Here is a 71126-nt window from a genome sequence, read left to right as displayed (position 1 = left end):
CTTTTTTAAGCCACTGTAAATTTTTTTCCCCCTTTCAGTTTAGTTCACATATGTCTGAAAAGTCTGTTATCGTTATTTCAAGGGATCTTTGAATAAAGATCAGAGGGGTTCAATGCTGGGCTGTTCTTTCTTCCATCTTTTTGGTCAGTTTGAAGTTTTGATCATGGACTCCAAACTTATGAAACATCAGGATCGGCTGAGGATATGCCTAACTTTATTTGTCTTTTTAATTTGGGACTGACATCCTATGCTCGCAGAAAATTAATTTTTAATGTCCCTATTCAGAAACACACGACACAACGCCATGTGGCTGAAAAGCACAAGATGGATCTGACCGGGGTGAGGCGAGGTACGCCAACTGTGAGCACCCCCTCCTTCCCCAAGCACGAGGAAGGGTCAAGTTGGCAAATGAATATGGAATGAGCAACAAATGCTGCAGTGGTCACTCTAATTCCAAGCACTCTGACCCTGAAACTGCCCCACCTTTGGCCCTTGTCCTCCACACGCCCTCATTTAAAGTTCATCTACAAGTGATACAGATACTTATGTCTCAATGTGGCGCACGGCCCAAAATAAAGTGCATGCTCAAATCCCGCCCTTTTATGATCATCTCTCTGGGAGTTTCCTGTTCAGTGAGAATTGGCATTATGAACAAATTCACTGCCTGAGTAATAATGTGGCTTCTAATTTTAGCCACAAACGGTGGTCCTAGATTCTGCATTAAATAGCTTCATTGGGCTGTACCAGAACAGTTTCCACATATAGTAATGCCAGCAAGTCAAAGTTTACTCAAACATACCGCTGTAGTGCAGCCATGCTAGTGATTGGGATCTGCTGGCAACAAGACAAATAGAAATTCATTCTACTTCATTCTCGCTCCAACCATCATTCAGTCATATGCGCTTATATTCAATAAAGTAGAGTATGACTCCTAATGAGGCCCGTCTGTCAAATTGAAAGTGCCTTTTGAAAATAATGGTTAACTAAATGTCCTGTTTTCCTTAACTTGAGATGGAGAATACACGTAATTAACAGAAAGAAAGTCTTACACACACCTGTCTATAACAGGGTTTTTCAAAGTCAAATGAGTGAGGGAGGGAGGGAGGGGGGCAAAATTGTCCTCCCATTGGAGAACCACTTCAGTGTCATTTGCATGAAAAAGCACAGGTATTTCTGGTAAAAACAAAACAAAAAAACTACAATATTATTGCAATATCAAATAATACAATTCTGCACAGAACAGAGTTTCTTCCTTTCATTTTTAAACTAACAATGGAGCCCCCATAATAAAACAAAACTAAATAAATTGGTACCAGAAATGTCAGAAAAGTAATGAGGCAGCCATGTAAGCCACTGACCGCAGGGCAAACAGCTTTTCTTTGCATTAACTTTGCTTCGCTGAAGTAAAACAGACAACCCTCGACATATTTGTGCGTTCTGCTACTGTCTGAAAGCTGTAAGAAAAAAGGAAAATGCAATATTGTTCTTTTAATTATTTCATTTTATAGAAAAAGTTCAAATATCTTTTTAACTCTTTGACATTTGTTAACCTTCAATTACCAAGTAAATAGCACTGAATGGCTGTGTACTTCATATTTTGCAACATCTCTGTAACTGAAAAAAAGAGATCAAAAGTAAATAATGGTGTTGGTATGGCTGACGTGATTGTGCAATAGTAAAACAATATCTTAAAGGGCCAAATTGCATTATATTTTTGATGTTGGGTTACAGGCTGGAAACAGTGTGTGTGTGTGTGTGTGTGGGGGGGGGGGGGGGGGGGGGTTAGGGGTCGGTAGTGGTCAGGACTCTGAGACTCCTGGTCTATGTTATTACAATCTATATAATAAGTGAATGGAGTAATGGTAATAAATTAACTTTTCAATATTATTCTAATTTATTAACTTTTTTGTTATAAATGGCCGTATTCAAAGAGTGTTGTGCACTAATCTGTTCTGTTTCATCTCAGCGCTTTCATTAGTAAAAGGGCACAACAAGTAGGGTGCCAACAACTGTGATACTACCTGGCTTTTTGAGGGCAAGGCAATAGATGAACGGTAATGCAATAGATGTCAACTCGTCCATCTCAAAAGTTTTCAACAAACTGATTTCTTTTAACCGCTGCAATTTGAAATATAACAGTCACAAATGGTTTCATGACAACTTAATGAATAATTTATTAAACAATGTAAAAAAACAAGATAAAAATGTTTTTTAAATGATATGAAGAAATTATTATATCATCATATATAATATATATATTATTTGATATTATATCATCTCCTTTCGACAAGGAAGAGCAGCAGCTCTACTTCCATCTCAATCTGCACGGTGGAGCTCTTCCTCCTATTTCTGAGGCTGGGGCCGGCAACTCCACATCAACTGTTAGTCGGTGTAGCTTAACATTTGTACACGAGTCCACTAATGGTCATATCACAATTACAAATGAACCCCAACTCCTCGCTTTAGTAGAATATAAATGACATGAGACTCACTTTGAAAATATCCTTTCTATGTTATTTGTCTAGCCTACTAGTCCTCCAGCACATGGTCTTAACTTTCTGAACCTGTTCAGGCATGTTAAGTGAGCAGGGAGGGAACTTGAAATCCTTAACTCAAGTTGGGGGGGAAAAAATTAGTTATCCAGCCAATTTCACTAAGTTATTACAAATTTAATTTAATTTACACACAATATTAAGTTGGTGTAATTACCAACAGTATTATGTCAACACAACTCAGAAAAATTATGTTTGAAACTTAAAAGGTTTACCTAAACAAATATATTTACCTTGCAATCACGGATTTAATTAAGTGGTGGTAAAAGGTCCCCTTTGCAGAGGAAGCTCGTCTCAGTTCCTCATATCCAAGATCTTGTTCTTTTGGTTATGATCTAGATCTTTTGACCACAGATGACAACCATAACATTGCTCATGTGCATATTTAGATTAAACAAGGGGATGTCCAATATTTGTTAAGATAAACCAAGACGCGCATAATTAAAAACCAAAAGCATAGCAGTTACCCTATTTCATCTAGCACTAAAGTAGTCAGTGATAAAGGATGATCAGAAGAGATGAACCTGTCAAAAGAAACAAGAGAACGTGGCGACTGGTGACAAATCTGTGGTTTCGAGAAGGTTAGTCAAGCATGCCACTCTACTTGCCCATTACTCATGTTAATTTGTTATTCTCATAAATCATTCCACCGTTATGTAATGGTGCTGTGGGCACTTTTCAACATGTAAAGTCTGCAGCTTTCATTATTTATACCCTTTCAGAGCGCACATGTACTTGTTCTATACGCCTGCATTGGATTGTGTATGAAGATGGAGAAAATGTCCCGTATTCAGTGGAACAAAAATGTGCCAAACTGCCATCAAAAGTGCCACTTTCAGAGAGTTAAAACCTGCTTACCAGTCACAGCACCCATTTCACTGTAGTTCAGCACCATTAATAGCACAGCAGGCCTAGGAGTGTAGTGCTCTTCCTTTTCTACCATCCATTACATGGAAATTATGTTGACTTCAAAACATCTTTACAATTGAACTGGGTTTTATGCTTTGTTAGTTTGGTTTTATTCAGAGGAACTGTGCAGTAGTTTGTGTTGTTTTTTCCCTCCCTTTTTTCAGGTGTAGTTCCTCACTCTGTTCGTGTATTAACTACCTTAATACTAATGCTAATAAATATTTATTATTATCATCATTATTATTATTATTATTATTATTATTGTTATTGTTATTGTTATTGTTATTATTATTATTATTATTATTATTATTATTATTATTATTATTATTAATAATAATAATAATAATAATAATAATAATAATAATAATAATAATAATAATAAATACATATATACATGTATACATATGTTTGAGTCTGTATTAGGGCTGCACAATATAAACAAGTTTTGTGATGACCATATTAGTTGCAATGTGTTCTTATTTCTTTTTTCCTCTCTTTTTCATTTGTGTTTCTTACATTCTGTGACCTACAGCATTTTGCACCATATCATTCGTGTCCGGCGTGAGCATCCACTGCCATTAGACTCTGTCCAACTACCAAAATATGTATTAATTAACATTTAAAATGCAAGTTAGTTACTCACAAAATAAGTTAGCCTACCATTAATTCACTTCAAACAGCCCTTTCAAATATGAATATTGCGGCAATGAAATATCTACAAATTTTGTGCTACACCTAGCCTGTATATTGTGAATCTCAAGTGAATTAGAAAAAAACCTCAATAAATTCAAACATGTACATCGAAGTTTGTTTTTTAAACTTCCGAAAGCTGTTGTATAATCACTTCACCTCAACATGCCCATGATGACACACCATGTTCTATATTTTTAGATAGAAGTACATTCATTTTGCCGTTTGTTTGATTTTGCAAAAAGCTTTTTATTAGGTTAAATTCAAAAATAAAGTTGGTAATAATGTGATCTCTTCAATGAAAGGGCTTTTTCTTTCTCACAAAAGTAGAAAAACATCATGGTTTTTGCTAAAATGTGCAATAACAAAATAACTATGTTTGAATAACACGTCTTGGATTGCAGGTGCATAGGCTGTAATCCTAGCATGCAGGCTGGGAGCTGATGTGACGCAGCCACCTCTAAACAGACTTTTCCGCTGGGACCGGTTACCATAGTCACAACCATCACACAGATTAAAACCTGACCTTGGGGAGATGCACAGCCTCTTGTTGCTTATCTTACTGTGATTTAGTAACGGGAATTGATAGAAAATCTAAAGATTATGTGTGACAGTTAAACAGTTAGTTTTACCTCAATCAGCTGAAACAAACTAGCCACCAGAAATATCAGTCACTTTGCTGGCTTTGTGTAAAGAAATAGCAACATACTTTATACACCTACCTTATGTTTAATTCGGTGATCAAAGAGGATTGATTATAAACCAAACCTTTGCAAAATCTGTCCATATTTCACTTTAACAATGTTGTTTTTGCATGCAAATTCACACTCATTCTTTTGTATGATCTGATGTTTGTGTAAGCAGACTACTGTACTTCCAAGTCCCAAAGAGCCCAGTGTTTCTCTGCACCTGTTCCCAGAAGTGTTCAATGGAAGATCCACCACTGAGACTTCCTGGAACTGGCAGCATCCCCTGCCATTGTAAACTGGGCATGAAAACAAGCTCCATTAATGATGTGCCTACAGAGCCCACAAATGTTTTGTCAGTGGTGGAGAGTTTTTTTTTAATATTATTCATTTAAAGTTGAGGATAATAAGTTTTCTGAATGCAATTAACAACCGGAACTCCTGTCTTGATGTGGGGTTGTGGAGCAGGATCCAAGGGCAGACTGTGACGCTAGATGAACATGGAGGTATTTATTAATTAAGAAAAGATACAAACTTGCAGCAAAGCACCAAAAACACTGGACAAGCAACACGGGCAGAATCAGGACCAGAACAAAGACAGGAGAAATGGGCAGTGTTACGGCAGGATCCAGCGGAGAGCAATGGCTGTGAACTTAAAAACTGAAGGAAGTGAGGAGAGTGATATTAGAAGCTGCTGTGATAATCAGAGTGTAATGAGGAGCAGCCAGTTGAAGAAATTAAGCAGGGAGGCTGAGGGAAAGAGAGTATTTAACACAGCTGAATAAGACAAAGGAATCTCCTAACCAAGGAGAAAATATAAATAGTAACCTGATGGCAATAAACTAGAATACACAAGGAACTGAACTCATAAATAAACTAAGAAACAAAAGACAAAGACAAAAAACAATCATATGGCAACACTTTAGAGACAATGACAAATATAGAGAAGAACATGACACAGCAAGACCCTACAAAACATAACAGGGAAGCAATGAGCAAACAAACACAAGTGAAAACCAACACCTAACACCCAACGTTCAGGGAAAATTCTAGGTGATAGCTAGATTTCAACCATCAATCGAGGCTTTCTTGTAGTTCAACTCATTGGGCCACTGATATTATAAATGCCGGTCATAATGATTCATCCTCACTAAAAGATCTCTAGTGGCTCATTAAAAGATGTCTCTGTGTAGTAGTTGAGTTTAACTCAGATAATCTTGTGATGATTAAGACAGTGATGTCAAGCAAGGCAATGGGAGATCTTGTCAATTCCCTTCAAACACAACACACAGGTGTTAGTCATGTATGTCTTTGATTTGGCAGTCTAATTCTTGAGCGAGATCTAATGAGAAGATGTGCGTAAATGCAAAGTTTTGTACATTCAAGAAACCACTTGGACATTTAAGCATTTGTTAGTCTCTTTTTGTTGGGACATTCTTCAGTTTTGTCGCCTTTTCCAAACAGGCTAGAGGACTCCACTTTGGAAAAAATACTAAATGTTCAAAGCTATTTGTATTGCAATAACAGGTTTTACCGAAACTTGCCAAGATTGAAACATGCGTCGTCTCTTACCATATCACCATATAGAGGAATTCGTGTATCCATTTAAAATAATTACAATAATATCATAACCTATTAGTTTAACATTTTTCATTATTAAGTTTCAGTTTCTAAACCAGGACCAGGTTGTTGCAGCTGGTTTAAACTCCTACAGGAAGTCTCCCAAACATAACTATGTAACGCTTGCACAACCCTTTAGTTCTGGTGTCCACTTCCAGTTAAATTCAGGACTTGGTTCAAAATCCTCCAGCAGCTTCACTGTTTGTGTATCTAAACCACCAGGTTCAGGATCTTTGCTTTCATTGTTTGTTCTGACATTTGTTTTGTTTTTGTTTTTTTGTTTTGCTTCCCTTGATTAGAATCCTAAACCTCCTAATATACTGGGTTTAAAGGCGTTTTAAACAGCTGTTCAAAAGTACTTATACTACTGGAATTTCTTTTCATTTTGTGCCACTTTCCAACAAAAACCCTGAAAGTATTTGGAGGAGATTTTTAGGGATAGACGTAAACATACACATACATTGTTTCTCAAATCTATGCTGATACTAATCAGAAACATGTGTCATGACACCTTTTGAATCACTCAAGCAAAAATTACCGCAACCAGTTGCCTAATTAGTAAAAAAGACTCCACCAAGATGTAATTTTAAATCAGTATGAAGGAAGAAGATTCTTCGGAGATCAGGGTTAAATTTGTTTAACCCTGATCTCTGAAGAGATGTTTAAAGCGGGATTAGGTTATAAAAGAATATTCAAACCACTGAACATCTAGCAAAAAGCTGTACAGTTATTTATGATCATCTGAAAATGGGAAGAGTACGACACAACCTTCTACATAATCCTCAAAAGATTGGGCTATCGACCCAAACTGACAGACCAAGTAAGGTGAGCAAGAATTTTAGTGCATGGCAGCTCTACTATTAATTGGGTCATTTATAAACACGATTGGGTCATTTATAAAAGAGTCCCAGAAAGAAACCTCTAGAAAAGAGAAAGCCTCAATAAGTGTGTGGCAAAAAAAATGCATTTCTTCATCGGGGGCAGGTTAGCTAGGGAACGTTAAAGGAAGACTGGGGAAGTCCAAACGCCTAATGGCATTTGGAGCAAGGCTTAAAATATTCTATACACAGATGCTCTCCATTCAACCTAACTGAGCTTGAGCTATACTGCAAAGAATCAAATGGCAAAAAAAATGCAGCCTATGTAGATGTTTGCAAGAACATACATAAGTTGAACCACATATCCCATTGCTTCCACTTCACAATTATGTTCTACTTTGTGTTGGTGTAGCACATTTTATTCCAGTAAAATACATCAAAATTTGTGCTTGACGCAGTGTGAAAAAGTTCAAGGGGTGTGAAATCTTTAGCAAGAGATTGTAAAAGCTAAAGTTTACCTTCTTTACTCAGTTTCTGCAAATATATAGTAAAAAATCTGAACCGAGGCAGCTGAACTTTATGTTTTTTCATTTCATTTCCAGTTAACACAAAAGATTGTTTGGTGGGTTAAAAAGAAACAATAATGGAATTTTTACTAGAAAAACTTCTATTTAAACTAACGAATACCTTTTTTAAATGTTAAGTGGAAATAAAAGTAAACCGGGACAACTGACTTCACTGTTTTTGGGTGCTAGTATAGGAATCCAAAAATCATATTTGATGATTTGTTATTTTCAAATATATAACTGCGGAAAATGCAAAAACTATATAGGTTTCCAGCCACAAACTACTTACAATAAAGTTTCAAAGCACATGATTAAAAAGAGCTTTGACTAAATATTGGTTCATCAATTTACTGCTGTTCATTTGCGCCTTGTTAACCTAAAAATCTTAACTGTCTTAGGAAACAAGAAAACCTTGTATTCAAAATGATTATGTACAAGGGCCAAACTTTGAACAACCTTCAGAAATTGTAGAGTGTTTAACCTTGAAAGCAAAACTACCCTTTATGCTTTATACCTTACTATCCTGTAAAGAATTAAGATATACATTCGGTCAGGGGCTGTGAGGTTTTAGTAGGACCAAAGCAAAGACAAGACCTCAGAAGCTGTATGATGGAAGCAAGAATTTAATATGGATTCAAAAAAGGTATTAATTTACAAATGAGCTCAGGACAAGGATCATCAGAAATGGACAAAATGACCGAGCAGCAGGAAGCATAGGTCAACAGAATAAGCCAGCGAGCAACAGGGAGAATCAGGGAGAATTTACTTAGGCATAGTGGAGAAATGACAGAAGAGCCAATCAGGTGGGAATGAGGAACAGAACAGATGAAAATTAAGAAGTTGAGGTGAGGAGTGTAATGAATAGAGACAGAGGGGAAAGAATCTAAGACGAAATGTTACCAAAATGTACAAATAATGAGCTGAGAACAAAATCCATAAAAGTATAAATAATAAAGGAAAAACTAAAAAAAAAAAAACAGAGTCAGGAAAATACCCAAAAACAAAAATACCTAAGAATAATAAGCATGAGGAAATAACTAACAAAAGCATGATTCTGGGAATGTTAACAGCAAAATAATTGTCAAAATCCAAACATAAAAGAAAATCAAAATCCTACCACCTGGGGATTGTGACACATTCAGATACAACACAAAACCTAAACAAAGTAGCCAAAAAAACATATTAAAATTCACCCTTTTCACATATAAGAAACATGACTGATGTTATCTTCAATTAACTCCAGCTTTGTAGCTTTATGGAGATTTTTCATATACTATGATTTAAGAGTTTGTGTGTTCAGTCATTTCTGCCACTCAACTGTAGCTATTTTGGTCAACCCTTGGGAGTATGCTATATACACTATAACAGCCACAACATCACACTTCCTTACTGCAGATTTCTGTTTAACCCCTGGCTTCAAACCAGATATATATTGCTTCTATTTTATGGTGAAAGATGTGGAAAAAAGGGATAAAATTATCTAGAGACTTTGTTTTATCCTTCTGGCATTCTCCATCTGTCTCATCAACACATCACTCTCACACAACACAAAAACAAATGAGACAGGAAACCTTTTACTGCATATAATTCATTCATGAGCGCTCTTCCTCTGCAACGACACAGAGGCTGTGCTGGGAGGTGAGGAGCAATTAATCTGGCTTTGAAAGCTTCTGGGATGAAGAAGTAGGAAATACATTCAGGATTAGATACGGCGGCTCCACAACGAGCCCTAAAATGTAGCTTTGGTCGCACAGTTTTTATATTTGTCAGAGGGATACATTACATGTGATAGAGTTATTGTTGGGTCAGTGTACAAAGATTGGACTTTTGGTGTGGAAAGTATGGCCTGTTATTGTAAAAGGGTGTTTCAGTCGTTCATCCTATAATTTGATTCAGTATAGTCACAGGTATTGTCCTTGTTGCACCAAATGTTGTTGCTCCCTCTTGTGGCCAGCAGATGCCAGTGCTGCATGGATGCCCATTCATTAAAACTTATCATTGAATGGGATTCATTCATCTGTGTTTCCCGTACCTCTAAGTGTGCTATTGTACCAGATGTTTTAAGCATCGCTTTACATGCACAGTCATTCAAATCAATTATGCAACATAAAACAGGAGCCGTTTTATAACATTGTGGAGGAGTGATCCTTTTTTTTTTTCTTTGGTGCTTTGTCTTACCATCAGCTCTGTAGAGTCTGTTTTGGCACAGACTGAAGTACAATACTTTAAAAAGTGCCCATTCACATACAGATGGCAAGATTTGTGTGGTCTGAAAGGTAAGTGGAAAACTAATGTTTCAAAATCGTAAAAGATAACGATTTGTTTAGTATGTGTTAATCTGCTGTCACACAGCGGGTTATTTTTGCAGTCACTTGCTACAAAGATATACTGCTGCAAGTCTGATGATATGATTCCAAACTCGATCACAAATCTTTGGTACCAGGCGGCCTGGTACCAAGTTCACTTATGAATCTCCTTGAGGTCAAAAATAGAGTTTGATACTTTTAAGAGTATTTAATATAATTAGTAGAAATTGCATTCCTTTTACCTTAGTAATCCACAAAGCCCAAATGTGTTTAAATATCTATGTCAGATATTTAGCTAGAAATAAGCTATCAAGGAATCTTTCCACATTTTGTTTTATTTGAAGTTCAAAAAAAGCTTAGTAAGCAGTAAGTAATGCCATTCATGTCCAGACATTCCAAGGGCACTTGACTGTCAAACAAGAAAATTCACATATATAATTGTAAGCTTTATTTTTTTCCCATAAAAATAAACCTTTTTTTTTCCTTCTTTTTTTTCCGGCACCCCTGGGCAAAGGTGTCCCGAGACGGGTGTTGCTGCATCGACCGCAGAGCTGCAAAGCTCACCAGTCTGCGTATACCCACGGCAACACAAAGAGCAACGGTGTCAGCATCCTCCTCCATCAGCCCTGCCTCACCATCAACCACAACAGCCACTGTCAAAACCCAAGTCAGACAATCTGATTCTAAATGAAAGAGGAGACACCTCTTGGAGTCAACCTGGATGTTAAATGCAATATTTTTTTGTAGTTAAAAGTAGGTTTAAAATGACTTAATTGTAAATATATGTATATAATTCAGGATTGGGTAAAAATTGATTTAAAAATGTAGTTCTCAAAGCTTTCATACAATTTAAACATGTTTAAACTGGTATGCTTATGTGGGTAGCACAGTCGACACATTACTTGTGACAAATATATTTTTAAACAAATCAAAAATAAATTTATCAGATTATGCTTGAGCATTATTAATTTCAGTAAATTTAGAGTTCTTAAAGAGGAAATATCAAAATAAAGAAAAGAAAAATACTTTAAAAAACGATTTATGACCCTTCTATTAGAAGAACGGGGTCATTAACAAAAATATGGTGTGTTAGATTGATGGGGTGGCTTCCCGGCCCACACTCCACTCTGGTAGGTGACGGTAATGCACCTAAAAGTTGTTTGTCAGCCACCGTAAAACACTACAGAAGAAGAAGAACTATTGAGGCGGAACTATTCGTCCGGCTCGAGTTTCCTTACCGCACTCTATGGCGGAACACGCGCTGGTGCTGCAGGGAGAAGCCGCGGATTTGATTTGCCGAAGCTAAACAGTTAGCGCGTACTGTGCAGCTTAGTCCCTCCCCGGGAATGTCCCTGTTTTAAAACCCACAACGTCAACTTTAACAAAAAATACATAAAAACAAGATGAACCTCGACAGACTCAGAAAACGAGTTCGGCAGTACATTGACCAGGTGAGAGAACTAAACCTTTTTTCTTGGCTGCTGTGTGATGCTAGCTGATGCTAACTCTCAGCACAGTTGGCGAAAAAGGGGGAAAAAATCCTTTACCGTTCCCTAACGTAGCAACTTCAAAAACGACTGTCATCTAAATGAAAGCTGTGCGTTTGATTTAACCCCGTGTCTCCTTGTGTGTGTTTGTTGATAGCAACAGTACCAAAGCGCGCTGTTTTGGGCCGACAAGATTGCATCCCTTTCTCGTGGTGAGTAGCAGTCGGTAGTGTTTTTTGTTAAACTTGATTTTTTTTTTCCAGCGATCGCACCTTTATTTATTTTTTCCTCCGGAGTAGAATGGTAAATCCCGCCGCTGCCTAGCGGATTGACGTTCGGGTTTAAGGCGCAGCAGCCTGGGGACTTTTCGTAATATGTTGATCATCGTTCCTGTTGTCAGGGTTTTATAAAATTGCTCCAGCTCTGATCAAAGCAAACTGTGGATGGGATCAACTTAATGAAACTGATCAACCAGGGGGGAATCGGTTTCATCGTCCCGCCTCCTTCCCCGTCATCTCTTTAATGATCGTTTGAAAAGGGAAACTTTATTTTTGTTTATCTGAAACCCCTCGTTTTGTTCCAAAAAAAAGTAGAGCGGTCGTTAAAGCCATTAAGCCAGCAGATTGAACCGAAACTGGTCCACTCCTCTGTAACGAGTCGTTAGGGTTGTTGTTGGCCTGGCTTAAAGGAGCGATGTTTTGATCACCAATATGAGGGTGAGAGTTAAGGTGATGATTGGCCCGAATTAATCCTATTAGTTGTATTGTAACTTTTTGAGAGTTGGAACCTAAGGCCTCCTCCTCTGTTTAAGGTTGGTTTCTCTCTCCTAACATAGATGGCTTCCTTCACACCCCTTTCAAACCATCTGGGGTGTGAATTTTTTTGGAATGACCATGACCTGGATGACTGAGAATATTCACCAGCGACCCTCGTTTTGTGAAACTTAGCATCACTTTCTTGCTCACCATGAAAAGAAGCCTCTGACACATTTTTTAATTCTGGATATGGATGTAATGGGTTGTTGGGATGAAGCCAGGGTTCATCTCAAGCAAATTGTTTTAGATGAGTGGGGCTTTTAAATGTAACTTGACACGCGTGTGGTCAGAGAAATTGATAATTTCACTCCTTCAATAAGGACCACAGGCCGTTTACTGGTATCAAAGTATAACAAGTGTGTTATAAGTTGCAGTTTCAAAGCATAAACATTTTTTTCACCATATCATTCTTTCTGTTTAAAGTAAATTAAATGTACAATGCATACAATGGAAAGTAACAGAATGCTGCCCCTCCCCCATATTGCTGCTGTATCCTTTCTAGTTGAGAAAAGCTACTGCATGTTTCCCTCAACAATAAGAAAAAACAATTTGGCTGCTTGGAAATATAGCCAGTCAAAAAAAGAAAATAGTCAGACATGATGTGAAACTAAAGCTGCATCTCCCCATCACCCTTAATAAGGTAGTGTTATTATTTTATGTCAGTTTTTTTGCATTATTATTATAGGGTTGGATGATGTATATAAAAAAACATCGATAAAATAGAAATCATATTGATAAATTTCGATAACTATCAACAAATTCAAAACATATATTTTAAGTGCAGCAATATCAGCTTGTCTTTGTTGTTTGGGGTAAAATGTTGTTTCTCTTTAGATATGTTTATGATTGGTCCTCTTGAGCCACAATTGCTGCCCTTTTTTTTGGGGGGGGGGGGGGGGGGGGGGCAAAAGAGAGCATTGAAAGTTATGTAGGTTGTTTCATAAGAGTTTTGGTTTTCCTGTTCCGTTGTTGCTTCGGACCACTGCAGCCGAAATGAGAGCAGCTGTCGTAGCAGAAAACACAGGGTTCCTATGCGGTCTAGAAAAGTAAGCAAAAGCGTGCAGTACAGGGTTCTTGCCAGCGCATATCAGCCTAATGGACCGCTATGCTGAAAGTTGTCAAAGTTGTGTTGAAAGTAGACCGTTATGCTTATCGTCTTATGAGAGTAACGGGCATTACGTCGCGGATGTCTGAGAGCAACAAAAGTCGGGAAAACTTGGAAGGTGTATCAGCGCAGCTATAAATCTCCCGAACAACATCAGCTACAACTAGCTGTTATTAGCTTGATGAACAGCCCCCTTCGAGCTGCACTACGCGACGCTCCGCTGCGAGAATTAACCTAGAAGCACGATGTTTACGATAGACGTAAAGTGCAATACAAAAAATGGTCAGTAGAAGAACAGATTTCCTTCTTTTTACATTCTGGCCTATCATGTAGGTTAATAAATCATTACATCCTCCCAACCAATCACAAACACGGATCCAGGAACGCTCTGTCATCAAGCTCCGCCCCCTTCATAGAGGTCAGAAAGCCGATGTTTTCTTTTTAAAAAAAGTTGGAATTTGGTAGAAAAGTTGGCTGAATCAAGGTTTGAGATTGAATTCAGTGTTTGTGAGCTCTTTATCTAAAAATAGGTCATTAAGCGGCAGCATAAAATAGCCAGGGCTGGGCTGCACTTAAATAAATGTATTGAATTTTTTGATGATTATCGATAAATATGATTTCTATTTTATGCTTTATATGATTTTTTTTTTTTCCTCTACATCGTCCAGCCCTAGAATGGAGTTTGGTGTTTTCCTGAAAATGGCATAGAGGAAAACATTTGTATTCCCTGACTTCATGGGTGAATGACACCCCACCTGTTTTGAATTTATTTTTAAATTCTTATTTAAATAGTTGGTTTTAAAAGTTTAGAAAATTTGAGTCTGGAATGCTGTAGAACTATGATTAAAATTGTGTCGGGACCCTGAACACAGTTACTGCCCAGTGACAGCAGGATTAAACCTCTCACCAATGATGTTGCAGCATCAAAATGTAACAAGTCTGTGTCTTTGTTTGCCGTGCAGAAGATCCCCAGGATATCTACTGGCTAGCTCAGTGCCTTTACCTCACCTCCCAGTACCACAGAGCCTCACATGCCCTCCGTTCAAGAAAACTCGACAAAGTAGGCGGCATATGAAGTTTTTGGCACAGTTCTAAGTTTAAAGTAAACTTGTCTCAAACAGTTAAGCTGCATAATGACATTTATGTTTTGTCACACAGTTGTATGGAGCTTGTCAGTATCTTGCTGCAAGGTGTCACGTAAGTAAAACTTTAAAGTGGCGAACTGTTTCCTGCGTGTGTGTGTAATTGTAGGTGACCCACATAGATGCAACTCTTTCTGTTTTCTTAGTACGCTGCCAAAGAGTTCCAGCAAGCCTTAGATATCCTGGACGCAGAGGAGCCTGTTAACAAGAAATTACAAGATAGGAGTGAAAAGGACGACAGCGGGACCGAGCCTGCGAAGGAATGGGACATGTCGCCCGCTTCCGTAAGTTAAAGCTGTCTTGAAAAGTGAATTTCTCCAGTGAATTTCTCCAATGTAAGATCAATAAAGACTGTCTTATCTTAAATGTTTCTGGACAGTAAGCCTCTCTTACGCGTCAGCCTGCAGGCATAGGTGCCACTGATTCCCCAATCAAAACATGTTTAAATATGCAGAGTCAGGGTTAGAGCGAGAAGTTAGCCCTCCAAAACCGTATCTACATATTGTACCCAAGGATCAACCAGACCTTTTGAGGACCACAGTTGATTTTAATAATTTCTTCTCATTTTCCACAATGTTTTACAAAGCAGCAGCATGTCTGCAGTGTGCTTTAAAAATATTAACAAAACTAGACGTTCTGAAATTGTCCAAAGACATGTTAAAAGGTAAATCACTCATACATTTTGAAAAATGCCAACAAAGTGGGCAGTGCTAAGAGACCCTGACCCAGCACGAGGGAAAGAGACATGTTGAAACACGAAGAGGGACCACTGGTGGTTTTGTCATGGATCGGTCTTTTCATCCTTCTCGTCACCGAAGGTTGAGGGACGCTTTGTGGAGCCTAGCTAGGTTGGGGCTTATCAGTTTGAGCCACTGGTTCACGGCACTGCCGAAGCAGTGGAGGAGGGGATGGGTGGAGTTTCAGAGTGGTGAAGAAATATTTGCAGCATCATGGCTAATACGGGCTAACGTTCAAAGCAGTAACAAACGCTCTATACTATCGACCAATGCTCGCGATTCAGACTCGCTATGTGTCTGTGTCTCTGACTGCGATGATTTTATACCCGAATGCTGGCCGATGATGACCAAAGCTTGTTTGAACCAATAGGAAAATTCAACTGCAGTAGCCACTGTTCAACCCTAAGAGGGCAGCACTAAGATGGTTTTAAGACAAATGTTGCAGAACTAAATAAGTTCACATGATAAACTTGGTGAGTTACACTTTAACCTTGATGTATGTAAACTTCTGAGTTTAAAGAAAGTAATTAAAAAAATCTCTAAAATATCTCTTTTTTTCCATGTTTAGCAAATATAAATAATCTGGGTTATCTAATGACAACGGAAAAAAGGGGCTTTTTACGGATGTCTGGAGAAACCTGGTTTCAGCTATATGGAAAGCCATTTCCTAAATAATGTAATAATGAGAAATGTAGATTTACAAAACCCTATAATAACACCTCAGTGTGAAATATTCATTACTTTTATGCATGATGTTTATTGAAAGGATTGGCAAAACTACTCTTTTTAAACAATCATGACTTCTTGTTTAAAGGTTGTTTTAAACACGAAACCAATTTGCGAATAAAGTCGTATTTCTCCATGATTTCCCTCTGTTCCTCTTCCCCGTCTCTGAAAAATTTCAGATCAGTAGCTCCATTTGCCTCCTGCGGGGCAAAATCTATGATGCCATGGACAACAGACCCCTGGCCACCTTCAGCTACAAAGAGGCCTTGAAACTAGATGTCTACTGCTTTGAAGCCTTTGACCTTTTAACGTCCCACCACATGTTGACCGCACAGGAAGGTGAGGTTCATCTGTTGCAGTGACGTCATTTTGCTCATTTATTTCCAATTGAACCCGTGTGTGCCGCCTATCTTCTGTAATGACGTTCCATTCACACAAGCCATCGTTCTTCACCTCCAATAGAGAAGGACTTCCTGGACTCTCTTCCTCTGAGTCAGCAGTGCACTGAGGAAGAGGAGCAGCTGTTACACTTCCTTTTTGAGAATAAATTAAAGAAGGTAGGAGGCTCCACACTGGCTTTTCTTTGTAATGGTCTCACTTTAGCTTCTGGTTTGCATAAAAAAAACATTTTTTTTTTTTTTTTTTTTTTTTTTACTGAAGACACTAATTATAAACAATGCAATTGTAAACAGGTTGTATTATATTAAATAAAACTTTATAAGGAGTATATTATAATTTATTTACCCAGTAGATACCAAATTCCTCTATTTTTTATCAACTATAACACATAAAAGATAAAAAAAAATGTGCTGCAGGTTCCTCGATAGATGTAGCAGTTTTAAATCTGATGGCAGACGTTCCTAACCTTTACCTGACTTTTATTATACCTCATAGGTTGCATCCAAGTGCATGGTGCTGGTTGATGGGTTTAAAGACTAAAAATAATGGGACTCCTTAGCTTTGTTGCATTTAATAAAATTAGGAATACAGCTTTTTTTTTTCATTATTGACCTCTCACCACCCTATCGGTTCCAAATAGAGCAAAGTTTTCTAATTTTGATCTCTGGCTGATTCATTGGTGCATCTATTTTATTATATATAGTTTTCAATTGAGCGGGTCGAAGACGTTTAGTGGAATAATGTTTTCCCCTCCGTACACGGATGACGTAAAGCTCCCTACGCACTTTAATTCTCTGTTCCTCTGCAGTATAACAAGCCCAGCGATCTGGTGGTGCCTGAGATGGTCAACGGTCTCCAGGACAACTTGGATGTAGTCGTGTCTCTTGCAGAGAGGCATTATTATAACTGTGATTTCAAGATGTGCTACAAACTCACATCAACGTAGGTTTCCATATTTTTTTTTCTAATAATTTGGTGATTTTCTTCTGTAATAAATGTGTAGTTCCACTGAAAATGTTCATAATAAATATTTTTATTTTCTTTGTGAGGATCAGAAGTCACTGAATTCTTATTCTTATGCATTTGCATAAAATAATGAAGCAAACAGCAGGTGCAACACTTTGTAATGGTTGATGTTTTTTCTCCACTTCCTGCAAAAACAGGATGTTTAAAATATTTATAACCTCCAGCTTTGGCTTCTGGTTGGTCTGTAAAACCTTTTCCAGAGGTTTATTAAAAGTCTAATTAAGAAGTTAGGTTATTTTGTTAAGTTAGTTGTGTGTTTAACAATAATTGCATTTTGCAATATAATCGCAATTTTAAAAAAACACAAATTCCAAATGGCAGATGTCTGCAATTTTTGGCAATTAATATGTTTAAAGTGGGTTTGCCTCCACATGGAAGGGAAGAAAGTTGCAGCAGAGAGAAAATCTTTATTATTTGTTTTAGAGTTTATATAATCATACTTTTTTTTACCAGAAACTTTCAGGAATTTCACCATGGCATTAAGTGCCAGTCAAACTGTTTAATACATAGACTTGCTTGTTGGTTGAACTTTATGTTCAACAAGGTTTGATGGCCAACAGTTAAAAGCTGTTATCTTGAATAATATTCTGAGTAATAAAAGCAGATTCCTTGTTTTAAATAATCCTTGTTTACAAGCATCTTTATCTGCAGGACATTTTTGTTGTGGTTAATGCAGAGAATTACATTGCAATTATGGTTGAAATATATTGCAATTTAAGTTTTTGGCAAAACCGTACAGCCCTGGTTTTTAAACATATTATTTGCTTTTCAGGGTGATGGTGAAAGACCCTTTTCATGCCAACTGTTTACCCGTTCATATAGGAACGCTGGTAGAGCTTGGAAAATCAAATGGTAATGGAACCCGCATGGTGTGCATTCATTTAAAGCGACAGTTTTACTTTTTAAGACTAATTCAGTTTTTCTTTTTGTTTCTCTGCAGAGCTGTTTTATCTCTCACACAGACTTGTAGACTTGTACCCCAACAATCCAGTGAGGTTTTTTTCTTCTTCATTTGTATACCTAACTTTTTTTTTTTAGCATATTTCTAGCATATTTGTGTTCTAACCAAATATAACATTTTCCTAGGTATCATGGTTTGCTGTTGGCTGCTACTATCTCATGGTTGGCAGCAAAAATGAACATGCTAGGCGATACCTTAGGTAGGCATTTGCAGTTTAATAAAATGCCCTCCTGCTTAGTTAATTTTTTTAAATCAGGTTAAATTTGACTTGTGACTTTTTGCATATTTCCTGTAGCAAAGCCACCACTTTGGAGAGAACTTATGGTCCCGCGTGGATCGCCTATGGTCACTCTTTTGCTGTGGAGAGTGAGCACGACCAAGCCATGGCTGCATACTTCACTGCTGCTCAGCTGATGAAAGGGTAAGAAGTGGTTCTGTCAAATCCAGTCTTCTGTTTTGGCCCGTTCTCTAAACGTGACATGCTTTTCTGGGAACACACAAGGGCTGCAACGATTAGTCGACACAGACAATGTCGATAATGAAAAATTGTCCACGCCAAAATTCATGCGTCGGCGCGTCGTTTAAAAGTACATAAACGTTGCGGCGGTCTCAATATTTCCATTTCAGTTTAAATGACACGCAGTTCACTAAGGCTGCAGCAGAGGGCAGTATAGCGTCAGTTCCCCAGTGACCAAAGAGCAACCCCCTGTCACATGACCCTCTCATGACTACAGGTGCAGTAATAGTTGAAAGAAGAAGAAAATAAAGTTTGTAAAATGTGTAAATTACACTTTCTTTGATACAAAATTAACTTTTAGATTGATTTTAGTTTAAAATGCAGCTGTGTAAAACCAAAATATCTGCTTGGTTTATCCAGATATGACTTAGTTGTGAATGCCCATTCTGCAGTGGTGGTTCTACACCAAACTTAGCAGGGGGACCAGGGTGGGGCCAGTGTTTTTTCATGGGAGCACAGAACAAAATATTAGGTGGGAGGGGGGGGTGTGTGTTAATATTTCATCCTTTCATATATTAAGTGAGCCAATTGCTGGTTGCTGACCCCTGATCCTATCGCAATATGGTTGGAGCTAAACATGAAACAACCTAATTTTTTTAATTATTGTTAGAGTACACCTGTAAAGGTAAAAAATACAGTTGGTCCAAGTGACCAATCAGTTATGATATCTTTGTCAGCCTATATCATCATAAGAAATGTACTTAATATCATTAGTACAGGGGCCATTACATGGGTCAGGACCAGTTCTGCAGGTGCACTGGCCCCTGTCTAGAACCGCCATGTCGTTAAGTCAGTTCTCGCTGCGCTTCGCCCAGCTGTAGCTCAGTGGGTGATCAGGCTCCTCAGCACTGGAATAGGAAGCCTCCATGCCCAGACTGTTCTGAATCTACCGCAGCAATTCAATCGGATGATATGTTAACAGTTATCATTGGGTTTATTTCAGTGTTGTGTTTCAATGACGTTATAGTTTTAACTTTGTTTGACTAGTGCGATGGAGTATATTTGGAAATGAGTAACTAGCTGGTTTTTATTATTGATTCTGGGAACATTGCCTACTCAAAGAGAACAGGCCTGACTGCAAACATGTTAATGTGCTCCCCTTTTTATACACTAGTTTAAAATCTTTTTAAACAACATAAAACCCGTGAAGGCAGAAATATTGTTTTAAAAACATTTTTACAGTAAAATAATATGATAGAAATATAAAAAGTAGTAGTAGTCAGTTAAATTAAAAATATTTATAAATTTAAAATCATTTATAAAGCTAATAAAGGATTGTGGTAACAAGAGGCAATAAAGAGGCGTTCAAAGGTGTATAGACAACAGGTGAGTCAAAATATTTTTACATGCAACTGTAGTGATGGAGATCAACAAAAAAATAACCACGAATAATTGACTAATTGAAAAAATAATCAATCGATTAGTCGACTATAAAAATATTGTTAATTGCAGCCCTAGAAAATTCCGGTAGATGAACAGATTTTGAAATTCTCTAACCAGTCAGTCTGGTAGCTATTGTCATTTTTTTAATAACTGCAAAAAGCAGTTTTATATGGGATATTAAGAAGCAGAGATATTTAGAGAGGTCTAGGATTTATTGGAATATTTGCTGATTTACACAAGGGAGTAATGATGTGGTCTGGTGCAGGCTTAGTACAATTGCTCCGTCTGCTAACTTTAAGCAGTTCCTGATTATGTTTATTATAATCGCTGTGGTCCCAGATTTTTTTTTTCTTGCCAAGATTTACTTTTTGTTCTAGAACTACTTTTCTTTTTTTAAAATAATTACTGTTAAATGATGTAAACCCAGTTTCTCTCGTATTGCTTGCTGTTTGATTTCCATAGATGTCACTTACCCATGCTCTACATTGGACTGGAGTACGGTCTGACTAACAACTCCAAGCTGGCTGAGCGGTTCTTTAGCCAGGCGCTCAGTATCGCCCCAGAAGACCCGTTCGTCATACATGAGGTGGCAGTGGTTGCGTTTCAAAACGGAGAGTGAGTATATTGCTCCAAACAAAACAAAACCACTAATCGAATAGATATTTGTTTTTTTTAAGTTAATTTTTTAAGTTAATTTTAGTCTTTGTGCAGTATTTTGATTGATCTTTTTTATTGATCTGACCACTGTCGGTGAAATGAAAACACAATGCTGTGGAAATATTGCCGAGATGTCGTTTTATAGAGCATCTGCCTGTTTTTCTCCTCGGCTGGTTCAGCTGGAAGACGGCAGAAAGGTTATTCCTGGACGCGATGGAGAAAATCAAAGCCATCGGGAATGAGGTGACAGCTGATTCAGAGTATTGGATGACTTCAAAGACACAAGTTCATCATAAGAGTTACTTATAATTTGTCCTCTGATTTCATTTTAGGTTACTGTGGACAAGTGGGAGCCTCTGTTGAACAATTTGGGTCACGTGTGCCGAAAGCTAAAGTACGTGTATCGCCACTTTCTCTGTGTGGTATTCTTTGTCCTTTCCTCGCAGCAAACCGTGCCATCACCCTCGCTATAGCTTTAAGTCTGTTTTACAAACACAGGTACTTGATGAATGATATGGAGCAGCTTTTTGTCCCCGGCCATTTTTTGGGGGGAGCTCTGAGTGATGAGGCCAAATTAGATGAGATGGTGTGTGCACTGAACAATAGCACCATGTGATTAGGATTATTGGCAACATAGATGGAAAAGCTTTGAATCAAAGTGATACTTTATGTGTTTTCTCTTTTCAAGACTATGAATAGATCACCAGCTGTAACTGGAACCTACTGTGGATTTGTTGTAAATCTGTCGTTACCTGCTTAGATAACAAGTCTGCAGCTGTTATAAAAAAAAAAAAATGTGGATCTTTGTAAAAACGTCAATCTCAATCAATGATATTGACATATCTTAATAGAGCGTGCTTTTTAATTATGCTGAACTGTTTGCTTATTAAATTGTGTTGATCCTTGGATAGCTTTTTAAAATGTGTTGTTTAATATTGTAGAAAGTACGACCAGGCTCTGGAGTACCATCGTCAAGCACTGGTGTTGATCCCACAGCATGCCTCTACGTACTCTGCGATAGGATACGTGCACAGCCTCATGGGGGACTTTGAAAGTGCCATAGACTACTTTCATACGGTGAGTTAAAAAGGCTTCGATCTCTCAGCATCGCTCCGTCTACGCAAAGTTTCATCATGGTTGGTCATTTCTTGATGTTAAAGCCAGAGGCGGTGTTTTTCTTTTAAGTGTAAGAAGGATTAAAAAGTGACATAAATCATAGCCCTCCAGCAATTAGCTGCCCGATCACTTTGGAGACAAAACATTGGAATAAAAGAACAATAAATTATAGAACATCCACAAATTGTGGATTTTTTTGTGTTTGTGTGCTTGGGGAGTGTTTTTAAACAATAAAAAAAATTGTAATTTGATCTTTTTTTTTATACCAGAGTGACTTTTTAATCTTCTTTTCTATAACAGGCTCTCGGGCTGAAACGGGACGACACTTTCTCGGTGTCGATGCTTGGCCATTGCATTGAGATGTACATCGGGGACACGGACGCATATATAGGTTTGTGTTATATCGACAATATTCAAAACAAATATTTGCTTTATTTAATTTTTTATATTTTCTGCAATTTTATTCAATATGAAAGACAAAATTTGCACTTTTGTTCTTTATTCAGCAAAATAAATTCGGAACAAATGTTGCACGTTAAATTATAGATATAAAATTTTAACATAAGACCAAAAAACAAGTTTAAAAAAAGCTCTTTATGCATTAAAAAAATTGAAAGGCCAATTTATTCAACATCTTTATGTTTTTAAGGTCTTGGGTAATTCATTAGTGCAAAACCAAAAGAGGAACAATTTATTAAATTCATTATTTTTTTTCTTTTTTTTAAACATAATAAAAGTAAAGAATTGGAAAATCTGCCACATATATATGTATTGTATTTCTAAACAGCATTTATCACATTTGATATAATTATTAAAATATATATAAGATAATTTATCATTGTCTGTGCTTTATGACTTTAATAATATTTTCTGTATTGTTTTTGATATACAAGGAAATGGTGCTATTTTATTTTATTTATCCCAGGGACCTTAAATTCCTATCCTTTGAGATGTTTTTGCTTCAGCACGCCTGAATAACAAAAACTTGACAATAGTAGGACATTAATTGCTTGATGATGAGGTTTTGGCCATTTGAGTCAGGTGAATGAGCCCAACTAAAAGTCAGAGGCCCTCGATTCTCTGTTTTGGCGTTTTAGGACCCCTAATCTATGCAATTAGTTTATAAAAATAAGCAGAAGTAAAATTGCTTACACACATTGCAGAAAAATGTGTCACACAGAAAAACTGTCAAAGTTCACCAAGAGCATTCAAGAGTTTAAAACCACACTGAGACTTTAAAGTTGCTGTCTTCTCATCATTAGCCGATGTCGTGTGCCTTCCTATCAGATGCTCGAGCATCGAGCTTGTGCGATAAACCTTGGTACTTGCAGAGCTTCCTACCTCTTGTTTTGATACACTTTCTACGATTTCTCTTATTCTTCAGAACATTTTGCCCTTTGAAGACAGCTAAACGTTTTAGAACCTGGCTCATTTAAACACCGAAGCAGACATTTTATCCACCATGATTGTCTTGAAACTATAATCTGGATGAAGCCAACAAGTGAATTGAGTCAATATAAACCGATGTACCCTGCATGCATCCATGCTTCTGCAAACTATCACTGTCACTATGACTGCTGTTTGGAGGAAAACAGTTATTTCTGTTTTATTATTTTAGAATAAAATGGTGAATGCATAAAGAATGTGTAAATAATTGAGATGTGGCTATCAGAGTTTTGTGGCTGATTTCCAATCTACAGCTTTTGTAAAGATTTAAGCTGGGAATGCAGATTTTAAGATTATTTCAAATTCTCTCTGAAAGCTATAATATAGCAATATATAAGAGCAGCACTTAAGGTAGAGTGGATGATTTTTCCAGAAATATAGGTTAGAAATGCCCAAGTCATTTTTTTAATAACTGCGCAAGAGCAGCCTACCTGCTCTTCTGCTCCTCAGGGGGATCGCGTGAAAAATCTCCCAAATACACTCTGGTCTAATTTCTTTCTACTGAGGCCTTCCTCTTCTTCTCATAAACCTGTAAGACAGTTTGCTTCTTGCAACTCTCAGCCATTTTCAAAGTATTCGCTGAGAGCAGCGGAGCTAGATGATACATAAACACTAGACGTGCGCATGCGCAGCAAAATGAAACTATCAAGGGACGCGCCACGCACATTGGAGCTAGGTGAGCCCACAGTGATTGACATGTGGGAGACTACCAATAGATAACACATGATCCTTTTCTGCAGCCTGAATAAAGCCCAAACATTTCTTGCTGAATTAAAAAAACATGGCATTTTGTTAAATAGTCTGTGACCAATCTGAACCGATCAAACTGAACATCATCAGATTCCGGGCAGCGGCCATTTTCCCAGTTTCTTTAATTAACATAATTCCAAACGTTTGGGGTTTTATAGTTACAATGGTGAATTCAGAAAATTAAAAAGTGGAATTTGGGGGAGAAAATAAATTGGAATTTGGAAAATGAAATGAATTTTATCTGGCCCTGCGACTTTTTGCTAAAGATTACGTGAGTTAATTTCTGAATATCTGCCTGGCAAAAGACTGCAGGAAAATAATTGCAATAGTTCACTTTGCTTTTATCTTCAACTTTCTTGAATTTAAATTGCCGTAAAAAAGATTAAGAGAGACAAGAAACATTGTAAACATGCAAAACTCTACTTATTTTAATTTTGCAACTGTGTAAAAAAAAAAATTTAAGACTTTTTTTTTTTTTTTTAAAGGCACCGACATCAATGACAAAGTGCGAGGCAGCTTAAACACTCCAGCGCTGATGAAGATGTTGAACACATCAGAGTCAAATGACCTTCAAGCGACGCCGAGGTCGGAGGAGACCAACTTGTCGTCGTTGGAAACGTCAGCGTCCAATCAGGAAAAGATGATGCTGGAGACGCCTCTGCGGCTCTCATTAACTCTGGAGTGCGATATGTACGAGAGCGACGTGATGCTGGACACCTTATCAGACACCAGCACGTGATTTCATCCTGTCAGGTGGTGGAGCTGTTGTAGTTACTGGTTGCCATAGGTACACATATCCAAGCCCGAGGACAACTGTCAGCCCAAGAGTCAAGCAGCTGTCCTCCACCATGTGGATTCCCCGTGCTGTGTGTTATTTTGTATCAGAATGCTCTTGTGAACATTTTTAACAGAAAGAATTAATTTGTATACAGTATCTATACCATAATTTCACATGGATGCACTTTAAAGGAGGGGGAAGTCAACACACGCCTTGCTTGAAGGGTTGAATTTGTTTTACCTTGGGTTAAAAACACTGGGAACATGTGGCCCTCTGACAGGAGCAAACACAGCCACACACCTCACAACAAAAAGACATTTCAAGTCTGTTGCTAATGCCTGTGGCGGGATCCTCGCTGCTGCCTAACCTGTGGATTTTCACTCTGAAGAAAGAGCCAGCTGAGTATAATCAGATTTGGCAATTTAACAACTTGGTTGTTGCTACAATAAACCATGCATTTACCTTGAAACTTTAGTATGCCTTGTTTTTGTGTGTGTGTCTATGTGATGTTGTTTGTTTACACAATACATCCGTTTTGTGGTAGAACCTTTTGGTGTATTGGGTGGGTCTCAAGAATAAAACCAAAAAGTTTGCTGTCAGTTGGAGTTCTCATAGACCTGTTTTCTCCTCCAGTTGGAAAGAGCAGCCCTCGCTCTAATAAAATGTTCATGGCTGTGACGCTAAAGTTGGTTTTTGACTCCTAGTTAACATCTGGGGCGGAATTAAATGGCTGGTTTGAAGAATCTGGATCAAATTTCATAAGTCATAATTTTAGACAAGGCAGACATTAGGAGAAGTCAAACTGACTTAAGTATGAGTCATATACTGTATGGAAAAGAGTAAAATGACGTACACTAATGTCTTAACTGTCACAGTTTGCTTTATTGTGTACTGTTGTAAAAAATATATTAAATACTTGGATATTTTTGTAAATACTTTTGATATGTAATTGTAGTTTTTGTTAACACTATTGATTTTTTTGTTTTTAATTGTAGAGTTAAATTTAACTAATTATTCTTTCGGTTAAAAAAATGTGTATGATGACAGTTAAAATGACCACCCAACTCAAAATCTCTACCTGGTATAATTAACAAAAAACTTATCAAACAACTATGTCTGCTTATTTACGATTTTTATTATGCTGACCTTGAAAGAAATTGTGCCAATGCTAATTACATGTATGTGCTGAATCAGTATATATAGTCTGCAGCTATATGCTGTGGTGAACTTCAGCAAGATCTTACCCAAAGTCACTCTGTATCTCTAAAAGCCTTACAAAAGCATTTCTTTCCCCCATTCAGTCTCAGTTGTTGGGTTCAGTATATTAAAAAAAAAGGAAAGCATAATATATCCAAACTGGACTAGATTGTTATACAGTGAGTATAAATGTTTGATTTGTAAAACCTCTATTTGGAAGGAAAAATCGCGAGATTCTTAGTGTTCTCAAAAATATAGTTGAAATCATTTCCACCCGTCTGTCCAGATCAATATATTTTAATGGATTATGTAGAGCAGAAGGCGTGTGTTCAGTTGTTCATAGGGAAACAGAAGGAGGGGCTCAACCAGGGAGCCATACACGCAAAAACCGCCACAGCAGACAACTTTTCGCAATCCTCTCTGCAAACTATATCTAGTACGAGCAGCACGGCGTCCAATGGAGGTCATGTCTGTTAGTTGGAGAAGAAATGGGCTGTACACCGTCTAAGTCGACCGGTATTTACACTCAAGATCGAATCTGCCCGGATCCGGATACCTGTTCCACCTTTGTGCCCAACTTGAAGAGTTCGCCATCCGCGCCTGAGGGACCCCAGCTGCGTGTGGAAACCAGCGGCGGAAAGCAAACATTTCTCAATGGCGAGTTGGTTACTTAGGTTAACATAGTGAGAAACTTTACTTTTTGCTTTGGTAAAATGTAACCTTTAACGGACGGAGCTTCTTTCTTTTCAGCTCCCTGCCGAGATTCCCATGGGCAGGTTGAGAACCAGTCTGCCGAACTTGACTCTTGCAGTTCTGCTGCCGCTAACTTATCCGGTGAGACCCAAGAGCCGCACAGAACCACCAGTCTCCAGCCATCTGTTATAGACTGACCCCATATATCATTTTCAGGTGAACATCTTGTTTTTACTCCTTTACATTATTATTCATTTAAAGGAAGTAGAAATAGAGAACAAAATGCAGAACATTGTTTAATTTAGAAATGTGCAAAAATAAATAACCAGAGAGCTTGACAAAAACCGTCCAAATAAAATGTTTTCTCACCACTCGCGATATTTGGCTCTTATACTCTCGCGAGGGCGCGGTAACAACACCACGCGAATTTGAGGGAGATGGGAAGAAATGAGGTCTGATAAGGACCAAATGACCGCGGGTAAGGAGAAAAACATCGTCGAGATACAACTGAAAGACGTCGCAAGGGAGCAGGAAAACGTTCCCGCCAGCGTTAAGCAGAAAGAAGAGAAGAAGGAGGTTTTCACGAAGGTGCGTAGCCGAGCTGTTGTTTACGATGAGCGGAGGGCAGACATGGAGACTCGGCGAAAAGAAGGGATGTTTCAGCACCATGGACAGCAACAGCATGGGGAAGGCAGTGGGATTACGGGGATTTTAGGAACCAGTAGGAAGACTATGCAGACGATCGTCTTCATTTTTATTTTATTTTATTCACTTATTTTGTTGGTTTGTTTGTTTCTCATTGTTTATTCCCGTACTATAACGATTGAGTGATGATGATATGTGGTTGTTTTTTTTTTGTTTTTGTTTTTTGCTCAAATGAACCTAACATTAACAAGCGATGTTCGACGAAATCCTGTAAACACTGACAACAGAATATCTCAAATTCTTGACCGGGGGTGCGATTATTTTACAAACACGAAATAGCGTTTAGAAGTGTCAGCTTTTGCAATGTGTAATCAGTATAACGTAATGTAAAAATAGCAGCATCTACTTACGTAATAACTTACAGATGCCAGACTGGAATGGTTTGGACATGCAAAGAGGAGGGATAGTGAGTGCTTTGGTGGAAGGATGCTGAGGCTGGAACTGCCAGGTAGGAAGGAGGCCTAGATGAAGACCAAAGATGAGATTTATGGCTGGAGTGAGAGAGGACATGAAGATAGCTGGGGTGAGAGAAGAAGATGCAGAAGTTAGGGGTAGATGAACACAACGGACTAGATAGATAGATAGATAGATAGATAGATAGATAGATAGATAGATAGATAGATAGATAGATAGATAGATAGATAGATAGATAGATAGATAGATAGATAGATAGATAGATAGATAGATACAGGAAGGCAGACTGTCAAACAATCAAATAAGTGGGGAGCACAAAATTATTGCATTGTGTAACATTTTTCTAAACTATTAAGAAAATGTGGATTTTTGCAGCATTTATGAAACAGCAGCATAACTTTATTAGCTAGTATTAAAGACCAGCATCACATCTACTTAATGCATAAAATGCAATAACTGCATCCAGTGTTTTTTGCTTGCTTTACTTTAGTCCTCTTAGGGTTCAGTGAGAGACATGTAGTGCACTGCGGTCAGGTTGAATATCGGAGGTGGATATGCGAAGAACAGCTCACAAGTGAATCATAACTGTGAGAGAATCAGTATCTGGATTTGTGTAAATTCATTACTGAGAACATTTGTTCACAGGTAGATCCAAATATGTCCCCTGAGCATGCCTGCTCAAGTGTGAAAAGATTTCCTCTTTTAGTGAGGAATACAATTCTGACAGCGATTCTGGCATGAATGCTCTCACAATAGATTATCAGGCTACAGATCAAGCTGGACATCACTGGGTGCATTATTCACTTTTCAAGTAAAAAGACAAAAAAAAAAAAATCAACCACTCTGAACCACTTTGACCTCTTCAAAACTTTTTTTAAACTTGCCCTGCAGTGCCCCCAACATGAATGTTGTGGGCTAACTTGTGATTAGCTGATAGTGTGACCTCCTATAGTGTTGGTATGCCTTGTAATTGAGTTTAAATAAACTTCAACTTTCTCATGAAACCTGTCACCCTGCTGTACATTGTATGAGCAAAAAGGCCTTTGCCTGCAGCTTCATATTTAGTTCATATATTAGTGCAGGCAAATCAACAACTAAGGCCAGATCTGTCATCCAGTGAGCACTGGGGTGTCCTTGCCTTTCTTTTTATAAAACTCTTGAATCTCTTCTCTCAAGTCCTAAACTCTTAAGCACATTTCTTATGTGGTTGATATAGGCTACCATGGTAGCCTATATCAGTGTTCACCGTCATGCTCCTCCAACAATGAAACAAACTCTCTGTGATTCACCGCTCTTGCTGTGATGAAATTGACTATTATAATTACATTATAATAATTTTTATTATTTATTTTATAATTTTAATTTTTAGCACCGACTTGCACAACATCTCCTGATGCAAAAATTGCAGTTTCAGTTACTTTATTTTGCACCTGTTGCACCGATACCGATACCAGTATCGGACGGGGCCCCGATCCAGCACTAATATGTTGGTATCAGTATTGGCGAGTACTAACAAATAGGGCAGCGATACCATTTTGATGTTTGTATGTCACTTGAACGCAGCCTTCTCTCTCCCGACTAGTATTATACATGTTATATAAGTTCATGAAAGTTGCACTATTTTGGCATTTGAGAGCCAAAACTCAGGGTTTAAAAGAGATTATTTAATTATTAACATAATTTTACTGTCTTACTGTTGCACTACTATTATACATGTTATAATTTCATGAATGTTGCACAACTTTGGCCTTTGAGAGCCAAAAGTTTATTCAACTATTGTCACCCATTCCAGGTAGGCAATAAAAGTTCTACTACCTTAAGTAGTATGCAGTTCTTCATATATACACACACACACATCAATTTCAAACAGATGGTATCGGTATCGGCCAATACTGCACAGCCAGGTATCGAGTATTGGTATTGGGGCCAAAAAATGACATCGGCGCAACACTAGCTTTAATGTCCAACATGTTTCCACAACAGATTTGGACAGCCACAACATCACAACTCTTGTTCAAAACCAATAACCAATAAGGAAAATAAGTATAAATTTCAGCTGAGGCACCATTTTACCCGCGATGTTCTCGGTCTGCCATGTTACGTTGTGCCTTGAGAGACACATTTGCAAACACCTGTTTCCTCTGGGCAGACTCAAGTAACATTTAATAAATTCCCCATTATAATAATACTCTTTAAAAACAAATAAAAAATTTAATTTACAAATGTGAAGGTTTTGACTTAGCAGACTTGAAAGAATCTACACTTTTTAAATGAATTGAAATTTATTAATGTATCGTTAACCACCATGTGTCCTTTATTTATTTTCTCTACCTGTGTCTAGTGAAGCTCTTTTTTTAATATTGCTCAGGAAATGGTGTTTTTTCAACATCAAATCAATGAGTTTCAAAACCTTTTTATGTTTTGAAACTCATTTTATTCAGTGTTCTTCATTCTATATGATTATCGGTAGATTTTCCGTATCTGAAAATAAAGTCACCTTGTGAAAAACACTAAAGCAGAAAATGTGAAATCGACTGATGCATGCACTGGGGAAACAAGCTCACTCCACCCAGATAGACCTCAGGCTGGGATCTGAACTCAAAGCCTTGCTGCAAAACAACAGTGTAGTTTTAAAAGTGGACTGTCTTTTAATTAAATCAATCAATAACAACCTTGACAGTCATGCTTGTACCATAGAAGGCAATCAGAAATACTTTTGTGGCATAGAGCATTTGTGTTATGTATTCCACAAAATTTGTATTATAATGTAGAATTTAATGCTAAAACTACAGAGGTCAAACCCGTATTGTCTTCCTTATAAAACTAATTTCCTCTACTTCTTGTTTAACAGGATAAATTCACCTTTATGATATTTTTTTTCAGGTGGTTATTCGAAGGCTTCCACCTAGCCTGTCAAAGGAACAACTGGAAGAGCATCTCAGCCCTCTTCCATCTTATGACTATTTTGAGTTTTTTCCAGCAGATCAAAGGTATGATGGGTTTATAACCTTATGGTTCAATTTCCATCTGTTGTTATTCCCATTTATTGACCTGTTTTTGTTTGTCTTTAAAGTCTCTATCCCCACCTGTTCTCCCGAGCTTATATCAACTTCAAAAGCACAGAAGATATCCTGCTGTTCAGGGATCGATTTGACGGCTATGTCTTCATTGACAACAAGGGTATTTTAATCCTTTCCAAACTCATTTTGACTTTGTTGACGATGTCTGCTTGAAATGTTGACTCACAGAGTAATTTATTCAGGGATATGAAATGTAAACAGGAGCTTTAGAGCTAAATGTTGACTTTTATGAAGGTGGTTTGGAGCATTTGTTGCCACTGTTATTGTGTGACAGCAGGTCTTTCAAAGATTAACCTGACTGCCGTTTTAATATTTACACAGGTCAAGAGTATCCTGCTGTGGTAGAGTTTGCCCCATTTCAGAAAATTTCCAAAAAGAAGCTTAAGAAGAAAGATGCCAAAGTTGGAAGCATTGAAGAAGGTACTAAAATACAGGAAAAACCATTGATTCCAATTAAACCAGAATATACTGAGCTTGTCTGCTATTTAAATAATCCCTGCATGAATATAGACAAAATGCAATATTTTTTATTCTATATTTTTGTATTTTATATGCAAGTTTCTCTTTGATTTTTCCTTAGACCCAGAATACAAGCGATTCTTGGAGAACTACTCCTGTGATGAAGAGAAGTCCATGGCCAACCCTGAGACACTTCTTGGGGAGATAGAAGCTAAGACCAGAGAGCTCATTGGTACAGTATTGCACATTTATGATATGTTAATCTCATATTTCACTTTGATCTTCACCTTTTTTCTGGTATTATTACCATTTGAATTCATATTGAAATTATAATAGTGGTAATAATTTGAATATGATCACAAACAAGGAAATATCAAATTCAATAGAAAATACACAAAACATAGAGTAAAGCCAGACGAATATGCCTATTACACGTACACTTTTCACAAACAATATAACCTAAATACAAGCAATAATATAATTAATATATGTTTAATTAAAAATGATGGTTCACATACAATGATAATCAAATTTCACTATAGTTGATTTTTATTCTTTATATTTGATTATCACCAAATTGGTATACCTTTTTTTTTAGCAATACAGATAAACAAGAAAGTCTATTTCTTATAACAGTTATTCTCCTTATTTACCCATTAACAGATCTACAATATTAAAAAAAATGTCTTCACATTTACTTTTAAACATAAACTTTACTTAATGCTTATCTAATTTCAAAACACTGAATATATTTTGGAAACATAATGTTTTTTTCTTAAACTATCTTTGGTTTTATATGATAGTTTTAGACATTTAACTTTCTACATTATTTAATTGAGGCCTCTGACACAGGTTATAGTCACTTATCCTCTCCCAAAGAATCTACTTACATGCACTCCTTCACTTTCCTCGTCATTCATCATACCTTTAACCATATATTTGGGGTCATCCAGGACATGACAGTCCTGAATGCTTAAAGATTCCCAAATCAACTTAGTTTTTTTTTGCCATTGAACTGTTAAGGTGGATTTCTTATGGTACTGTCTACATATTCTGTTCATTATTTTGAAAAATTAGTACATATTTGTTTAAATCCTGCTTTTGTGTCTAAAATAGTGTGGCGCCCTCCTGGGGTTAAACAGTGGTATTGCATTGAATATTGAATTAACATTGCTTTTGGTGGCTGTGACGTAACTGTGATGTCGGTAGCTGCGGCTGTGGGTTATAAAAGCAGGTCCATCTTAAAAAAAAAGGAAAACATATCTCCCTCCATCTTGTAACTTCCATAGCGAGCACTGTTGCACTTTGAAGCCCTCTAGTGTCTGTGTATTCTTAAAAAAATTGACTAGAAACAGATCTACCAACTTTTTCTGTGTCAAATTTACGTGAAAGCAACCAAATGTTCTGCTGTTAGACAATAACATTAAAAACAACAACAACATGACAGTCTCTTCCAAAAGGCTTTGTATTAGTTGATGAGTTTGGAGGACCCACGTTTTATAAGTCATACTTTGCATTACCAAACTAATAGGGTTGTTAATGTCAACACTCACTGATTCCACCATTCGTCTTTTTCATCCTGACGTGGAGTTTGGATTGAGTATGATCTTGCAAAAGATAATAAGTTAACTCATGCCCATCATTTACAAAACAGTTGTTAAATGTATTTTAATTTACTTAGAGTTAAAATTACTCAAGTTACAAATTAATCTCTCTCTCTCACTTTCTCTCTCTCTCTCTCTTCTCTCTCTCTCTCTCTCTGCTTGTTTTTAGCCAAACGAACAACACCTCTCCTGGAGTACATCAAAAATAAGAAAATTGAAAAACAGGTGAGGCAAAAGTTGAGTTGTGAAGACAAGAGCTTAACTTTGTGTATTCATATTTAATGTGTCACTGTTTTAACAGAGGATAAGAGAGGAGAAGAGAGAAGAGAGGAAGAGAAGGGAGCTTGAGAAGAAAAGGCAACGGGAGGAAGAGAAAAGGAAGCGACGAGAGGAAGAGAGGCGCAAGCGAAAAGAGGCAGAGAAGCAGAAGAAACTCTCTGATAAAGACATTAAAATAAAGGTACTTCTCATTTCTGAGCAAAATACCTCATAGCACCCTTTCGTTTATCGCTTTCACCTAAAGGTGCAGAATGGTGTACTTTGTGTTATTTGCATTTACAGCTCCTAAAGAAGAGTGACAGAGATGATGACGCTGACTCAGACCGCATGAAGGAAAAAAGTGACCCTTGTGATGTAGTTGGGGGTAAATGGGAGAAAGCCGGAGGACAGATGAAGTCAAAAGACCCAAAAGAAAAGTAAGAAATGCCTAATCAATGCAATGAACGAGTGGTTTACAAAAGATCATTTTTATAGTCCAGCTTCAAGCCTTTCATGCACAGTCGTCATTAAAGTGGACAGCTTTTCAAAAATCTGTCATCTTGTATTTGTGTGGGTGTTAATGATATACGGGTACATCTCGAGTGCAATATTTTTGCCAGTCATCTCAGAGACTGAAACTCACATTATATGGAATTATTACACAGAGTGATAAATTCCCAGCCTTGTTGCACTTTTGATGATTGTGGCTTACAGACAATGAAAACCCAAAATTCAGTGACACAGAAAAATAGAATACCATGAAAAAAGGTCATCAATTGAAACTCATGGTGTCACACCCTAATTAGCTAATTAACTCAAAACACTTGCAAAGGTTTCCTGAGCCTCTAAATGATCTCTCACTCTGAGTCAGAAGGCGACACAATCATGGGGAAGACTGCTAACTGGACAGATGTGCAGAAGATAGTCAATGATACCTTTCACAAGAAGGGGAAGCCACACAAGGTCATTGTTTAATAAGCTGCTTGTTCACAGAGTTCTGTATCCAAGCATAGTAACAGAAAGTTAAGTGGAAGGAAGAAGTGTGGTAGAAAAAGGTGCACCAGCAACAGGGAGAGCCACTTCAGAAGGAGTGGACTGAGGCTGGTGCTTCAAGAGTCACCACACACAGACGAATACCAGCCTGTTGTATTCCTCTTGTCAAACCTCTCCTGAACCAGAGACTTCCAGGTACTATGTCATCTGCTGGTGTTGTACCACTGGGTTTTCTGAAGTCTCCAGTCAATGCAGCCGTCTACCAGAAAATTCTGGAGCACTTCATGCTTCCCTCTGCAGTCAAGCTGCATGGAGATGCTGATTTTATTTTCCAGCAGGACTTGGGACCGGCCCACACTGCTAAAGGTACCAAAAGCTGGTTCACTGGTGTTCCTGTTCTTGATTGGCTAGCAAACTCCCCTGACCAGAACCCCATAGAAAATCTCTGGGAAGTTGTTCAGAGGAAGTTGACAGACACCAGATCCAACAAGGCAGAAGACCTGAAGGCAGCTATCAAAGCAAGCTGGGCTTCTATTACAGCTGCACAGTAGTTGATTGGTCTATAATGTGATATTCATTTTTTGAAACAATGAATTTAGGGTTTTCTTTACGTGTAAGTGATAATCATGAATACTGCAAGAAATAAACACTTGATCTATTTTAGATGTGCATGTGATGAATCTCTATAAAATAACCGTTTCATTTTCTGAAATGACTGGCAAAAAAAATCTTGCACTTTTACGCAATATTAAAAATATTTTGGGCTGTATCTGTATTTGCATATATGCCAAGTCATTGGGCTTGAGTACTCTGCCACTTATTTGCCAACTATTAGTAAGCGCATAAAAGGACTCCTTCAAACAAACATAGTTGGCAGCCAGGAATTAGCCGGGGTATGTCCTGCAGGGCCTTCAAAAATATGAGACCCTTGAATATAAAAACTATTACTAATATTAACAACAAATAATTAATATAACTGCTAGGAAATTCTTGGTTTTAAACAAGGAGGATTTTGCAAATAAACATTTGCTTACTGAAGAGGACATCATTCATCCATAGCTATATTGTAATTGGATTTTTTACTGTAAATAAAAAGTCATTTAAAACAACAAGAAAGGATTGTGCAATAAAAAAAGACACTGAAGTAGCTGAAGATCCTGAGGAAGTACATTTTACTTGCTCATATAAACAACTCATTATAACAGGTGCATCATTTGGTTTAGCAATGACCTTTTGCCCGTGGCCAGTGATTATTTTTTCCTTGGTTTCATTGACCATATTTTACTTGTTATTTCTTGAAATGTACGGTACAGGTAAAGAGGGGTTAGATGAGAGAGTCTGACGGTTCAAGACAAAGAGCTCTATGAGGGAGGGGATGAGAAAGGACCTGGAAAAAAAAACGGGGAAAAAGTTAGCGATTCTTGTTGTTGTTGTTGAATTAAACAGTGTTACAAAGCTTTAATAAACGGGGCTGCATTATTTTAACATGCTATTTCATACTACGTCATAAATGTTAGGTATTATACATTTGAATATCAAATACACATTCTTAAGTCTAAACACAAGCCCAGCTCTGTGGAGATGCCACAGACAAAAAAGGTACTTTTCATGTCAGGTAAATGGATCTCTCTAAATCAGGTTAATAAGGTATGGGTGTAGATGTGCATGGCTGTTTGTCCTGTGTGTCTCTGTGTTACCTGGTGGTGCACTGGCGGCATGTTCGCAGCGCATCCACAATGACAGCTGCAGATGGATAAGTGGGTAGAGATGATGGAGGGATGGATGGGTTGAAATTCCTTTCATGCCTAGAGATGAGTGAAAAAACTTAGGAGAAAAATACTGACTTTGTTATTCATAATTCTACCACGAAAGAGCTAGTGTTAAAGTTTAAACAGATACCTTCTCCCAAAAGCCTGTGGAGGACCATACATAGAAGTAAACAGCAGCCATGTGAATTAATACAGTTTGAGCAATTTTAAGGATACAATAAGGAAAAGGAACTTTATAGAGAATTAATACAAACTAAAGGTTATCATATCTCATTACACAGTGTTTATTTGCAAAACCGGATGGCTATTTATTGAACTGACCCAAGAGTGAATCTGTACTGTTTTTTTTTTTTATTATTATTATTATTATTATTATTCAAAGTGTCTGAATCTGTTGTATAGCATGCATCAGCTGCCTGTTTTGCTGGCTTTGCAGTAACACGTGCTTTGGTATGCATTTGACCAGCAGAGGTCAGCCTGAGAGCGACAAAGAGCAGCGAGAGCAGCACAGCCGCAGGCAGAGAGACAAGGATCACCGCGGTAAGGATGAAGAGAGAAAACGACAGCGACACCACTACGAGTTTGACAAGTTCATGCGGCGGAAAGATGAGACCAAATGGGGGAAGGGCTACTGCCAGGACCGAGCCAAGAAAGAGGGCCATCACCATGGCTATTCTTACTGTCCTGACAGTGGAGATAAAATGGGAAAGGAGGACAGGGAGGACCTGAGCAATAGAAAGGAACGCCTCCGAAACAAGGTGAGCGAGAAGGTGAGCATGACATTACCAAGAAGGTGGTCCCCGAATGTCTCTCATGACGCTGATCACAATCACTGATTTACACGTTTTTTTTATTTTTATTAGTGATTATGGTAACTATGAGAAATATTGGCCCAAAACGGTTGCCTGGTGTGACATTATTTGTCAGGCGCAGCATTAAGTCCAGTTTCATCAGTAAACACACATCTGATGGCCGTTCCTAAATGTATATGAGCAAAGCGCCTTACATCGGCGGGGGTGATGGGGTGGATGTGAACAGCTGTGAGAAAATCACAGTCAGAGGAAGCGACACATCTGTTTGTGTCCGGTTTCGGTTTGCAGGTGCAATAATTCTTCCCCATATTTTTTCATAAAGTTAGAAATGATCAAATCCATTGCTTTGGTGCAGACTTGTCTCACACCCTGCTAATTTTTGCTGCATTGTTTGAAACTATCTCTGGTTCTAGGACAGGCACATTAAGACTTCATGTATTTAATTCACTTTTACTCTTTGCTGACGTTCATCTGTGCCCTGAAGTTAAAAGCGCATGCTGGTACACACCTAAGTCCTACAAGTAGACTCTGAATAAAGTATTGAACAACACTTTTCTGCTGTCCCTTGCGAAAGTACCTATACCCCTAGAACTTTCCACACGTTGTCACATTACAACCACAAACTTTAAAGGATTTTAATGACATCTAATGTGCTGTAAATAAATGCCCACCTAAACTGGCAGGCCGGGCAGAGAGAGCATTAACCTTAGAAGTGGAAACTCTGGAGGAGTTGCAGAGATCCACAGCTCAGTGGGAGACTATTGGTCATGCTCTCATTACCCGACCTTTTACAGAAGGGTGGCAGAAGAAAGCCATTGTTGGAATGAAGCTTGGCAGCGACAGTGGCAGTTTCATGTCATTGGTGAGGGAGAGGTCAAGAAAAAAAATGGGAAAATGGACAGAGATGCAAAAGACGAAATGACTCTAAAAACACAGAGTAAGATATAATTTAATGGCCTAGTTCAAAGCATATCCATGTGTGACAATGACTCAGTCAGTGTCCAGGCCTAAATGCATGTGAGACTATGTGGCAACACTCTGCTTTCATTTGCGCTGACACCGCCGACCCAGATGATCATACACTACACAATGAGACGCTGAGGTAACGGGACATAATGGGAGAAAGTTCAGGGGGGTTAAATGTTAAGGATGACGCTGGTGAACCCGATACTCAGCCGTACACAGAGCCACGTTTTCTTAAAAAGGCTTATTGTGAGGGGATAAAAAAACGGCAGGTGAGGCAGGCAGGCAGAACCGGACTAGGAAGATGAGAAATGGCGGAAGGTGCAGGGAGGCAGGGATGAGCAGGGGACCAGAAGATACAAGTAGTGACAGAACAGGCACACAGGATCTGGTAGAGACACGGCACATCACACAGGCCGAGAAGAGAAGAGACGTTCTGGCAGGGATGAGTTGGATGAAGCAGGTTTAAGTAGACAGGTGCACAGGTGAGGCGAGTTGACTAATTACTGGCAGCAGGTGGAGCTGATCTGGGCTAATTGACTGAGCTGATTGGATAGTGGCTGGTAGCTGAGAGGTGACAAGCTGATGGGAAAAGTCCAGAAAAGTCCAAAGCAAAACAAGCAAAAACCTAAATCATGACATTAAATGCTTTCGCAAAGCATTGTAGAAAAGTTTAGTTTCTTTATTCGCTGTTTCTAAGATTGAGGTGTTCGTTAATATGTCCATCAGCTATGACCTTCAGGTCACAGGTGTACGCGTAGTTTTGCATTTCCCACGGTATACTGCATCTGTGAATATTGACATTGTCTGTTTTTATTTCTCCTCTGACCTTGCTTCCTGATCCTGCAGGACCGTCCTGCCATGCAGCTTTACCAGCCAGGGGCACGCAACAGGAAGCGCATGACTTCAGCTAATAAAGGCTTTGACTGCCTCCACGTTGGGCATTCGCCCGAGTGCAGGACAGAGCACTGTTATGAGGTTGTGGCAATGACAGCGGGGATGGAGAGGGGGTTTGAGAAAAGCAAAGATGAGTCGTGAGTAGTCTGGATCTTAAGAGGAAAGTAATGATGCATTAGAAAAATTGTATTTTATTTTTTCAGAGCAAGCAGATAGAAGCTACCCTCACCGGTTGACTAGTTTCTTAGTTCCTGTTTGTAGGCTGGTAATGAAATTCTATCTGTTTAACCTTCTTCCTGCTTGCCAGCGTTCAGCATCATCAGCTTTTTGGATATTCTGCTGCCAGTCTTTGTGGTAAACAAGTATCTCAATTCAAAGATCCAGGAACAGTTTTCTTGCACCTTGCCTTCTGCATGAAACCCCTCGCCCACATTTAGCATATTTTGCTGTTGTCTTTAGACATCTTATATATTTTTATTAATATGAATAAATTGTTGGTAAAACTGATACACAACAGGTCTTTTAAAAGTTAGGGCAGAAAGAAAAGTATTTCACTGTATGTGCAGGTAACCAGCAGACTAAGAATCGATTAGGAAATCAAAGTTTCATTGTACATTTTATTTATTTTTTTGTAATACTGTGTACACATTGACCTACAGCGCCACCAGAAAGTATATGCATCCTGTTATGTTTATCCACATTTTCTCACATTATAGATATCTTTAAAACTGATTTGAGTGTTGTTTATAGTTAGTTTAGCTGGAGTATAGTTTTCCAAAAAACAAAAACAAACAAAAAAAAAAAGTAAAAACATGTTTTTGGACAGTCTTGTAAATTTATTAAAAAAATGGAAACATTGAAATATAATAGGTGCCCGCGTATTCCCTCTTATGAATGCATCTGATTACAGCTGATGATCTTCAGCAACTTTCTGGAACTCACCTGTGATGAGGTTTGTTGATTTAACAGGAACACACTCGTCTATGCTAAGTCCTACAGCTAACTGAGCAAAGCAGAGCAGAAACAAAGCCACGAAGTCAAAGGAGTTTTCTGTAGACCTCCAAGACAGGATTGAAAAGCATTTGCTCATCCATAAAAAGCCCTGTGGTCCACATAACGTAGAAACAGAAGAGGGTTGGAAGCGCCAGGCACTCTTCATCACCTGGCTAACATCAACCCTACTAAGCGATGCTTGTTATGCAGCAGGAACTGGATTGATAGTTTGCATGTAAGGCAAGATGAAAACAGTCAAATATAGATATTGTTCAAGAATACATTGAACGCCTCAGACAAAGGCAAAACATACTTCTTCCAACACAACAATGAGTCGAAGCACACAGACAAGATAACAAGGTAGTGGCTTCTGGAGCAATCTGTGACTGTCCTGTTGCCCAGCAAGAGGTCATACTTAAATCCAATCTAAATCTATGTAAATAACTGAAAATGATTGCCTTCCAACACTACCTATCCAACCTGACTGAGCCTGACAGGATATGTGTTAAAGAAATGGTAAACATACCCCGTAAAACAGGACTGCTGAGCTTGTCGAGGCATACCTTATGTACCTATTGTGTTAAATTCCATTTTTATAAATTTACAAAATGTCTGAAAAAATGTACTTTGTTACACTGGGCTATTTTGAGTTGAGTTTTAAAAAGAATATTAACCTCACATCAGTTTGAAAATAAGTCTGTAACATGAGAAAATGTGGAAAAGGCGCCCCAGTGTAAATATTTTCTAGCGACACTGTATCAGATCAGAAGAAGGGCCTTACAGCTTACGATTAATAAGAAACGCAATTTAAATTGTTCTGAAATGAGCGCCGAATTATTCATTTACTGTTTGGTATAATAATGTTATCAGCAAACAAACTTTTTTTCACCCATTATCACTCAGTGGTATGTGAATGATTTTGTTCTTGTGTTTTTGAGTTCATTTGTGAAAGAAAAAAAAAAATAAAGAAATAAATGCATTCATTTAGTTTGCTTCAGTTATTTCAGTTATTTTTTGGGTGGGGCCGCTTTGGCACCAAAACTGCTTATCCTGCACAAGAAGCGACAGCTTTGAGTCACTTACAGTTAGCAGTGACAAGAAGAGACCTGGCCACATCCCTCTAACAGGGACCCAGAAGGAAGATGTTGTAGCTGGCAGGTGTGCTGCAGAGAACATGCCTTCCCTTTTTTTAACTGTTCTATATTACACCCAATTACAGTTTTTTTTTATGTTATCTTCTGCCCTGCTCTGAAAAACAAACATGGTCTGTGTCTGAAAAACGTTCCCCTGGATAAAGCAGAACTATGACAATCAACAGGAAACCAGTCAGATAGGAGAACACGCGTTGCGCGAACTCGTGAACAAGCTCAGTTCTTGCATCCTCGCTTCACTTTCTGACACCACATTTATATGTAATGAATTTGCAAGCACCTGCATTCTGTTGTTGAAACGTTCATATGAATTCACATTGTTAATCGTGTTAGTTAAAAGGCTGCTAGTGACAGAAAGTGAAATCAAAAGTCATGACATATTGGGATTTCCCAAAAAACACAGATTTGTGTTGCCTTTTAATTTTTTTCCGGTGTGGTTCCCCGCTGCTTTGTAACGTAACGCTTTTGTTGTACTTTGGTACAGTGTGTTCTGAAAAAAACAGAATAGGTTGTTATAGGGGAAAATATGAACACTGAGGAAGAAATTTTGCAAAGCTGAATCGGTCAGCGTGACATGAACAGGTCTAATGTGGAGGAAGTCTTCACTATGACTGCGCCTTAAGATTCGATTCCAAGTGTGAATCAAACATGTGGCCGTTACTACAGTTGGTAGGATGAAGGTTGTCACATGGTTCATTTCCTCTCAGAAACACTATTGAGCTCAGACCCCATTTCCTCACCAGCCTTCCTCAGTCAGAGTATCTGTGCCTCCATCTACAACTGCCACTCACACGTGTCCACCTGCCTTATTTGCCTCTCTGGTTTCCAAGGTACGTTTTCAACTACAAATTTTAACACTACCAGCCTTGTTGTTCCTTATGATTAGCTTATGATTATGATTATATTAACTAATAGGTACTAAGTGGCACCTTTTGGCTGTTGTTTATTCCAATGTTTTTGGTTCTCCTACGATTATTGCATCATTGTTTTATGAAATCTATCTCTCTGGTCTAACTCGGTTTATCCGCTTAATTATTGTTGACCAAACAAGAACTAAACTGTTCTGTACTGAGTTAAGCAATAATGTATCTGTGGTGGCGTTCTGTACAGCACCGTGTCAACATCTTGAATCATTACTGTTTATTGCTTTGTCTTTAAAAAGGGCACATTTTGCTCTAAAGAGATCTAGATCGATGTCTTCTGAAAAACTTTCAAAGGATTTTCTTGAGGATTTTGCTATTTTTCCCCACTAATCATCCGTCTATGTGTCGCTCAACGCTGTTTTAAAAGACTACAAACCTGGCTCTGTTATGGAATGCCTAGACCGCTCACTATCATTTCTATACCCGGCTACACCACGAGGGGGCTGATGCTTATCCCCAGACAAATCATTTCTGTGTCAAAACCTAGTAAATACATAATTACAAATGATGAACTGTAAAATTGTCCTTTAAATTTGTAGCAATTAGATATATAAATTGTTGATGATTAATGATTTATTCTTTAGCATTCATTTCCCCTCTCTCCCTTTACACTTCTTCAATAAATTGGCAGAGATTGGACAGATGTATTTCCTCAGTGACAACACCATGTAAATATCCTCTCTTTATGCAATAATTAATTAAAATAAAAGTATTTTATTATTTGATACCTTGCAGATTATTGTAGTGAACTTGCCTGATTTTGCTTCCAACCTTAGCACTGCTGATATCCCTTGAAATGCATGTTGGACCCGCACCACATAATAGTAATAGGATGACAGCGTGTTGCTGCCATCTCGTTGCCAGAGAGTGAACAACATTAAATTGTGATTTTTTTACACCTGCAGTAGATAACTTTTGTCCTAATGTGTTTTACTTTACATATTTGTTAAAACGGTCACCAGGTCCTGACAGTAAAATAACCTGAGAAAAAAACATCTAGCCCCTCTCGCTCCTCCCAGTGGTCCTACTGCCATTTGCAGAAATGCTCCGCTCCCGGTCAGAAACAACCAATCACAGCCAGGAGGAATGTCCTGTAATTGGTTGTTAGCAGTGTTAATCACTCTTGTGCATGCCCTTCTCACACCCATCCCCCGCACGGTGCTGCTGTCATTCAAGCTCAAGGTTGCCGTTGGGCTGCAGCTGTGTGGCAAAATGGTGGAGAAACAACCCGCTTTAAAGGAAAACTGCCGATTTCAAGAGTGGCACATTCTCATAAAATAAAGATCAGAGCAGCACAGCGGGCTCCACTGTGCGGGAGGATCTGTGGAAGGGGGGCTGTTGCGCAGCAAAGAGCATAGGGGGGAGGGACCTGTAAGGTGTGCTTGTTCAAATTTTAAGTTTTAAACTGTATTTGAGATACTGTGACAATGGACCGGAACTGATTGCACAAAACATACCTTCTAATTCAGTTTTTAAACGCTGTTGAGAGCTGCATGAAAAAAGTAGTCTATATAATGGAGACTGGAAGATTACTTTCATGCCCAATTAAGCCTTTTCTCTCAGCCGGATTTACAGCCACTTGACCCAAAATATTACCCTAACACCCCAACCCCCCACCCATACCCTGTAGCCTTTTGGACCAGCATAGATTATTGACAATGTATGTAAAAATGACTAATTCAAAACTTCTTGTCTAATATTGTATACAAAAAGGACTCTGCCACCCTCAGTGAACAAATCCTACCCACACGAATTACAGTGTTGTCATCGTCTGAGTAATCAGGTACCCCCCATTGCTTGACAATACCCTGAAAGTGGCAATGACTCAAGGACATGTCTCTTTTCTTTTGCTTGAGTATGGTGGGTCTGGTTTCCTGACAGTGTCCTGGAACGGGGGGAAGTAGTGGTTGTTGTTGTGGTGGTGCTAATAGTGGAATATTCCTCAATGCTATTCATTTCAAGGCATTGTAGACCACAGATGGTTAAGACAACAATGAGGAAGGGCGCTGACATTTACAGGGAGAAAAAGATGACGACGATGTCTTTCAATGAATTTGAAAATACTGTTACTTGTGGTGCCTCCACCACCATATCCACCACATGGGAGAGAAAGTGTTTAGGCACCTTGAACACAGTGACATCCTGAGCTTCAACCACCTATTGTGACTGACAAGAAATGATTTTCCTTTCTCACTTTAAGATTTAAGAGTCGAATATGATTTTCCGCTTCACAGTTTTAAACTTTGCAATCGTACAAAAGGCACCCAGAGTTTGCATACCTTACCACAAATCATGCATGCTCTTTTCCTGTGTGAAAACTACACCTTAATCGTGCACTTTTTTTCTTGCATGCAAACAGCAACACAGGTTGATGGAACCTGAATCTCATTTTCACACCTTAACTCTGAAAAAGATCACATGGCACGTATCTTATTGACGCACGCGATGTACTTGTGGTATCTGATATGTCCTTTTTTTTTCTTGCCATTACATTCTGAGTTTACAAAAGTGATATAAATGATGCACGGAAGTAGATTATTTCAGTCATTTCTTTATTTCTGAAGTTATCTTCCTGAAAATTCAAAATGACTACTGGAGACTAAAACAATGCGTATGTCGATCTTTGATTCACAGGTAATAAGTGGCCATTTCCATCGAATCATGACGGGGAATTCCAGCAGATTGCAGCTCGACAATGCAACCCTAGCAATGTTTCAGAATGTGAAGACCAGCACTGCCATTTCTGCAATATACATGGTTGTCACTGTCATCAACCTGGTGGGGAATGGCCTGTCAATTTGGCTCCTGGTGTTTCGTACCTCCCCAAAGACCCCATCCATCATCTTCATGATTAATCTGACGCTCACCGACTTGGCTCTTGGCTGCGCCCTTCCCTTTCAGATATCCTATCAGCTCCAGGGATATAACTGGACTCTGGGCTCCAAGATGTGCAGGTATTCAAAATGCAAAAGAAAATTTCTCTTTCTTTCCAACTGGAAAATAAAGATTTGAACTTTATTAGCATAAAGGTTCAATTGACATCAGCAGGTTAGCAATTTACCATCTCAATTTAGTTCTAGTTCTCAACTAGCTGACCGCTGAAAGTAATTTCATTTTATTCAAAGTCGATTAAGCCTTTTCTTGTTTTTTTTTCCCCCTAAAAATGTCACACCTTCTCCCAATATTCCTTAAACCTGCAATCAAACATTGGCTTTTTCTGGTTTTCATCTTTTTACAGCTTCCTGACCCTCGTTTTCTACACCAACATGTATTGTTCTATCCTGACGATGATGGCCATCGGCATTGACCGCTACCTGGGCATTGTGAAGCCCATGGTGTTCAGAAAGAATAAGAGGAGAAAGTCGATTGCCGTTATCAGCTGCCTCCTGATGTGGGGTTTGGTCCTGGGTGTCCTATACCCTCTCATGACCACGGACCTGACCTATCACATCCCAGAACTCGGAATCACCACATGCTTTGACGTGCTGAAGATGAGTATGCTGCCGTCGGTGGCAGCTTGGGCGGCTTTCCTGTTCACCTTGGTGTTTATCCTCTTCCTCTTACCCTTCTGTGTCACAACGTTCTGCTATGTTAGTGTCATATACAAGCTGTCCAGTGATTGTAAGACAGTCCAGAAAGGGAGGGCTATCCGTCTGGCTGTTGTTGTCCTTGTGGTCTATGCGGTCTGTTTTGCTCCCAACAACATCCTCTTGTTGACTCATAGTGTCCTAAGACTCTTCTATAACAAGTCCATGTACATGGCCTACAAGCTCTCTCTCTGTTTTAGCTGTCTAAACAGCTGTCTTGACCCTTTCATATATTACTTTGCTTCAAAAGATTTCAGGCAGAAGTTGAGACAAATAATGAATCTTCACACCCTGAGTAGCATGGACACTATAAGGTTGGAGAACAAAGAGACCTTGTACTCTGGATAAGCAGATTTAGAAGGTGAAAATGTTTGTGATGTTGCAACCACCTTAGAGATACAAAATCCAGCAAAAAGACTTGTGAAAGGAACAAGTGACTAAACAAAATGAGTGGTTTTGATATCTTGCAACATGTGCTCTTGGTTCATGTTGCAAGATGTTTTGTACAACTCTTCCTTTCAACCACAGAGCCCAAACCGGACAACATCTTTTGAACTATATCTGTTAGACAAGGACTAAAATTTTTTATCCTTTCAGTCATTCTGTTTCTTCTATTTTATGATATATGATAAAGTGATTAGGGATTGCCACGAGAGGCCCAAGTTATTTAGCTTGTCCATCAGTTCACCTTCCTCGGGTATATGCAGTTGTAACCTGATGTCTGCCAATGATACAGTCGTTTACTTGCTTGACGAAGAGGCCGGAAAAGCAGCTGTTTAGATCGTTGCATCATGAGCAGTAACAGACAGGCTTGAGTCTTCGCACCTTACAGTGACAGAATGTATTTTGCCAAAAAGTTTATGAAAGATCTGTCCAAATTTTGGTGGTATATAAATTAACAATGTGGAAAAAGTTTAATATTTAGGTTAATGTCAACAAGTACTTAATGAAGACGGTGACATATGTTATAACAGTTCAGATGTGTCAAAAATGTGTTATCTGAGTCCATGATTCCATATCCTGCTTGCTGTAAGCACTATGATCAAGCCTTCTTACAGTCTCTTCTTTTCACAGTATTATAATCTGTGTATTTTTCTTGATCAAGATTAAATGTCCATTTGTAACAAACAAAATATGTACTCACATGATTGACTTGTTCCTTTAAATTAGCTGAAAATATCACGCATTTGTTACATACAGATACAGAGAATCTCAAAGTTTGCAGAGAGAGTAGAATACTGTTATTGAATACATATTATTCAACTAAAGTAAGATTTTTTTTGACATTCTATATAACATGAACCAACAGGATTAGTTGTCTCTGGTCGGGTTTACTACCTAAACCAGACATTTATAAACATCGACCAGGAATATGTGAAGATAAAATTGTAATATAAGCGAGGGAATCGTTTTGTTTAATTCTACATTTATGCTGTATTTGTATTTTATGTTTCATTTATATGCCCTTGGACTATGGATAAAATTTTTCCTGAAGTACAGTATCATTTAATGCATCTATTATCTTATGAAAAGATTGTTATTCCCTCATGCACGAGCCCTGACAAGCAAACAACTCAAAGCCATTGCCACTGGCTTTTCCCAGTTATAAAACACAGATAAGTTTACTTCCAATGTATATTTGAAAATCACACCATAACTGTTATTTTTTGTGCAAAATATGTAGCATGCAAAGCTGTGAACTGATGTAAAAATGTACCTATTGCGTCAACCTAATACACACAAGGTTTTTTTCTTGGGTTGTTGTCTTATATATTTGTAAAAATGTCTGTGTTCTGTGCGTATGTTTGAAATGTTTTTCTTTTAATAAACCATATGAAATATTTTCCTTTCGGTTTTTACATTTACATGTAAACATTTTTTCCTCGTGCTGTTAATATTATTGTTATTAATGTTGCATTTTTGTTAATGTTAGTAAAAAGTAGGGTAGGCAGGTTAATTGACAGTCAGTTGGCGGATGTGCTAAGTAGAAGTTGCGATGAAGAAACAAGGGAGGAGTTTTTCTTATAAATGGAGGGAAATAGTTTTTTCACTTGCAGAAGGATGTCAGAGGCAAGTTAATAATGTGAACAATGGCTGACAAAAAAAAACAGATTCAATGTCACACCACTTCTTTGTCCTTTAAAAGACAGGTCGCATTCAGGAAAATCAGACACCATTTCATTGGGAGTCAATACAACTTCTTAGGTGTTTAGTACAACAAAAGCTAAAAAAGAGGAAGCAGATATATTTCACAAGTTTCAGGTGCACACAAGTCAAACAATTGTAAAACTCATCAGCAATGGCATATATCTACTTCAGCAAATGGAAAGGCTTAGTAGCTGCAGGAGTGTAATTATCTGGGCATATGATGTCAGAATTTAAATTCCAGGTGTTGCAAAGCTGGAAAAAAAAAACATTTCCCCCTAAATTCTGGATGTATTTTTATAAAAAATAATAATAATTTTCTAATGGGTAGGAATGGCCCATGAAAAAGAGCTAGGGGAGAACGGGGACAAGTGCAACAGGGGATGGTTGGAACATGTCATTTTTATCAATCAGAAACAATATAGAGTAATGACACGCATACCGTAAATGCCCAGTTGGATGACCCCATTTGCAGAGAAAAAAAACAACTCTTTCAAGCAGGTTCAATAGCACCTCAAAAATTAATTGAGACGAAACTGTTTTTAGGGTATATGTCATGGTTATGGATTTAGACTCAGAAGGAGGGCAACCACAGAGACAGGTGTTTGGTTTAGATAGTTTATTGAAAAGAAATGGTGACCGGCTCGGGAGTGGTTCTGGCTGGTAAGTCTGGACGGCAGGTGAGCACAGCAGGAGGACTAAGGCAGGAGCGACGTCTGGGTTTCTGTTCTTGGCACGAGGAGATCTCACTCGGAAGTGCTGTAGCTCGGGAGTCCTGGGTTCTGGATGAAAGCAAGGAGTAGAAACTAGGTTAGGCAAGACTCGGAAAGAACACTCGGGAAAACTACTGGGTTGGTCATGTACCACGCTGGGAGCGAGTAAGATCTGACGCCCTCCTGCTTGAAAGCTGCTCCTTAAGAAGAGCAGCAATCTGTGGTGATGTAGAGCATCTGCCCGTCACGCCCTGCAGAGGAGGAGAGAGAGAGCCCCCAGCCTGTACCCAGCCCTCAGAGTGTGACAGTATAAAAGTATTTTAGTTTTGTTTTTGCTATACAGTTCTCACTGTTTTGTTATTTAACTCAAACCTATACTTTCTAAACGAGTGATAAGGTTATTTTTAGCAAATATGGTTAGAACGTAACAAGATCACCTAGTTTGGCTAGTCCATGAGGTTTTACCATGCCTGACAGGAAGGGGGGCGATTGAATCAGTTGTTGCAACAGTCCAATCCTAGATATAGACCATGTAACAGTCTTTTCATAAGTGTTTTTCTGAAATATAAAACAATGCATCATGTTAGATCATGGACAGGAGGTTTACAGTATGTGTGTGTGTCTGTGTGTGTATATTTGTGCGTCGGTGTGCATGCTTTTTTACAAACATGTGCTTATCTGCTGAGGAGGATGCAGTGAATATATAAAAATAAATGTAATACCCATGAATGCATGTAACAACAATTGAATAAATTAAGTCCCATTCGATAGCTGAAGTGGCTGATATGACCAAATCCTACCAATGGCCAGAGAGGGCTGGACTGAAGGACAGCACTGAAGCAATGATCATGGCAGCACAGGAGCAGGCCTTGAGCACCAGAGCAATAGAGCCCAGATCTACCATACCAGGCAAGTCCCCAGGTGCAGGCTATGCAAAGAGGCCCCAGAAACCATCCAGCATCTCATAGCAGGCAGAGTGTAGGATTCTAGCAGGGAAGGAATACATGGAATGCCATAACCAAGTGGCTGGTATAGTGTACAGAAACATCTGTTCAGAATACCAACTGGACACCAAAATGGGAGTCAAACTCCCAAGATGGTGGAGAATGACAGAGCTAAGATCCTGTGGGCCTTCCAGATCCAAGCAGACAAAATGGTAATGGCCAACCAACCAGACACTGTGATCACTGATGAGCAGCAGAGGTCAGCCGTTGTGATCAATGTGGCCATCCCGAGTGATGGAAACATCAGGAAAAAGGAACACTAGAAACTTGAGAAATACCAAGGGCTCAGGGAAGAACTAGAAAGAACCTGGAAGGTGAAGATAACAGTGGTGCCCATGGTCATCAGAGCACTCAGAGCAGTAACCCCCCACTCTGGAGAAGTGGCTCCACCCCAAGAAGGACCCTCAAGCTCCCAGGCCTCTGGTAGAGGACCCGAGCTTGGGGAATAGAGAACCATCCACCTGCTCAGGAGTATGAGGGGTGGGTGAGAGAGCAGTTTTACAGACAGACAGACAGACAGACAGACAGACAGACAGACAGACAGATAGATAGATAGATAGATAGATAGATAGATAGATAGATAGATAGATAGATAGATAGATAGATAGATAGATAGATAGATAGATAGATAGATAGATAATATTTGAATTGTTGTGTGTGTGTGTGTGTGTGTGTGTGTGTGTGTGTGTGTGTGTGTGTGTGTGTGTGTGTGTGTGTGTGTGTGTGTGTGTGTGTATATGAAGAACTTAAGATAGTAGAACTTTTTATTGCCTACCTGGAAAGGGTGACAATAGTTGAATAAACTTTTGGCTCTCAAAGGCCAAAATAGTGCAACATTTGTGAAATTATAACATGTATAATAGTAGTGCAACAGTAAGACAGTAAAATTACATCAATAATTGAATAATCTCTTTTAAACCCTGAGTTTTGGCTCTCAAATGCCAGAATAGTGCAACTTTCATGAACTTATATAACATGTATAATACTAGTCGGGAGAGAGAAGGCTGCGTTCAAGTGACATACAAACATCAAAATGGTATAGCTGCCCTATTTGTTGGTACTCGCAGAAACTAATACCACCATTTTAGTGCTGGATCGGGGCCCCGTCCAATCCTGGTATCGGTATCGGTGCAACACTACTATTTAGTAAAGTATTTCCTCATGTGTTACACATAAAGCAAAAATAGAAACAATAGCTTTCGTATGTTACACAATATGTTTTATCTTCTCTCTTGATCAACTCTACTCTGTTATGTTTACATCTCCCTTTAGCGAAGTGGGAGGTTGCCGCTCTCGCCGGTGGACCGGCGCCATTCGACGCCGGCTGGTGAATGGTGCGCACCCATTTTAGCCTACGTCATCACGTAGGAACCGTCATTCGGGTTATCCTAGCAAGCCCCTCTTTCCAATGTTTCCTGGCTTCTGCAGGTAAGACAGGACACCTACTGACAGCAAATGGTTCATGAGAAACATAATTGTGAAAACTAATGCTTGCCCACTAAACCTACTAATGTATGATTTATAAGCGTCGCAGTGAGTCTTTGAAACGGATTCATGCACGTTTGCTGATACGAGCTAGTGTTGCCGCTCTGGTTTGTGACTGAGGAAGTTTTGATCCACGAATATAAAACTTTCTGAGTGTTTTTCCCGTATGTTCTGAATAACATGTCCAACGTGGTTCTGGATAGCTGATTTCAAGCTCTGCAAACGTTTATTCAGAGCTCTATAAAGAAACGTCAGCATAAAAACAAACTATGCAGAACTTACTGTCAAACCAGGGGCTTTATTTCAGGGCTGAAAAGCCACAAAAGTGCTGATTTTGTGGCAAAAATACTCTATCAGTTGTGTGAATAAAAAAAAATCAATAAAGTAGAAATAAGATTAAATGTGTTTTTAGTCATTTACTGTCATATGCTTTCACTGGTGAACTCAAGTGTGAACTCATGCTGATCGATACTTCAAACAGTGTCTGTAACGTTGAACTCTCCTCCACCTCTCAGGTTAAGCTCCAAGGCCAGCATGGTGCTAAATCCAGTCCTTTCCAAGCTCTCTGGTAAACTGGTGGTGTTGGCCAGTTCCTCTCCTAGAAGACAGGAGATTCTGCGTAACGCGGTGCGTGCTTTGCCCTGGAGAAACTAGTGCGGAATAAAATTACATCCTGTTTCAAAAACACCATCAACTATAAATATATATGAATTATTTTTTAAAGTGATCCTTATCCTGTAAATTGCTGCTGAACTGTTGAACTCTAAACTGGACTCTGCATCACATTTGCATCCTTATTTGGCATTACCAACGTTGCCGAACTTTTATTATCACAACCCAACGTTTACTGCATTTTTGCGCATATTATTTTCACTGCACCATACGTTTCCACACAAATGCCTTTTTGCGCCATTATTTTTGCACATAAACTGAACATTCTGTTCTTGCGCGCTGTTTTTCTCCTGCATTGTTACCTCTGATCAATGCTGCACTCTATATTATAATGTTGTCTTATTCCACCTGCAATCCCATTACACTCTCGAAAGCTGTATGCAACGGAATTTCGTTCTGTATGCACTCTGTACATACAGAATGACAATAAAGTGGTCTGAGTCTAAATTGCAAAGTCATTTTTTTCCCCCCCTCTTGCATGTTAGGGTTTACGTTTTGAGGTGGTGCCATCTTGGTTTAAAGAAACTCTTGATAAGGGACTTTTCAAAGCACCTCATGAGTACGCTGTTGAGACTGCCAAGCAGAAGGCCCTGGAAGTGGCCAGGAGGATGCCAGTTGTGAGTTTGGCTCGTTTTCGTGTTTATAATTGTGCAAAGTTGTCCACGTCAATGGTTCCAAACAGCACATGTTGACGTTGTTTGCTTCAGAAACACTTGAAGACTCCTGACATAGTAATTGGAGCAGACACAATTGTGGTAAGTGGTGGAAAGCATTTCAGAATGTACTCGGGTGCTTTTATCTCCGCCTGGTTAGGATCTAGCTGTGTTCATGCCTTTTTTTTTCTGTTGTTTGTAATCCGCAGGCTGTGGACGGCATGATTCTGGAAAAGCCGGCGGATAAACATCATGCATACAGGATGCTATCAAGGTATAGACGCTGTGCTGTTTGCGGCTTAGCAACTAAAAACGTATTTGATGTTATTTCGTTTATGCTTTTTCTTCTTTTCAGTTTGAGCGGTAAAGAGCACAGCGTATTCACCGGAGTTGCCATCGTGCTGTGTCATAAAAAAGACGGTACGTTTCAACGCTATGATGGCTTGACTTGCTGTCGGCTCATTTCTGAAGCTTCTTAAAGTGATGTAGTTAAGGAGTTTTTTTTATTTTCTATAAGAATATTTAACACTACAATATACTTTCAGGCCAGTTCATTTAGTTCCTAAGTTAAAATTGTATCACATATGGATAAAATCTCCTTTTTAACCTTCCCTGGTCTCCTCCCAGATGATGAAGTGGACTACCAGTTGATCGACTTCTATGAAGAAACAAAGGTTAAGTTTGCAGATCTCTCTGAAGACATGCTATGGGAGTACATCAATAGTGGGGAGCCTATGTGAGTATAGAGATGTGAACTTTGGGACTCAATACGTGGTATTGATCGATCACTATTTGCATAGTAACATCACCAAGCAGTCTGTCCATTAGTGTTTTTTTTTACCCACTGTGAAGCACATGTTGCTTTTTGGACCTTGAAATCTGCTAAGGCTGTGTTTACCCTGATTGGTTTGGGATGGTTTGTGTTGACATGAAATATAAAATGAGGCTAGGATCAGAGGGGGCACATTTAAAGTTTTTTAAGCATTCTAGTAAAAAGTAGTCCTCAAAGTGTTGCATAAGTGTTACGTAATGGGTTCAGTTCACAAAAATGTATCGATCTCAAGGAACATCCTGTATTTGTGGTTGGGCCCGTTCTTTAAAGGAAGTTAATAGCAAGGTAGAAGTACATCAGCAACATTATGTCGGCAGCAAGGTGTTGAATCTGTGCCGATTGTCACGCCGAAGCATTGTGACAAAACTGAATCGTTTTCATGAAATCTTAAACTTGAGACCATAGAGCACGTTTTGCATTTGGTTAACAGCCGTCATGTGAAACCGACCTTTTACCACAAGTGTTGCTGTGATTGTTTTGCGTTTCCAAGAAAGCTCAAGCTGAGTCGGGTTGGACGGGGAAAGTTTTGTGAACGTCAGCTTTCAGGTCTTGCCACAGATTTGTAACTGGATTTATGTCCAGTTAAGAGCCGGACCGGTCCTCTCTAACGGACAAATGTGCTTCCATCTAAACCATGATATTGTAGCTCTGGCTATATGTTTCGGGTTGCTCTCTATGGTTTCTTTCAGGATCGCTCTAGTTAAGCTTCATGTTTTATGTGGAAAGCCACCCCAGAGCCCGAAGTTTTAAGCAGCATGTTTTACCTCGAAAAAGTGGCTCATCTGGGTGATGTGTAGTTTTTAGTTTTCCATCGCTAGGTTTTACATGTAGGCCAAAAAAAAAGCTACTTTTTTTTTTTTTTTACCTCGTCTGAACAGAACCCTTTCTTCCACATGCTCGTCCTGTCACCCTGCACGGCTTTTGGCAGACAAGAAACTGACTTCTTGTGGTTTCGCTTCAGCAGCAGTTTTCCTCTTGCTGAACTTTTATTTTTTTTAATTTTGTAGAGTGAACAAATGAAAGTGATTTTTTTATTTTTAATTTTTTTTAAACAGATTCTCTAATCTCTCCTTCTTCTTTATGATGCCGTTCATTCGCCCGTGTTCTCTAACAAACCTCAGAAGGCCTTCATAGAACATCTGGGTTTTTATTACATAAAATTACTCCTTATTTAGGCATATCGGAGTAAAGACGGTTTAATAGTACTTTGCCTGCACATTCATATTGTGGTCGAAGTGTGGTTAAAAAAAAGTGAAAATGTTCATTGGGTGGGACTCCTTATGCACGGTACTGCTTACTGTTATAAATTGCTGGCTTGAATCCTTGCGTTACTATAAAGTAAAATGTATTCTGTTTGTTTGCCCCCCCCCTCCCTCCTTCATGTGTCTCAGGGACAAAGCTGGTGGCTATGGCATCCAAGCACTCGGGGGCATGCTGGTGGAGTACGTCCACGGGGACTTCTTAAACGTTGTCGGCTTCCCCCTCAACCACTTCTGCAAGCAGCTAGACGTGATTTACAAGCACTGCTCTTTCTTTTCCCCGCGCGCCACCGAGTCCGTGCACCTCGCCGGCAACCGTGGTGGTCTAATCGAGCAGAAAGACGGCTCCACGCCCACCCCCAGCCCGTCGGCCGGTCCGCCTCATAAGGTGCGTTGACGTGTGCGCCTAGTACTACGCGGCCGGTCTTCCTTGTTGGTCGTCGCTACAGAAACGGCGTCTCTTACAGGTGAAAAAGAAAGGCAGAGACGGCGAGGCGAAGGTCGATGGCTCGTCTAAACAGGGCGACGAAGAGACCGAGCTCCCGAACTCTGAAAAGAGCGCGGCGCCGGCGCCGAGGAGCGGAGACGGGGCCGTGCGAGAGGACGGCGAGCCTGAAAAAGGAGATTTGGAGCTGATTTGCACGCTCATGGATGGATTCAAAGCCTCAAAGGTAACAGGTGTTTGTGGCATGAGAACCTTGCTGTAAAAGGTCAACTTTCAGCTCACGGGTTTTCATTGAGAACCTCTATAGAACGAGGACTATCGATTGCACAGATAAAAAAAAAAAAAAAAACGTATTTGTGCTAATAATAAATCAGAGGGCCGGGACTGAGACAGGTGGCAGGACGGAGCTTTTACAAGTTACACTTTTGCCTCTTTTTTTTTTTTTTTTTTTTTTTTTTTCTCGCTGTGCTGCTTCCTGTTTTCTTTTTTAGTTTCCTGGCAACTTCAAGGTGCCCACCAAAGCACCAGTATAGTGATCAAACGGAAATGATATTCATATTTGTGGTTTTTCATAGAAGATATGTGAAAGAACATCACAGGTGTAAAATGTCGAAATGCTGTTTCCAGTTGTTGTTTTTTTTTCTTCAGTTTTGTACGTTTTCTTCTTTTGCTGCCAACAAGATGCTTTCCGCAACACCGCTCCCCACATCTTGGCTTTGCATGTTATTTAATTCTCAACGCTGGCCTCTTTTATGTAACGCTGCTCTGTTTTTCCTCTTCATCTCTGTTTTGATACCTTTCAAGCGTAGAGGTTAAGGTTTCATTTTTGTTTTCCAAAATGTGTTTTATGTCATTTGGTTTTCACTGCAGAACCCAATCAGTGTCTTATAAGGACTTAGCCCCTTGGCAGTCGCACAGAGAAATGTTGTTGCTTCCTTTCTGCTCACAACAGCCTGCGTTAAAAGCTCTCACGGCTTAACAGATCTCACCTACATTCTCTGTTTCTCAGTTCCTGTTAAGCTGCACTTTTGAGAAAAACATTTCTTTAGATTGCATAACAGCTTTAACAGCGGGCTGAGGAAACAGCCACTGCATCTCAGATGTAAATCCAACCGTATGGTTTCTTAAAATGTAAAAATAAAAAAAATGTAGCGGCTGGCTAATCGCCGTTAGCGACCCCAGACATCTTTCATATAATACAAAAGGAAAAATGTTGCTCCTTATCTCGTCGTGATCAAATTTGCTTTTTGTCGATCGCTTTGCTGGGTATGGTTTTGGAAGTGGTGGAGGAGAAGCCTGAGCAGGAATAATTCAGTCTTTGTTGTAATTTTTGCATGCATCGCTCCTAATCTCTGCTTTTCTTTTGTGTCTGCCATAAACGCCCCCAGGCACTGTTTACAGCATCCAAGTTCTGCTTGTTCGACCTACTGCACAGCAAACCCGGGCTGGGTGCAGAGCAGATAGCCCAGGAGATCAAAGCCTCTGTGAAAGGGACCGAGACTCTGCTGGAAGCTTGTGTGTCGCTGGGACTGCTGAAGACCAAAAATACAGGTTAGTCGGCCCAACTCTCTTTAATTAAGCTAAAGCTAGCTAATTGAGAGACAAGTGCATCTCAGTTAGAATGTCTTGCACAATTTAATGTTAGGTCAGCTGTTTATTTCAAAAAGCCCCGTATTATATAGACCAGGGATCACCAACCTTATTGAAACTGAGAGCTACTCCATTGGTACTGGTACGAAGGCCTACCTGTACTGACCTTTGAACTACAAGAGTCCAAGCACACCTTAACTTTACATAATATAAATGTTTTTTTAATGTTTTTTGTGATTTTTAAATAAATGTTAATACAAATATGATTAAAAAGGAAGAGCAACTGAATAAAATGGCATTTTAGATGCAGCTCACTGGAGGGTTGTGCTATATTTTGGAATAGGGTTGTGGGCGCCACATGTGGTCCTGGAGGGCTGCCTGGTACCCACGCGCACCCCTGATATAGATTAATTTACCACAGCGTGATATAGCACAAACGTATATTTTTTCCTGTTTTTTACTCTTACAAAGTTATTTTAAAGGCCTGCTGCCTAAAGCTGCTGCACTGCTGTGTGCCTGATGTTAGTATGCAGGGAGTCTGACAATGTTCTGATTCTGCTGGAGCTTCTAGACAGAGGGTATGGTTCCCGCAGAGGACTAAAAGTAAATACATTTTTATTTGTCCTTGATTTGAGCAGGTAAATAAGATTATCTGCCAGTAGAATAAGATTTTTTGCACTTAATATAGGAGCAAATCATCTCCATCCTCTTATTTACTTTTTCTTTAAGTTTAGAGGCTTATTTTGTTTTATTGTGATGAAAGAAATGCATTATGTGAAAAAAAATAAAATAAATAAATTGAATAAAAGGACAGATGTATGAACATATTGTCAAGTCCATTGCTACGAAATCCATGATTTCCATTTGTATTTGCAGTGCTGTGCACAAAGAGAAATCTTTTTTTTTTTTTTTTTTGGTCCAAAATATACATATCAGTTATTCAGTAGTAATAACTGTATAGCAAATATCTTTTAAGAAAAGTAAGAATAAGGAATATAATGTGGTGGTTCTTGTGGTTCGGCCATTTGATCAGTGCTCAGATGGTCGACATCCTCCATAGGCAGTTCTTGGTAAAGAAGAGCTGGCGGTTCAGAGTGCTGCACCAAGGTGTATTAATGGAAAGTTGAGTGGATGGAAATAATGTTGTAGATAAAGGCGCATAAGATGCTGTGATAACACCAGCTTCGGGAGGATGATGACACAAAGCCTGTCTGGACTGTGGTTTTAGTCAATGCCTCAGGATAAGGCACACCCAGAGCGTTTTAAGACATGGCTGCTACAAAATCAAATACAGGGCTCTGTGGTTCTAAATCTAAATACAGGTTTCAGTGGTTGAATTGAATTACTGAAACAAAGGAATGTTTTTATAATATACTTATCTATTAAGATGCATTTGTATTTCCTTTTCTGTGTTTCTGTTTTGTTTTTTTTTGTTTTTCGCAGGATGCCCAAAGCCTATATTTGAGAACACAGATCTGGCCACACATTTCCTGCGCGCAGACGCTTGTTATTCGCTGCACGCCTTCATTCAGCACTGTAACGACACTGTGTGGCCACTTTTCTCCCACCTCGAGAGCGCCGTGCTGGATGGAACCAGCCAACGTGAGAAAGTTAAGGTATATAAAGAGATGTGTCAGGTCAGATCGGAAACTTCAGAATCTGATTGGCGCCTTGCAGATGAAAGCCTTTGCAAGTGGTCTAACACATCGGGTTATTGTTTCTCTTTCTGCAAAGGATGCTGTTTGTAACCGCGAAGAGGCAAAACTAAGATTCATGCACGCCATGCACGGCTCGGCCAAAGTCACGGCCGCAGCCGTGGCGGCGGCCTTTGACCTCTCTAAGTACAAAACAGCCTGCGACGTAGGGGGTAAGGAAATGAATGGATGCTAGCGGTTTTCCAATAAGAAAGCCTTCCTCTACATGTGATCTACTCTGTTTCCCAGGATGCACGGGGGCCATCGCTCATGAGCTGGTTAAAGTCCAGCCTGGACTGTCTGTAACTGTGCTCGATCTGCCCGCTGTTGTGGAGATGAGTGACGTTTTCCAGCGCCAGCACACAGACAAAAGGGTCACCTTCAAAGCGGGTCAGTTGTTTGTCATGATTAGATTATATTGTTTAATGATGCAGATGGATTAGTTGCTCTGTGACAATAAAAGTTTTTCTTTTTTTCTTTTTTTTTCCTTTTTCTTTTTTTTCCCTGCTATTTGGACAGGAGACTTTTTAAAAGACGAATTGCCCAAAGCAGACTTGTACATCCTGGTGAGAGTTCTCCATGACCTAACGGATGAGAAGTTGCATATTCTGCTCAGGAAAATTTCAGATGCGTGTGTTCCAGGTACAAAAAAAACCCCTATATATATATATATATATATATATATATATATATATATATATATATATATATATATATATATATATATATATATATATATAAACAAGCCAATTGCAATTATTTATTTTTTTATTTAGTTTGACTGTTAAAACTAATAACAAGCATGGATCCCTGTGTTGGAATTTAAAACCGAAAGATCAGCTGCTTCCTTGTTCTTATAAATAAATATTGCAGGGCCCCCGTGGGACCGGGGCAGGAAACAACCAAGCTTAAAAAAAAAAAAAAAAACGCCTTGTCGCTTCTACAGTGTTTTATTCTTTCTCTGACGGATAGAGAAAAGATCGCCGAACGCTTAGCTACCAATATGCTCTGAAGCCGCATGTCTGCGTCTACTTTTTGTGCCGCCAGGCTGCGGCGTCCTGCTGAGCGAGATCTTTCTGGATGAAGACAGGAGCGGTCCGAGCCGAGGGCTGCTGCAGGCTCTCAGCATGAGCGAGGGGAAGCAGCGAAGTGCATCAGAGTACAGTCGGCTTTTAAAGGCCCACGGTTTCATAACGGCACAAGTGAAGCACACAGGCAGCCTCCTGGATGCAATGCTGTGCATCAAAGCGTAACCCACTGCACCTTTGACCTGCATATAAAGCCTTGTAATGTAGGTTATAGTGAATGTTGCCACTGAACTTTGCCTATATTAAACATTTAAGTTGTTGCTGTTTTTTAAATATGCAAACAAATTAAAGATGTCTGCATTTTATGTTGAAGTCTGAGATTTTAAGAGATTTTAAAGGTATTTTAATTTGATAAAATTTCTGACGATTGTTTGCAGAGATATCCTGTTTTACTCACTTTAAACATGGCATTCTGCAGCTACACGTGCTTCCATGATGCTTTCCAACATCCAAAAACTTCAGTTCATTGTATTGTTACATCATAGGTCTTTCTACAACTATATTTCCTGTACAGTTTATAAAAATGTTTTGATTCAATACTTATGTAGAATGCTTTAATAATGTCAGAAATAGTACTTCTGTTATTGGATATGCCCAACAGTGCATTTAATAAATAAAGCACAATTTATTTCAGATCTTCCACCAAAATGACAGACATATTCCTCTGTGCAAATACAAACACTATTTTGCATATTAACATCTGAATGCAAAATAAGTAGGACTCAACTAAGTTTGTAAACAAGAATTGCCCATTACATAAAATATATACCCTGGCATAAACAAATTCATCACCTTGTTTATCATATATGTCTGAAAAGGGGTATGAAGTAAAACTTATTTATTCTTACCACTTCTTCGTCCCTTAATCCTGAACACTTAATCTAGTTCAAACAGTGGAAAGAAATGGAGAGCATTATTTTAAAAGTCAGCTGCCTAAAGCTGTGTAGCCTTTGGTGCTTCTGCTGCTGCACTGCTGTGTGCCTGATGTTAGTATGCAGGGAGTCTGGCAATGTTCTGATTCTGCTGGAGCTTCTGGACAGAGGGTATGATCACGCCAGAGGTCCTCTCAGTACAAGAGTGCCTGCAGAGGACTAAAAGTAAATAAAATTTTCTTGAAATTAATGTATTTGTCCTTGATTTGAGCAGGTAAATAAGATTATCTGCCAGTGGAATAAGATTTTTGAACTTAATATAGGAACAAATAATCACCATCGTCTCATTTCAAGTGCAGTATATCTAATTATCTTATTTTAGGGGTCAAAAACACTCATCCCATTGGCAGATAATCTTATTTACCTGCTCAAATCAAAGGCAAATCCACTCGTTTCGAGAAAATGTTTAGTTCTGTTTTTGCATTGGTATACTTTCACAAACACTACTCTGAGCTCAATGTATCCTACGAACACCATTGAACTCTAATGTTTTCCACGTTTTTCATGAAGGCAAATTTTGATCCTTAACTTTGAAAAACCAAAACGGATGATTCAAATATCAAATTAACTACGTCAATCTAATTATGATTTAATTTTTTGTGTTAATTTTCTTGAAAAATCTGCTTTTCTAATTTGTTTGCACTAAAATGAGATTTTATTAAATAAAACGTTTTACATAAATATTTACACTTCTGCTTTTCAGTTGTATTTTTCAGTAAAGAGCGCAGCTTGAGATGAGAGCACTTAAACAGCACAGCTTTTAAAGTGTGAGTGACATTTTCACACAGGCTGAAGGAACTTCCCTAAAATTTGAGGAATATGTAAATTCCCCTATTTTTTTTTTTCTAAAACCCTTCCACTTCATGTTTCTCATTGAATGGTTACACAATGAGCCTATGCCAGCTTTTATTAAAGCTGTCAACCCCCCCACCCCCCCAAAAAAAAAAAATGTTGAGAATGATTTTAACCAAATATTTTAACATTTTAAATTACATTTCTTCTAATACTGCAAGCAAAGAACATGTTTTAAAAATGGCACTTAAAAATATATATATATTACAATATATTTTAGGGCCAAACAAATTATATATATATATTTTTTAGGCAAAGTAAGTTTAAAATGATTAGTTAATACAAACAACCAGAACAAAAATCAAAGCCTAAAGAAAGTGATGCTGTTGTCAGCGTTTTGTCTCCCTGAGCTCCCTCAGATATTTGTCACAGTGGTGATCCATTAAGAATGCATATAGGTCCTTTTTGCTCCCTTCTTTGGGTCCCTCCAACCATAATAGTGTTCACTTGGTACTCATGTGCTTTACAGAGAGGTTGTCCAATTAAAAACTGGGAAACAGTGGACCGAGGATGTCATCCATCATCTGCAGAGCACTTTGGAATGCACTGACCGGTCTGGTTTTACGCATCCAGATGGAGAGCAAGATCTCCTTGAAGGTGGAATGGACCTTAATGAACCGACCTATTCTGTGTGTAGTCGGGTCAACTTTTCTGAAGAAGAATTATGTATTCCTGTTTCTCATGTGAAAGTTTACCTAACAATATAAGCCATGGATAAATAAGTCCCTGGAAAAAAAACGAATAATAGAGAAACGTACATGTTTTAAAGGAGGTAATATCAAAAAAGAAAAAGAAGTCAAGAAATTGGTTAGAGCATAAATGAGAAAAACATATAAGGAAAAATTACAACATTTTAAGAGGTTCCAGCATTGTTGGAAAAAAATCCACAATTGTTTCTGTGCCAAACAATAAGTGCCCTAAGGACATAAGTGATTTTAAACCTGTGGCTCTCACTTCTTTAGTTATGAAAGCTTTTAAAACATTAATTAAAAGGAAGTTGATTGAATCTGTCAAGGACAAATTAGATCCTTTACAATTTGCTTTTGGATGTGACAGTGGGGTTGGGGATGCCAACTTCTTAATTTAATTTTTAAGCACACCGATGGCCTTGGGAATTACGTTCATTTACTGTTTGTAGACATTTCCTCTGGTTTTAATACAATTCAGCCTCATATTTTGGCTCGTAAATTACTGACTGACTTTAACTTGTGTCGTACTATTGTTGGATGGGTCTTAGACTTGTTGACAGATCCCAGCGTGTCAGGGTAAATGGTTCTGTGTCATTCTTCTACTGGTTCTCCTCAGGGCTGTATTCTTTCTCCCCTGCTGTATATCTTGTACACTGATGAGTTGAGGAGGAAGTACATATATGGACATCCTGAAATTTGCAGGTGTTACAGTTATTGTCACCCTGTTAGAGGGCAAAGATAACTCACTTGGTCAGGTAGTGGAGGGTTTAATTTTTGTGTGATAATTCCCATTTGCCTTTACATGTTTCTGAAACCAAAGACGTGTATAGATTTCAGAAACGAGTCCAGTCCAGTATCTTCAGCTCTCATTAAAAATTAAACTTTGGAGAGAGTTCTGTTCTACAAATATTTGGGAGTTGTCATCTACAACAAGCTGACATTCAGTGAAAAAACAGATTTGGTTAGTAAAAATGCTCACCGATGACTCCACTTCCTACATACATTAAATAAGTTTGGAGTGTATAAAAAGTTGATGACCTGGAAACAAGAGCAGGATTAAGCAAATTGTAAGAATCACTGGCAAAATTATAGGAGTGTGATTACCTAGTTTAGAAGAAACCTTTTAAAAAGAGTCTTACAAAAGGCAGGACACATAATTAATTCTTCTAATTACCCTCTCCATAGTGAATTCGAGCTGCTAACAATGGGGAGGAGATTCTGGAACCCTAAATCAGGAATAAACAGATAGAAAAACTTTTACTAGCCGGGTCATCATTCAGATAAATGTTAAAGGTTATTGGGCTTGATTTGTTGTTCAGCCTGTTATGTAATTGATATGTGTACATGGATGCTTGCTGATTTTATTGTTCCTAAATTCATTATGTGGTTGTTTTTGTGTGCACGGGTATTGTCTATGCTCTCTTATCCCACCTATATATAGATCTATATTTTAGATCTGTAAAAAAAATTATATATATATATAAATAAATAAATACATATATATATATATATATATATAAATAAATAAATACATATATATATATATATAAATAAATAAATAAATAAATAAATATATATATATATATATATATATATATATATATATGTATATCTATCTATCTATATCTATATATATATATATATATATATATATATATATATATATTTATGTGTGTTGTTTGTATATCTGGAGCATGTAACAAAAATAATTTCTGAAGTATTTCTGATTCTGAATAGCTGCTAGCAGTGTGGATGGGCTTGAGATTGTTTTTCAGAGTCCCAGACCAATGAGGGGATGGAAATTTAAACAGTCTTCCCATTTAATCAAAATAGCTTTGCTAAAACAAGGTAGTTCTTTTCATTGTGAGGGAGTTTGATGGTGTCTGAACAAGACACGGAGGCTATCGTAGTGTATGTGAGAGGGTTTGGCTGTCTTTATGCAAAAAAAATAGTTGTTTGTGTGAGAGTATATGTAAGCATGTCAGAGCAATTGTCATTTTGTCTCACGGGGCCTCCCAAAACCTTTAGTTCGCCACATTGCGGCTGGAGAACCACACTGAGATGCAGTACTGCAACAGATCTGCATAAAGTGGTGGATATGCTACCTGGGAGGGATGTTTTTTTTTTTTTTTTCAGTTTTCATAGAAAGCAGACTCTGCTCGGCCCGCCTCAGGATCCCATTGTGTTTTATCCATCAGGGGAGGCTGTCTGCCCTCACAGGAACTTGACGCTGTCCGACCAATTTCTGTTAAACAGTTGCTGACGCTGAACGATGTGCTCTCAGGTCGCGACCTCTATGAGTTAATCATTTCCTGTCTTGTTTTCCACATAGAGCACATTGAGGTTCTTGCTAAGCTATAGCGGTTTGATTTCCTGTTCACTGATTCATTGCTCCAGATGTGTACACTTTGAAAAACATTTTTTTTTTTTTTTTAACTCCCTGTTTAAATGCAGCACATACAGGGTGTTGCTTTGTCGTTGCTTTTACTTTGTCACTTATTTCCAAGGCAAGTACAACTGATTGCCTTGAAAACTGAGTCTCAGCTGTGCAGCTAAAGTTGAAACCCTGCATCAAAGCGGTTTTGTGAGTTTCTCTCTGTGTCACACAGTCTCCTCAAGGTGGCGCTGGAAAACCAACGCATCTGCCTGAAAGAAGCAGGGAAACATATGGAGATCCCTGTTAACAGAACAGAGTAATCTATTCCAACGTCAGCGTGCGTGTCTGTTACTGGGATTAAATGAATATGGAACGACAGAGAAGTATCAGAATGAAGGTTGATGCTGCCAGGCTTGGGATATTAATGAGTGTTGTATGCATTCGGCTTGGAAGCAAAGCCTCGTAATCTGCAGAAGGGCAGGACACCATCCCTTAATTCCTTGCAGATCCTCTTCTTGGATTTCAGTTTGGAGGCAGCAGTTAAAGCAGCCAAATAGCTGCAGGGAGCGCGGGGAGGACCACTGGCTTTGATAAACAGGGTGCACGGACTACTCTTCATTCTGGATCTCTTTCAAAGTATTTTCCTAAGAGGGTAAGAAGGGTGGTCAATGTTATTCTCAGCTATTTTCTTGTCATCTTGTGTTCAGGCTCACTGTGACATCTAACTGATTTCCATTTCTCAGGTTTCGTTGCGTGTATAAGGAGAGACAGGAGACGGGTGGGCCCAAGTTCAAACGTGACACCAAAGCGATTCACAAGACGCTTGTTTCATTGACGACGGCAACAAGGACCGTTACAAAATCACATATTTGCCAGTCCTTTCTTGCACCCTGGAAGGCCGGGAGGGACCGAATAACTTTGGTTGCATGGCTGCCCGCTTTTAAGGACATCTAAATAAACGAGAGGACATAAAGTTAAGTGTTGTGGGAAGATTTGAGGGCCTTTGAAACACGGATCACCGTCACAAATCAAAGCAAAGCCTGCTTTCCCCCCCTCGAAAACACGACGAAGCATTTTCCAAGAAAGGGATTTGCATATCTGTCCACTTTCGGTGTCCCAGCAGCTGCACCCGCTCACCCTCCAAATGCCTCTCTCCTTATGTACCGGCATCAACAGCAAACACATCCTAATGAAAACCATTCAAGTCAATCAAGTTTAGCAGAGACCAAAGGCCAGTGTAATTTGGGAAAATTGCTGAAACTCCAAAGTAATCTTCTGTAATGTGATCTCGCGTATTGAACACTGGCTGTACTGTACGTGTCGGATAAGAGCTCAGTCATTTTCTTCAAATGCAGTCCTGACAAGCAAGCATGGCTCTCCACCTGCAAGTAATCATCATTCTAGTGTTAAGTGCTTTGATATTAAAATGACTGATTTAAGACCATTTGCTGCTAGCAGATAGGGGCCTTAAAATACTTCCATATGCTGATAGAGAGGATAAGCCGAGTTTGTGAACTGGCTCGACTGCACGTTGAGGCGCAGCCAGTGATAACACATTGCGCGCACGGTAATAGCTCAGTTAGGAAAGAAAACTTTGCGTTTATCGGGAACGATGTGATCAAAACCTTTCAGATAGCACCAAGAGCGAGAGTTTATGTTTGTTGTGTTTATTTTTGACATTAAATTGAAATTTCATGCAACCTGCAAAGAAACCACTTGAGGGCAACGTCGGCCAAATAAAACCTCAATTCTGCGGCTGACTACTGTGTGGGGCTACACTTTGAAGGCCCTAACGAATAATTTGATAACTGATCACCGTTTTATTTTTAGGATTACCTCCTAAGAATAAAACTCTCCTTTTGTTTTGCCGTATCTCAGCTGAAAAATAAGAGCCGTTTGCCAATTACCCAAAGTCTTTCAGTCACTTCAGGACGGATCTGCAGAATCCAAATGTGTGCACGGAGAATAACAAACGTCCTCTAATCAGTGTTTTTTTTTTTTTTTTTTTTTCCTTCTTCCCTGAATTGCCTTTTAAAAACTGAACTCATGCTTGGGCACCTGTTTCAAAGAGCAGACTTGTTTATCAAAGTCCTCCTCTGTCAACAAGCAGGAATGAGCGTGATGACGGCTGGCTCCTCGGCCCACATCTGATTTTAGTAAATGTCCAATTGTTCAAAGTGAGTTGTGCTTCATTGATTTGTTTCAAGGCAGAGGAAAAATAACCCGAGGGCTTCTACCAGTTCGAAATAACAATGGAGTCCTTCTCTGCTGCTTGCAGCTTGTTGATCTGACATCAGCAGAGATTTTCTTACCGTGGGTTTCACTAGTAGTGGGGGCTGGGTACAAGAAATGAGATACGCCTCGTCTAATTAGCTTTATTTTAGCATATACCATATCAGTAATAGGAGTTTAGGGTGATTATAAAAAGGCTTAAAATGTGCTTGTTTTGTGATTTTTCTCACGTAGTAAAATTTTGTATTATTTAAGTAAAAGGTAAGTAAATTGTCATATTTAGCCGTGGGAAATGGAACCAAAAATGAAAGCCTTTTCTAAATGAAAGCACAACTCATTGTGCCAGTTTTAAACAGTCTGAACATAAACATGTACGACGCATGAATGAAAAGTTGCCGTTTTGTTGAGGAGTAACCAATTGGAAGTAATTCAGTTTAGTTTATGTCTGTAGCAGCAACACGTATGATGGCACTTAAAAAAATAAAAGGGCAATTCATTCAGATCACAAGAAACGGATTTTACCTCAATTACATACATTGCGGTTATAGCCGAGTTCAGTTTATTATTCACATTGGTTAAAACGTTTTCTGTCTGAGGAAACGCTTTTGGATGGTTGTGCAGCGGACAGTGGTTTGAGTTGTGCCGCTGACGTTGCAGCAATCCTTCATACCATGAGGCTGCTGTCCCAAAGTCACAGCAATGACCTGATAATGACACCAACCTAATCTCATCCTCTGGAATGCTTGCACTCCACTCTGAGGAATATTTACTCACCTCTGCATGGCGAATGCTCTAAGAGGCTAAGATGGCAGCGAGCCTTTTATCTGATTAATTAAGCTAGTAATTACTGGACCACACTTAGAGGAACTCAAACACTGTAGATGGAGCAATAAGAAAGGAAATAGAAAAAGAGGAGTTGGGCAACTCATAATAAAACTACTTGCTCGGTCCTTACATAGTATCACACAGTAAACTTTATATCCTTCACTCCCATACCTACACATGCAATAAATGTAATTGGAGCGCATCATAAACGATGCAGCCATTTCATCCATGTGGCGATTCACAAAATTTGCTTCATTTCTTTTTTTTTTTGCACCCACATAGAAAGCAGTTTTAGACATGGAAACATAGCCAAGATTTAAAACCGTCTGACGCCGGAAAACACGTTTTTATTTGCAAAAGCACAGACTTTAGGACTATTTATTACTCTTGTTATTTGGGATTTTCACACTTCTTTAGGAAAACAGTGCACATTCCATTAGCATTCAATCAACTTTCAGTCTGAGGGAGACAACTAGCTGTTGATTTGGCCTTGTAGCTAATGGTGGGGTGGGGGGTGTCAATGAGAGCAGCGTCAAGTGTTTCTAATGTAACATCTTTTTGTGTTCCCACTTAACGATGGTGTTTAATTATCCCCTTAACCATACAAAAAAATATGTATTTAAACCGTTAATGTACACTTGTGTTAATCAACGGTGAAGCGGGGATAGGCTACCATTCAGTTAAAAAAAAAAAAACTAAAGCACATCTAGCCACTACAAAAATCAAAATATCAACAAGGATTATCTGAAGTTAAGAAAATATGTGTTGTGGTCAGATATGAAAGACTCTACCCCCTCTCTGTCTCGTTGTGTGGTGTGACTTGTCATTCGGTGGTACAGTAGGGGAGGAGACTCTCTGAAATGGTTGGTGACTGAGCTTTTATCAAACCCACTGAGGGCTCTTTGTTGTTATTTTAGGATTCCTCATGAGCGCAGTCTGAAAGAGCAGCCGACCGGTTTCCATCTATGGGTGCACATATAGCGACGTAGAGCAGCGCAGTAGGCACCTGCAAACCAGAAGAAAGAGAGAAAAAAAAAAAAAGATAATGAGTTGTTGATGCCTTAGTTGACTAATTTTTTGTAGAAATGTGCACTTGGTAAAAGATTGCATTGCAATTAAGGTACAGCGTGAACATTTCAGTGCAGAGGATGCATTTGCTCTAGTAAATGACAGGCTCTACGTTACAGGAACATACTTAGCAACATTAAGTAAAATTGAATGAATAAATAACGCGTGCAAATCATCCAGAAAACAGTTTTCTCTGGAAGATGAGCTTTATTTTTTATTATTCTAAACTGACTAAACTGTGCCTTGGGCATTTCCAAGGCTTTGTTAAAAACACAAAATAGTTGACTAAAATGACAATTTAACCAACTGTAACAAAGAATCTTCATCTGAAATACAAGGTATAAAATATATGTTTAAATATATATTTTACAGATGAACACTTTGAGACAAAATTTACAATCTTGCACGTCTAATGGTTCTGACCGTATTGTGGAACCATGCTATATAGACAAACTACATTTAGACAAACTCTTCTGTTGTCAGCGACACAAAGCAACATTTATTACCACATCAGCCTTTGGGTTCTAAGGTTAAAAGTTCAGCAGATTGGTTTTGTTTTTTTTAAGACAAGGATTCATGATGACAGTGCATCTCATTTCCTTTTCATTTGAGTATTTTCCCGACACAGGCAGCAGGGCAACTAAAGCATGACACAATTTAAACATTTTTCTTAATATACAGTCACATTCAATACATTTGATTATTTTAATTTTTAAATGAAATTATTGAAAAGTATTTTTTTTTCAGTAGGTCCATTAATAAGTGAATCACATGGATACATTGCACACTGATGGATGTTTTAAAGCCTTTACTTCTGTTAATTTTGATGATTTTCTTCACACAGTTAATGACAAACCGGAAATAAAAAAACAAGACAAACCAAATTATAGAGAAATACAGGCTGAATAAAACGGATGCTTACTACAGTGGTGTTCACAATGCGGTGGATCCCATCCGTAATTCAAGAATGATCTGGCTCACCAACACAGTTGGTTGATGCAGATGGTGGCTTTTTTTTTTTAATAAAGGCAAAATTATCACAGGAAATAAGACAGGAAATGTTAAGGCACAACACAAAGCAATTGTCTATTACTAACTAAACTTTTTACAGTCTCTTTAATTTCATAGTAAATTGGACCACATCCATCCAAGGACTTTTACTCAAATGCAGACTTTGGTGCACATAAATCCGCTTTGAATTCATTTGTTAAAATTGGCTGACTACAGCGAGCATTTTCAAAAAGAGACGGACCCAAATCCTGTTTCTACTGCTGAGCATAGGCAAAAAAAAATAAATAAAAATAAAATCATATTTTATTTCTATTGAGCTCAAAAGACTTGGCAAACAGGAGGACCAACTTTTATTAAGGCAAATGTGCAAACCCTTTTATAAGATTTTGATGTACAGGGATTTACACATGTTAATGGATTTCAATATATATATATATATATATATATATATATATATATATATATATATATATATATACATATATATATATATACATATATATGTATATATACATATATATATATATATATATATATATATATATATATATATATATATATATATATATATATATATATATATATATATGTATGTATATGTGTGTGTGTATGTGTGTGTGCATTCTGACCGAGTAGACATGTGAAAATCTCCATGGAAAATGTCCTTTTCTTCTTATCTTCTTCTTCTTCTTTTCTTATGACAGAAAACACTGAGGGGGAAATAAATACTAAAGAAAATGTCCTGAGTGACATTTCATATCTGAAAGCCTTAATGTTTTCTTGTTTTAATTTTAATGAAGGAAAAAACAGTGTCAAAAATTTCCCATGCTAGACTTTAGCTCTCAAATTGCTAGTTTTACCCAGGGTGAATAAAAAAAAAAATACATTCTCTGCTTAGTGTCTATTTGACTTTTCGTACAGACAGAAAGAATGATCATAAGCCCTGACAATGTAATATGCAAAACAAATGCTTAGCCCCTGAATGGTTTGTGCTGATGAGATATTTACGGGGGTGAGCGGAGTTGTTGTTGCGTCTGTCTTGTTGTCTGCTATCACACGCTTGAAGGTGCTTCTGGTGTGGCCTCTGACACGGATCACAGGCAACTGCTGCTTAAAACAAGCGAAGAGATATATTCCTCTCTCTGCGTGACGATGACCCCTGCTCCTAACCCCCTCCAGCGGCAGTTCACCCCTCCAAACAATAACAGTCAATTCCCCCCACATCTGACGAAGCCGGAGAACAACTTATAAATGATATGCATCTCCTGCTGGTCCCATGGCAACCGCCTCGACTTTATTGTTGCGTTTCTTTGATCCCCGCCAAGCTTTGATTCATTTCTCTTTCACCCTTTTAGCTAAACATATCATGTGAATTTGGAGCTTTGTTCCTGACAGGCCCCGTCTTACCTCGCTCTCTCCACAGGCTCCTGATGCCTCCCAGAGGAGCCGCGGAGGAGGAGAGGAATTCCACTGGATTCAAAGACTTCGCCGGGCTGCTTTTGACTCCTCTGCCTGTCTCAGCTCGCTTCTCTCCCCTCTACTCCCCGGGTTGACCTGTTCCTCGCGATCCCCCGCCAAAACCATCTCCCGGGCCCTGAGGGACCGACACTGTACGAGCCCAGGCGTACACGTTAACAGGGGGCCGCTGGGTTTGAGACGTTTATATAAAACCCCGTTTTAATAGAGCGTTCCTTAGCATGACGGAGTCTCGGGGAGAATGGAGTCAAATTAGAACGTTCTCGTCATGTTTTTATAGGTTTGTCGAGGGAGCTTTAGATGCGCTGCCAGGCTCCTCATAAACTCCGCACTTTGGGTTTTCATTGAGAAACTCGTCCTGATGTGGTTTTTGAGCCGCCGTCCAGCGAGCGCG

At 38.7% G+C, this 71126-nt stretch overlaps 4 protein-coding genes across 11 annotated transcripts; all 4 read left to right on the top strand.

Annotated features, from left to right (window-relative positions):
* The first annotated feature begins 11375 nt into the window (after positions 1–11375).
* On the top strand, positions 11376–25661 carry cdc16 (cell division cycle 16 homolog (S. cerevisiae)). Its single transcript, XM_012864379.3, has 18 exons — positions 11376–11598; positions 11792–11846; positions 14517–14614; positions 14713–14751; positions 14843–14980; positions 16339–16498; positions 16622–16716; positions 17367–17500; positions 18357–18436; positions 18525–18574; positions 18671–18744; positions 18841–18966; positions 20908–21060; positions 21282–21345; positions 21435–21496; positions 22044–22179; positions 22519–22609; positions 24900–25661. Exons 1-18 carry the CDS (start codon positions 11551–11553, stop codon positions 25151–25153), a joined length of 1857 nt encoding a protein of 618 aa, XP_012719833.2. The 5' UTR covers positions 11376–11550; the 3' UTR covers positions 25154–25661.
* A 1824-nt stretch (positions 25662–27485) lies between these two features.
* On the top strand, positions 27486–39829 carry upf3a (UPF3A regulator of nonsense mediated mRNA decay). Of its 7 annotated transcripts, none has more exons than XM_036139055.1 (10): positions 27486–27670; positions 31085–31191; positions 31275–31381; positions 31603–31701; positions 31862–31972; positions 33514–33569; positions 33646–33804; positions 33906–34039; positions 36834–37134; positions 38989–39829. In XM_036139055.1, the coding sequence occupies exons 1-10, from the start codon at positions 27530–27532 to the stop codon at positions 39175–39177; spliced, it is 1404 nt and encodes a 467-aa protein (XP_035994948.1). In that variant the 5' UTR covers positions 27486–27529; the 3' UTR covers positions 39178–39829. The 7 variants fall into 7 exon arrangements, with proteins under 7 accessions (XP_035994948.1, XP_035994949.1, XP_035994947.1 ...); XM_036139056.1 differs by having other exon boundaries at positions 36831–37122; XM_036139054.1 differs by having other exon boundaries at positions 36831–37134.
* A 445-nt stretch (positions 39830–40274) lies between these two features.
* p2ry8 (P2Y receptor family member 8) lies at positions 40275–47533 on the top strand. 2 transcript variants are annotated; one of them, XM_021317458.2, is made up of 4 exons: positions 40275–42010; positions 42735–42771; positions 44738–45057; positions 45342–47533. In XM_021317458.2, exons 3-4 carry the CDS (start codon positions 44765–44767, stop codon positions 46036–46038), a joined length of 990 nt encoding a protein of 329 aa, XP_021173133.2. In that variant the 5' UTR covers positions 40275–42010; positions 42735–42771; positions 44738–44764; the 3' UTR covers positions 46039–47533. The 2 variants fall into 2 exon arrangements, with proteins under 2 accessions (XP_021173133.2, XP_012719917.2); XM_012864463.3 differs by lacking the exon at positions 42735–42771.
* Positions 47534–50869: 3336 nt separating this feature from the next.
* On the top strand, positions 50870–60885 carry asmtl (acetylserotonin O-methyltransferase-like). Its single transcript, XM_012864393.3, has 15 exons — positions 50870–50980; positions 51553–51664; positions 52195–52326; positions 52417–52464; positions 52572–52636; positions 52718–52782; positions 52990–53098; positions 54586–54841; positions 54921–55124; positions 56287–56449; positions 57932–58104; positions 58223–58355; positions 58432–58572; positions 58702–58824; positions 59230–60885. Exons 1-15 carry the CDS (start codon positions 50961–50963, stop codon positions 59433–59435), a joined length of 1950 nt encoding a protein of 649 aa, XP_012719847.2. The 5' UTR covers positions 50870–50960; the 3' UTR covers positions 59436–60885.
* Positions 60886–71126: the final 10241 nt, after the last annotated feature.

Source organism: Fundulus heteroclitus, chromosome 7, assembly GCF_011125445.2.
Source record: "Fundulus heteroclitus isolate FHET01 chromosome 7, MU-UCD_Fhet_4.1, whole genome shotgun sequence".
Lineage (NCBI taxonomy): Eukaryota > Metazoa > Chordata > Actinopteri > Cyprinodontiformes > Fundulidae > Fundulus > Fundulus heteroclitus.
This window is presented reverse-complemented; position numbering and strand designations above follow the sequence as displayed.

Excerpts from the sequence above, each read along its gene's own strand:
- upf3a (XM_036139052.1), top strand. The coding sequence starts at position 27,530 with ATGAGGTCTGATAAGGACCAAATGACCGCGGGTAAGGAGAAAAACATC. Across the intron at positions 27,671-31,084 it reads AGAAGGAGGTTTTCACGAAG|GTGGTTATTCGAAGGCTTCC; the intron begins GTGCGTAGCCGA and ends ATTTTTTTTCAG. Across the intron at positions 34,040-36,800 it reads TCAAAAGACCCAAAAGAAAA|TAACACGTGCTTTGGTATGC; the intron begins GTAAGAAATGCC and ends CTGGCTTTGCAG.
- asmtl (XM_012864393.3), top strand. The coding sequence starts at position 50,961 with ATGTTTCCTGGCTTCTGCAG. Across the intron at positions 52,637-52,717 it reads GCATACAGGATGCTATCAAG|TTTGAGCGGTAAAGAGCACA; the intron begins GTATAGACGCTG and ends TCTTCTTTTCAG. Across the intron at positions 55,125-56,286 it reads ATGGATTCAAAGCCTCAAAG|GCACTGTTTACAGCATCCAA; the intron begins GTAACAGGTGTT and ends AAACGCCCCCAG.
- p2ry8 (XM_012864463.3), top strand. The coding sequence starts at position 44,765 with ATGACGGGGAATTCCAGCAGATTGCAGCTCGACAATGCAACCCTAGCA. Across the intron at positions 45,058-45,341 it reads CTGGGCTCCAAGATGTGCAG|CTTCCTGACCCTCGTTTTCT; the intron begins GTATTCAAAATG and ends ATCTTTTTACAG.
- cdc16 (XM_012864379.3), top strand. The coding sequence starts at position 11,551 with ATGAACCTCGACAGACTCAGAAAACGAGTTCGGCAGTACATTGACCAG. Across the intron at positions 17,501-18,356 it reads TGCTACAAACTCACATCAAC|GGTGATGGTGAAAGACCCTT; the intron begins GTAGGTTTCCAT and ends TTTGCTTTTCAG. Across the intron at positions 21,497-22,043 it reads CACGTGTGCCGAAAGCTAAA|AAAGTACGACCAGGCTCTGG; the intron begins GTACGTGTATCG and ends TTAATATTGTAG.